General features: G+C 41.2%; 2 protein-coding genes across 7 annotated transcripts; both read left to right on the forward strand.

The window, feature by feature from the left end:
- The first annotated feature begins 9861 nt into the window (after positions 1 to 9861).
- On the forward strand, positions 9862 to 20864 carry LOC308701059 (uncharacterized protein). The gene is made up of 3 exons (XM_081383086.1): positions 9862 to 10036; positions 11333 to 11619; positions 18874 to 20864. Exons 2-3 carry the CDS (start codon positions 11562 to 11564, stop codon positions 19224 to 19226), a joined length of 411 nt encoding a protein of 136 aa, XP_081239212.1. The 5' UTR covers positions 9862 to 10036; positions 11333 to 11561; the 3' UTR covers positions 19227 to 20864.
- An 8077-nt stretch (positions 20865 to 28941) lies between these two features.
- LOC308692120 (uncharacterized protein) lies at positions 28942 to 42719 on the forward strand. 6 transcript variants are annotated; one of them, XM_081367870.1, is made up of 5 exons: positions 28942 to 29055; positions 31053 to 31308; positions 37011 to 38442; positions 42060 to 42150; positions 42424 to 42719. In XM_081367870.1, exons 2-4 carry the CDS (start codon positions 31251 to 31253, stop codon positions 42127 to 42129), a joined length of 1560 nt encoding a protein of 519 aa, XP_081223996.1. In that variant the 5' UTR covers positions 28942 to 29055; positions 31053 to 31250; the 3' UTR covers positions 42130 to 42150; positions 42424 to 42719. The 6 variants fall into 6 exon arrangements, with proteins under 6 accessions (XP_081223996.1, XP_081223998.1, XP_081223999.1 ...); XM_081367872.1 differs by having other exon boundaries at positions 42486 to 42716; XM_081367873.1 differs by having other exon boundaries at positions 42063 to 42150; positions 42424 to 42716.
- The last annotated feature ends 29370 nt before the right edge of the window (positions 42720 to 72089 follow it).

Here is a 72089-nt window from a genome sequence, read left to right on the forward strand (position 1 = left end):
GCATTGGTGCTTAATGTAAAAATATATAGTGTAAACGATAAATCACGTTTGAGATTTGTGCTGGCTACTGTATACAGGCCACCAGGGCACCATACAGACTTTATCAAAGAATTTGCGGACTTTCTATCAGAACTAATATTGACTGCAGATAAAGTACTAATTGTTGGTGATTTTAATATACACATCGATAATGAAAAAGATGCATTGGGATTGATTGAATTGTTGGTGTCTGCTTCCCGGACAATGGTAGGAAGACTGTTCCAGAGTTTTGGTGCTAAATAGGAGAAGGATCTACCGCCAGCAGTCGATTTTGATATTCTAGGTATTATCAACTGGCCAGAATTTTGAGATCGCAATAGACGTGAAGGACTATAATGCGTTAAGAGCTCGCTCAAGTACTGCGGAGCTAAACCATTTAGTGCTTTGTAAGTAATCAGCAATATTTTAAAATGTATGTGATGTTTAATAGGGAGCCAGTGCAGTGTTGACAGAACCGGGCTAATATGGTCATACTTCCTGGTTCTGGTAAGAACTCGAGCTGCTGCGTTTTGGACCAGCTGTAGTTTGTTTATTAAGCGTTCAGGGCAACCACCCAGTAGAGCATTACAATAATCTAGCCCGTGAAGCACTGCCACTGGCTGCAGAGTCGATGCCCTCACCCGCGAAACGACTCTTCGATTGATGCATCGCCACGTACCCATGCTTCTGAATACCCTTGACATTTGCATAGTCTGCATGCCTATGTTGGTGGATGCGGGGCTGAATACGGGTTCTTCCATGCCTTCTCACAGCTCGTCTAACCTGCCATGAGCGGTTTCTCTTCCCTGACGGTGCGAGTCCACTGGCACGGAGCGGAGCGAGCGTTTTCAATTCATTCCTATGGAAGTCGAGCTTCACGCTCGCGCAGTGCATTGTGGGATTGACCGCGGACAGTTAAGAGCGGCCGAGAGCGGCAAAAAGGGTGGGCAGTTTTTATGCAAATATCAAGCGAAAAAGGCCGAGCGACAGCCGATCGGTGTGAAAAGTAGGCAAAGCAAGATTTCGACGTATGTTTCCGACTGTCCGCGAAACTGAGGAGGATTACTGAGCTGAAATCATGTGACATTTAAAAAGTCTTACTTTAAATGCACTTTTCATTAGCCATGATTTCTCAGTCCGGGAAAAAGTTTATTACAATACGTTTTTGTAAACTTAAAAACATCTTCATAGTCTACATTTAATACAATGACAGTTAAAATACAGTTTTGTTCACCCATTCAACGCATATGATGAGCATGCAAAGTGCATTTAAAGTGTGACTTTTTAATGCTTTTTTGATAATTTGTTCAAAGCAATCATTAGCTAATTAATGCACATATGAATGTGTAAACAATGCGCTCTTCCTCGATATCTTTGTCAGCGGCAACATGGAGGAGAAGTTGATTATCGCTGTGTGTCGTCATTCCCCGTTCTCCATGACACATCCCTTTATTCATATAGAGACACAACAGTGACATCTGAAGGTTGCTGGTGTTCCTGGTTTAAAAGTAATCACGAAATTGTGAGTTTCACAAAAACTCTTTGTGTCCGCGTTAAATCCTGTTTACAATAGGCTATTGATTGATATGATGTGTTTGCTGCTTATCTACAGAAATGTTATGAATCTAAATAAACTTACATTTAGCCGATGCTTTTATTCACAACAACTGACAATAGAGGCAACAATATTCATCGTCTACGATGCCAGTTTTAAAAAGAAGCAAGGAACTAATTTGAGTAAAGAACAATCTTCTTTTAAAGTAACATTCTTAAAGGGGTGGTTCAGGATTTTGGACGTCGGACCTCATTTCCAAGTTAGCCTGGGTGTTATTTATCAGTGGAGACAGTTTTTAAAAATGTTCATCCAGTCCTTCCAGTTGCTTAGTTTGCCGGTGCTAGGCTAGCATGAGTCAACGGTAACTGCTAGCCTGCCATTAAAAACAGTTTTACCCATCATCATCATCATCATCAACCCTTTATTACAGACTCAAAGTCCAATATTAAAAAACAAACAAAAAACAAAAGAACAACAACAAGACAGTCAACATATACAATCCATCACAAACATCTAGAGTCATATAATACACCAGTACCAGTGTCTCCACAGCTTTGACTGATATCGTGTAGTACTAACCCTTATATTTGATAAACACACAATAATTTCGTTTTTAGAAGCATTAAGCCGGCAGATAAATCTATACATAAGATTACGTAACAATGCTTTAAAAGTGATTACTCTTACACTCACAAACATTTCACTTGCACTATGCCATCTAGGTCTCCTTAGTAAGATTCTCATTGCGTCATTATAAGCTACTTGCAGCTTCTGTAAACTAGAGGTTCTGTAGTTACACCACAAATGAGCAGTATATAATGTTGTACAGTTACAGTATGCTTTAAAAAGTGACAACTTCACCTCATCTGAACAGAAACTAAACTTACGCAACAGTATATTTGCCCGCATATATATCATGCGGCGCTGCCTCTCAATGTCCTCCTACCCACTCCACAGTACACCAAAAGTAAATAAATTATAACGCCAGACTATCGATTTAAATGTCTGTTGAGAGAATAATGTTAGAAATCAGATTCCCCCTTTCATGTAAAGCGCTTTGAGTACCCAGAAAAATGCTATATAAAAGTAACAAATTATTATTATTATTATTATTATTATTAAAGTTTAAGGGCAATGAGTCAATCAATCAATCAATCAACATTTATTTGTATAGTGCTTTACAACAACCGTCAGGTATCCAAAGTGCTTCACATCATAGAATAAAATAAACATCATATCATACAATAAATACATATTACAGTAAAATCAAAAAAGAAAAGAAAAAGTTTGGGGAAAAAAAACAGGAAAAGGAAATTGTGTCACCACTACTATGTATTAAAAGCCATTCTAAACAGGTGGGTTTTGAGTTTAGACCTAAAAAGAGTTTCATCTGCAGTTGTACGGATATCAGGGGGTAACTTGTTCCAAAGTCTTGGGGCAGCAACTGCAAACGCCTGATCACCCCATCGCTTATACTTCGACCTTGGGACTTCTAAAACCAGTTGATTTGAAGACCGTAACGACCGGCTGTGCTCACACAGGGTTAAAATCTCAGTGAAGTACTCCGGGGCCAGGCCATTTAGGGCCTTAAAAACGAACAACAAAATCTTAAAACCTATTCGAAACTGCACTGGAAGCCAGTGTAAAGAGTAGAGGACAGGAGTAATGTGTACACGCCTAGATGTATTTGTTAAAAACCGAGCTGCAGCATTTTGCACAAGTTGAAGTCGTGAAATAGAGCTTTGATTTAAACCTACATAGAGAGCATTACAATAATCCAACCTCGAACTAATAAAAGCATGAATCACCTTTTCTAGGTCATGCCTGTTAAGAAAAGGCTTAACTTTAGCTAGAAGACGAAGCTGGAAAAAACTCATTTTGACAATATTGCTGATTTGCTTGTCAAATTTCAATATCGCAATCGAAAGTAACGCCCAAATTTCTGACAGCAGGCTTAAGGTATGGAGCCAGAGCCCCCAGACTCACCGCTGAACCGATTGGGTTACCGAAGATGATACTCCGTTTTTTCATTGTTTAAACTAAGAAAGTTTTGTGACAACCACATCTTTATATATCATCAACACATCTAAGTAGGGAGTCTAGTGCGACATTATCATTCGGTTTTAAAGGGCACCTATTATGCAAAATTCACTTTTACATGGTGTTTGAACATAAATGTGTGTTGGCAGTGTGTGAGCAAAACCACCCTAGAATGATAAAAATCCACCCAGTAGTTTTTTACTATCTCAATAAATCACAAGCACCGTCTCATAACGAGCTGTTCTAGATTTCCCTCACTGTGACGCAGAATAGAGCTAAGCCCCACCGACGCGGTTTGATTGACATCTGGTTTTGGCATAGACCCCGCCCTCGGTGATCTGTTCTGCACCATCGCCATTGTTTCAACGACAGCCGGTAATGTCTCCTAAGAAGAGTAGGTGTTCTGTTGTGGGATGTAAGAATGGACATACTAGTCTTCACTGACATCAGAGCCACTGAAGGCGCCACTTAAACTTACTAAATACGAGATTCATTTTCTGACTGTTTAGTGAACGAGGGTCAAAGTTAATCCTCAAGTGTGGATCGCAGGGACGTGGGAACTATATTGTGAGAGGGGGGGCGGGATTATCGGGGGGAGGGGGGGTTAGTGTACGCCTATAGTAGGTCTGTGTTATGTATCCTGATTGACTTTATGATTAGTTAAATCTGTTTTGTCACATGCATCGCCACAGAGTTAACCATTTCAGACAGTACAGGAAAGCCTCTGTCTCGTTCACTTCACGTCTGTTGGCGTTACGCACTGCTCAGTGTGGCCCTGGCACGGCCCCAGGATTCCAGTTTTGGATGGGCCAAACCAATTGGGGGTCGGACCCACGATCACTCACCAATCATTGCTTAACCTAATAAAAAAATATTGACTCATATAGCCTACTGTTATATTATCTGTGCATATACATAATATATATTTTAATAGCTTGATGCTCTTTAAATATTTCGTTGCATTGTTAAAAGTTTCGGTGCGTAGGACCTATCCGCGATCGCTCTCCATGGTTCTGACCAAAGAAGAGCGCTTTGGAATCTCCATTACGCATCATATGCATCATACCTGGGCTGCGTTTCCCGATAAAATTGTCTGTTAGCGCGCTATGAAGACTCATGGGTATAACTTAACTAAAGGTATACTACCACTAAAGGTATATCATTGCTAGGCGTCTTCAGGGCTATCATCCACTCGCGAGGCACTGAAAGGCAGAGGCGCTGGCGCCTCCTAGCAACGGCGCTGTTTTTGGTAAAACATGATTTTGACGACTTCATTAAGTTTTATTTTATAGAAAACTTTTTTTTAAAATATATTCGTTTTGTATAAATTGTATCTTAATTTTGATAAATGTTTTATCAATCAATTAGCCGTATTTAATAAATAAGATGCAAATATATAGCAGACAATGTAAAAACCTTAGTGTAATTGACAGAATTACTAAAAAATATTTTGCTACCTAAAAGTTAAAGATTTTTTGTGTCATGCATGCATGTCTATTTCCCTCATATTAAATATAAAACGCATGTGGACTGATATTTTTCCAATGTCTGGACTCCTTTATTAATGGAGTATATAAACAGACGTTTCAATATATTGGTATTAAATGCATTTTCTGAGAATTTATATTTCAAGTTTTTACTGCAAATATCGAAATGCGCGCTCTTTGGTCCATCAGTGCTTGAGTCACTGATCACATTATAATAAAATATCTCATAACAAAATACAAAATGTACTGATTTATGAGTGCATATGCATAGTTCTCATCAATTGGAAATACAGATAAACGCTTTCATTGTTTTTATTTTTGATCCTGAAAGAAAACAGAACAACAAAAGAGCGAATCATAGGCCTACATGGAGTAACTGGTGTCAAGGCGCAATGAATGAAATGCACAAATGGTAATTAAATAGAACCCCTAAAATGAACGAGGGCGAGCTGTTTTATTTTCACAACATTTCATATTGTTTGGAACATGAAAATTCATACCGGTAATATCAAGCTACTGAACGAACATATAGAGCCCTGAAATAGCATTGTCAGTCAAACCATTTAAAGCTATGAACATGCTAGTAGACACATACGCTACTCAAAAAGTGCATTAAACCAAAACAATTAATTCATGCATTTCCAAAGGTGCATCTTCTTTCAGTTGTTCGACTTATACATTTTTTTATCAGAGTCGAGACATCGATTTCATCCAGGAGATCACTGTGGGCATTCATAATGGCCAAGTGCGTTAGTCTCTCCTGTGACATGAGGTGCGTTCCATTTGACCGTAAGTGGACTGCGAAGTGGACTTCACAGGGTATTCCGCCATCTTAAGTGAGATTCCAATCCGAAGGGAGCGAACATGTTCAGTTCGAAGGGCACTGCGCACGGCATAGGGAATAAGGGAACATCGATACATCACTTCACAGGAAATGGAGAGCGATGATCACCCAACTGTCATTTCGCGCACGTCATCACCAGTCAGAACGGTCATAACTAACGATAGAGGAGTTTACGTATGTGTGTAAGTATTCATACATTTCGCCATTGTTATACAAATGACAGTATTTTTAACGGTTATTGTTGTGAATATTACATTTTGATGATTATAATTTACCTCAGTGAATGCAGCCAGCTTAGCTAGTTTGTGAAGTAAAGTGATTTTATTTTAGGTAGTTGTAAAATAGTGCAATATAACTGTAAATATATAATATAATAATAAAAATTTAAATATGAATGTAGTCCTATATATATTTATGTTATATCATAATCTGCGCGACCCCGTCGTTGACTTTCTTTGATGACGTTTGCAGGGCGTTTCAAATGAGCGGTTATTGTCAGTGAAGTCCACTTCAGCTGATATACCGTGCTCAGGGAGTAGGGGAGCAGTGAACACTTGTGTAGGGACCCTGTCGAATGGAACGCACCTATGGTGTTGCGCAGCCAGGTTTTCAACCTGCGCAAAGCCGAGAAGGAGCGCTCTGATGCAGCGACAGATATGGGCAGGCATAGTTTGATGAGTTTTTCCACTTCTGACAGCATGGAACGGGTTTGTGGTTGCATGGTTTGGAGAATGGACACAACATCCCGTATTGTGTTAACTTCACGCCCTGTACAGATATCCCGCAGTATGTCCAACTCATGACTTAGTCGCTCTCTTGTAAAACCGGTGAGTTTCAGAGAAGTCACATCAACTTTTTTTCCTTGAGCTGCCTCAATGATCGCCTGCTCTCGCCCTGCAGCAACTTGGATTCCGACCTGGTCAAAACGCCTCTCCACCTCAGAGCGCACCAGGTCCAGCGCCTCAAACATCTCCCTTTTCCACATGTTCGGATACACTGAATACAGAAATATAACATAAATAAACTTAGCCTACTACAACTGAAAAGACCAATTGTGTATTTTTATTACAAACATTTACCCTCAACTTTGCTGCACTCTTGGTCATTGGCCTCCTCCTCTTGTGTATAGCGAAAGCGTGCAGGTGTCTTGCTGCTGCGCACTGGATTTGGCGGCTTCAGGCCGTAAAGCTCTGCATATTGCTTGGTCTTGGCCACAAGGTCAGTGATGGTTTCATCCTGTCGCAGTGTGCCCAGTTGTTTGCAAAGGAGTTTACCAGCTTCCATGGATCCTAGAGCTGTGACTTTGGTTCCTTGAAGTGATCGTGCCACTGCTTCACAGGGGGTAAATAGGGTTAAGCAAGCAAACAAACCAAACACTGTGCACATATTTGTGGCCTTTGTTAGCAATCCTGCAATTTTGGCACGGGTGTCCCCTTTCACAGCTTTGTCACTCTCCAAGGATCTGAAAGTCTGTATCATCTCTCCGTAGCAGGCCAGCAAACGTGACAGTGACACAACTCTGACGCACCACCGAGTTGGGCAGAGGCCAAGCAAGTTCACAACGTCTCCGGCTCCAAATAGGGACTGATACAACGCTTTTCTCTTTGCTGAATCGTTGATTATAACAGTGACTTCACGCACAAAGTTTAGCGTGTCAGCAACAAGACGCACTTCACGAGCCACTTCTTGCAGCACCAGATCCAGTGAGTGATTTGCGCAGTGGACAAAAACAGAGTCGGGACATACTTCCTTCAGTTTAGCTTGCACCCCATTGAACCTCCCTGACATGTTACTGGCTCCATCAAAGCAGTAGCCCTTCAGTCGCTCCAGTGGCAAATGGAGGCGCACCAGGACATCCTTTATGCACAGAAATAATATTTCAGCCGTTGTGTCAGGTGCGTTGTAAAAGCCAAGATAGAAATTTTGAACTTCTAGGTGGTCATTGCTAAACTGCAGACTGATTGAAAATTGTTCTTTGCCACTGATATCTGTTGTCCCATCTGCAGTTAACCCAAAAAAGTCAGTTTTTGATGCTGTTGCTCCAATTGTTCTCAATATGTCATGCGCAAATAGTTCCAGAATCTCATTTTGGATGTTGTTTGACATCCAGTTGTCTCTCCTTTTCAGCCACTTATCAAGGTCAGGATCATCGCACACTCGCTCCTGCATTAGCTGCCATAAGACTCCATCCCGATTGGCATCCCCTCTCAGTGGAAGCCCCTGGCGCCCCAAGAATCTTACGCAGCTGAAAATAAGTTCAAGGATTTTCCGCGCTGTTCTCTGCTCCTTTGCCTTGGCGTCAGAGAGTAGTGCATTTATTGGAGTGTTTTTCAACGCTGCCAATCTTTGGGTTGCATCTAAATGCGTTTTAGATTTCTCATGGTCTCTGATTTTCTCTGTTGCTTTTTTCCAATTTGAAAATCCCTTATCTTTTAAAAACAAACTGTCGGTGGTTGGGCACAGCAGTTTACTTTTGACAGCCGATCTACATACCCCACACACGATGCCATCACTGTCCGAAATATATTCCAGCCACTTCCACTCTTGGAACCAGGATGCCCTACAGCTGCGTGCGAAGCTCTCCCCACTTTTTTTTTTGACTGGAAAATTATAATCAGGCGGAGGCCTGAAGGACTGTGCACCTGCATCTGCTTTTTGATCCGCGTGTGGCGACGACTGGGATGAGGGTGGCTCATAGTGAGGGTGGTGGGTTCACTCACTTGGGTCAGCTGTCGCTGCTCATCCCGGCGGCTTTCTGCCGGTGGTGCTGCACATAATGATGAATGGGATGTCAAATCCAGTGATGTTGCCCCCCCTTCTCTTATTCGCTTTACTGTGGGAGCTTTTGAAAAGAAATTTGAAATCCTTTTTTGTGTCATTTTGTGTCATATTCTTGCGGGACTCGCGCCCTTAAAATATGTCTCCGCTGCGGCTGCGCATACAACAACTAACCCTTTCACACGTAAATTTAAAATAATCTGGCTGACCAACCAGCATGAGTTTTTCAAGGCGACCGTTATTTTATGGTTTCCATGGTGACGCGTCATTGCTTGTCACGTGACACACCGCAGCAGCAGCAACAGCGCTGAATGAATGATGATGATCTGTTTTATGTAATTTTTCTTTGTTTATTCAGAATATTCACAAATGTGTTAGCTATATGGCATGAAATATCTGATATTCCGATTGTCAAATACATGCAAGTGGAAGTGTATTGTTGTTTAAACACCTTTATAACGATCGCGTTAGTTGAGCTGAATGCTCGATATAATTTTATGACACATATACCTAAACCTACCCGTCTCCAACCCCTGATCCCTAAACCCACCCCTAAACCTACCCATCTCCACCCCTTATATCTGGATCCAACTCCGCCCCCCGGATCTCATGTACTGCATTGAGGTGCTACTGCATTTTTGCTATATTTTGAAATATATGTTTCATATGTCTATGTGTTTTACATATATGATATATTTGCATATATTCTCATATAGGCAGCAGACATACATGGGCACTTACATTATATATGTAATTTACATATATTGACATTACATTTCTGTATGGGTTAGTCAGTTTGATGTTTCATTTACACCACGAGGCTTCATGAAGTCAGAACAATTCAACACAGTTTCTACAAAATAAACTTACTGTCTCCATGTTAGAATTAGGATTACATGTGCATCATTCCTGCCTAATTAGCAATTAGCATTTGAACAATACCCAGTGCTGAGGGAGGTAAATGTATCTCGAGTTTATTACCATTGTTGAACATTTGCATTTAAAAGTTAATGGCTAAATGTATCTTTACAAAACTTCACAATGCTGCTGCAAAATAAAATACATTTGTCAGGTTTGATTCTGATAATTAATCGCCAGACTCGCGCATCCTCCATGTTTGTAGTTGTTAGCACTTTTTCACTCGTGTTTGTAGTTCTAACCGAATCCTCGGCCAACGCACGATGGGTTGTGGGCAATATTAGCCGTATCTTTGAAACCAGCATACTACGATCTGGGATGTACTAATTCTGTTTTCTTAAAGACTGTTTAGGGCGGATAGTTTGCGATTTGGGACGCACCGTCGAGTCTTCTGAGGTGAGGAGAGCAGTTCACGGTATTTCTCATATTTACACAACCATCACACACTTTATACAGTTTGATTAAGCGACAGGCTCATTTCTGTATTGTTTTCATCGATCACAGCGACACTTGTGCGTCTTTCCTGGCGTCTTTCTTCTGAAATAAACATTTAGTGCAGCAGCAGCGAGCATGAGGAGAATATGTTGAGTTCATTCAGACCTGAGCGATGTTGTGTTCGTTTGTGTGATTGTCTCGATGTTTGGAGTGAGAACTGTTACTGAATGTCGAGTTAAAGTTTGAGATCTGTGAGGGGAATCGATCTCAAGTGTTGCTGTTTTCATGTTTACCTTTATTTCTTTGTCGACATTTATCTTTGGCAGATTACATTTACTTATTAAAATTGTTGTAGACACTTTATATTGCCCCTGTATGAGTAATGGACGTGGGAAATTTCAAGATACATGCATGGGAATATAGATATGAAGTTTGACACAGGAAACATTACATTTTCTTCATTTTTAAGAGTTTTATGATCATTGTCAGTTTCTGTACAAATATGTAACATGTTAATGATGGAATTACTTTATTGCTATTAATAGTTATTATAAAGTCAAACTATATTTAGATTCACATATTATGGTGTTGTAGTTATTTGCCTGAAGAGGTTATTTATTTAATTATTTTGTTTTATTATTGGTGATTTATCACTTATTTTGGTGGTTATATTGTGAGAAATAACAGTATTGTCTTTCAGTAGAGCAGTTTTACAGGCTTTTATCATGTATCCTGACTCAAATAATGTGTTTCTAACTGCAAACACTCAGAATAAAGTGAGATGATCTGCTGATGATCCTGAATGGCTTGTTGAATGAGTGTTGATAGTCTGAGGCTCATCAATATTAACAGATCTGCTGAAAACACTCTTTATTTCATGACAATAGTTCCTGTTTTCACCTCATTTATTATGCTGATGTCTTCAGATCTCCTGTAAATTGTCACTTAAAGCTCATTTCATTGGTGTCAACAGACTGAGGGGATTTGTTGGCTACTATACGTTTATTTCTGTGTTTATGCTTTTAACTGTTTTTCTTACCAGTATTTATATTTGGAAGAATTTAAATTATTTATATTATTTTCTATATTTCTAGATACCTGTATTTTAATGAAGCAGCAGAATAATGTTAGGATTGGCAATACAAATAGATGGATGTCTAATGAATAGATAGACAGACATAAATGCTTAGAAGTGTCATGTATTATATAAAAAAAAAAAATTTGAAAAAACATAATTGATATTTTTTATTTTGACAGATTAGCTCCTCCCACACTGGAATACATCATCAGAGAAGATCCTCCCACTCCAATTCATCATCATTGAAGCTCCTCCCACAACATTCACATCATCAGTGAAGCTCCGCCCACAGTAATTCAGGAATAAATGCTGTAAATTCCCATCAGCTGCAAGTGAAGATGAGCATCAGAGCATCAGGTAGAGCTGAAATCTGCAAAGACTGAGTTTATTAAAGAGGACAGAGAGAACATGAGTGATCCAGAACCCTGCAGAATGAAACACACTGAAGATCCTGAAGAACAAAGAGGTTGGTGTTTATTCCTCATTCATTCATGATCCTGAAGAACATTCATGTTAGAAACATTCAACCACTTCTCCACATTTAGATTAACAGTTCAACTATGAAATGGCAGAGCTCGACATTAAGCCTTTTCATGTGCTTGTCCTTTGTACAAGTAAATCTGTCATTCACTTGCCCGAGTAAAAAAGTTGCTTGTCCGGAATTGTTTTAGTGTCTGTGTGCTGTAAATATAATTTATTCTGAAGAAATATCCTCATCTGTGTTCAATCAGCTCTGATATATTTTTTAATAAGCATATTGTCTCATCTGCACCTTTAAAGGGCACCCCCCCCCCCCCAATGTTATTAAATGTATGCTTCATCTTTAGTTTAAAATTTTAAAATTTGATCAATAGATTATTTTAGAATAGCCTAATAAGATACTATAATAATATACTATATATTTAAATATTTTTGAATATATAAATAAGAAACGTTGGAAAGAATGCTACTTTTAAACGTGAAAGTAAACCGCCAGTAGGAGGCGTCAGGCGACCGTCTTAATGAGTGAGTCATTGAGTCATTCATTCATTCGATTCGTTCAAACAACTGATTCTTTCAAGAATGAGACAGATGTTTATGAATGGGTCATTGAATCTTTGACTCGGCCAATTCGTTCAAAACGCTGAACTATTCAGTAATGAAACACGGTTAAGTGTTGCTGTGAGATGCGATACGGCTCTGCTGTGATCTTTGTTTGGAACTATTTTCGTGGCTGAAACAGAACAAAAAGAGTCAATATTGTGTTTCTAAAATGTAAGTGACTTAATCTGAACTGTTTATTGAACTGTTGTATCAAAAGCAATGTCACATTTAATAATAAATAGACTTAATGTACAGATATTACAATGTGCAGTATTATTTTAAGTAACACAGCGTGAATTATGACGCAAGGTGTGTGAAAGTTTCACAAAACTTCAAACCAAGAATGCTGTCATGTGCAATACATCCAAGGCGAAACTTGCTTTTCACGGGAGCACAACATACATGTTAAAGCACTTAAAGATGAAACAAGACGATCCAGTGAGAGTTCTCCAGCTGGAGCTAAAAAACTAGCAGTAAATCTCTTTATTAGAGAATGCAATACTACTAATAATAGCAAAAATATTAACAATAATAATATAATTACAGTAATGTGATGATTTATTTTTGCATAGAATAATGCTTGATCGAGCTTAGGAGTCAGGGCTGTTTTTATTATTGTAACACTATTAACGTTGGGTATTACAGTCTTATCACTTGCCTGTATTTTGTTCCATATTCATGAAGACTTACAAGAGGAGATGTTATGAAGAATATCATGTCAGTTATAAGGGTGTCACGATTTCGATTTTAAATCGAAATCGATCGAAATTAATGCTCAATCTCGATCATCGAATCAAAAAATGGAATCGTCGATGCTGCCACGCCCCATATCACGTCAGCTCGGCTTGTCTGTAATGGAAAAAAATCCTTTTCTCGAGAATATTGAAGCCTTTATTTTAAAACGCATTGCAGCTGCACAGCGAGAGCATCATAGGCTCGTCTGAGCGAGCTGGCTGTGCTGCGGCAACTGCACGAACCTATGACGAGTTAGCAGTGGCGTGCGGTCCAATCGGAGCGCTTGGCGCCCTGCCAAATTCGAGCGCGCCAATTTGGACGCGGCTGAAGTGTATACATTCAGAGAAAACTCGCCAAAGGACTTTAGGTTTAAATCGACTGAAGCGAAGCACCTGATATGAGCGAATAGCACGGCAAGGCAACGCAGTAGGCTACTCGTTCCCTTATCTCTAAGGGAACCGAGGTTACGCAAGTAACCAAGTACGCTCCCTTATGAGAACGTTCTCTCGTACTGCGTTGCAAACGCTGTGGGAACCCAATTTAAAACGCCGTGCTATTCGCCTGTGACTGCTCTGAGGAGTCCAGGGAGCCCCGGGACTATAATAGGTAATAGATTATATTGTTTAAGTTTCCAATTGACTAAAGATATAAGTTATTGTTACATTATGTTGTTAATAAACGTTTTAAATTTGACAATGTAGTGTGTGGTACATTGCGAGCAAAGGTCAGATATTATTATATTGCATAAAAGTCTAAAAATGGCATAGCTTGTGCTTTCAATTTATTTATTTTTTAAATCGAGAATCGAATCGAACCGTGACTTTAGAATCGAAGATGTAATCGAATCGAGGATTTGGAGAATCGTGACACCCCTAGTCAGTTACTTTTTCATACTGTAACTTAAAAGGGGAATGAGAATGTCTCTGTCAGCTCAATTGTCATGTCCATTTTTATTTTATTCTATTCTTATAATAATTGTTTGCAGATTAAGTTTGTCTGTAATGCAGTGGATTCATTTTTGTTAATTGTTTTCTATTGAAAGAGAATTGAATATTTAAACTATGCTTAGAGAGCATGTGTGTGTGATTTGAGTTGGACAGAAGTCTGAAAACTTAAAGAGAATGACCTGTTTAGTTGGCTCAAAGTTTATTAAAAACCATTTCAAAAGCTGAACCTATTTTCTTTTTTTATATTATAGTTAGAATATGTATAACTCAGTGTTTTATCTAATTGAAAAAGCTGAATAATCGTTCCAAACTTACTGATTAGTCGGCGAAATAATCGATGATTAGTGATTTTCAAAATAATCGTTTGTTGCAGCCCTAAAGACCCCTCAAGAGACCCATGGGTAAACCATATATCGATGCTGAATTTTACACACATTTCCGCTTGTAACTTCATGAAACATGCTCCGATTGTGGAAAATGACACACCATTATTTACAGCAGATGCTTACAATTAAAATGAGTCAATGAGTCAACATAATCCATCACTCAGAACTAAAGATATTCCTCATGGAGTTCTAATACATAAAAAATCCACAAACGCACATAGCCAAGCAAGGTAGCTTAGACTTGGCCTTTTTACTCGTATCTTCATGAAACATACATCGATCATGAAAAATGGCATGTCGTTATTTACTGCAGGAGCTCACGATTAAAAAGAGCCCAAACTCAATATATTACATCAATCAGATCTAAAGATATTTCCTCATGGCGTTCTAACACAAAAATACCTCAGGACGCTCCTATCCTAGTATATACTCATGAAGCACTCACGTTTGGTTTTCATGTATAACTTCACGAAGTATGAACAGATCGTAGAAAAATGCACATCATTATTTTCAACAGACTCTCACGATTAAAAAGAGCCCAAACTCAGCATAATCCATCACTCAGATCTAAAGATATTCCTCATGGCGTTCTAACACAAAAAAATACCAGAGGCGCACCTGTGAAGTAAATTTTTTTATGTTATGTTTCAGCTCATAACTCAATGAAACATGCATGTCTTTGACTATTTCTGTCACAATTCATAATTCCCTTTCGAGAGGTCTCTCGTATTGCGTAAGGCTAGCTTACCCTATGGGAAAACCTCCTTCTCGAGAATATTGAAGCAAACTTTTTAAAACGCCCATACTGGCGGGCTCTGACACGCCAGGGCGCCAGGCGTCCTGATTGGTTCTCGCGTCAAAACCGCTTCGCCATAGGTTTATGCAGTTGCCGCAGCACAGCCAATGACCGCTCTCGTGCTCAGTTGTGCTCGCTGTGCTGCGGCAACTGCACAAACCTATGACAAGGCGGCTTTGATGCAAGAACCAATCAGGATGCCTGGCGTGTCAGAGCCCGCCAGCATGGGTGTGGTCAGAGGCTATATATTGCCGTACCTCATCTAGGTGCTCTAGATTTTTACTCCTTCAGCGACTTCTCCACTTCGCTGACCTCCGGAATAGAAGCACTAGCCGCCGTTGAAACGCCTTTCAGCGGGAGGATGACGGCTTCATTCCCCACCTTCAGCACGCTGTTTCGCAGTGCCATCTGGCGCGCCATATCCTTTAATTGCAAATCCTGTGTGTTCGCCGCTGCGTTCACACTATAAAAGAGTTTATTTCCGAGGCATTGTTTCAAATGCCTCGCACCACCTGTGCCTCGTGTAGAGGCCCACTCGCCGGTGTGCGCCTGCCTGGGCCGCGACCACGGCGAAGCTGCACTCGCTAAGGGCGGAATGTGACGTGATGGATCTTACCACTCCTCGGGCTTGCCTCGCCTGCTTCTTCCCCGTCTTGGAAGGCGCCGCAGGCGTCGGCTCGCATCAAGCCGTCTTTCTCTTCAGTCCTCTCCAACGTTGACGGCGCTAAAGATAAAGGCTATGAGGTGACCCATCCGCCCATCTTTGCCCACCTACCGCCTCGGGATGAAAGACTAAGAATCAGAGGCTTTCAAAGACCTGTATAGCGCCACTGACCTGGCCCTGCGGGCTACGAAGTCTACAGCCCAGGCCCTCCCGATGGCCTGAGCTGTAGACTTCGTAGCCCGTAGGGCCAGGTCAGTGGCGCTATACAGGTCTTTGAAAGCATGGCCAACCTAACGGGGCTCAAACGGCACCTGTGGTTGAACTTGACGGATATGGAGGCAGATAGGGCGGCTTTACTGGACTTTACATCTCCCCTTCCGGTCTCTTTGGCCCGGCCGTTAAGAGCTTCTCCGAGTGCTACACAGAGGCGCAGAAAGCATCATAGGAGATGTGCCACTTCCTTCCGAAATGTTCCAGTTCGTCTTTGAGCCGCCAGACTAGAAGGAAGCCTCCTCAACAGCAGCCCAAGTCAGCGCCGCCGGTCACTCAGCCCCCGCCCAGCGGATGAAGTCCGCTCCCGCTCTGCTAGGCACGCTCCGTTCCCTGAGAGGCGGGGTCCCCCTCCCAGGATTGCGTTGAACCCCGAGCCTTGTAAGCTGTCCTAGCCACAAGGAGAAAAAGAGAGAGTGCGAGTCCCGCCGAGATCGGACCGATCTCTCTCAAATCCTTCACATTCCCCAGTTCCCTCTGTTCAGGCGGCTGGAAATGTAAACTCCGCAGCAAATGAGTCTGCCGTGAAGCACGCTCGCTTGCAAACAAACGCCGTTTTCACGGTGACACAAAGCAAGAAAAGAGCTCTTTTCTCCATGTGTCATATGTAGGTCATGTGCCTGCTATAAAGTTTGCACGCCTACACACAAGCACTGTCCCCACAGTAACCAATTTGCCATCACAGGCTGGGAATTTAACAAACGTAGAAGGTGTGCCCACCACAATGTCTTCACCTCCACACATAAACACTGTGCATACAGTCTCTAGCCCCCCGCCAGCTCACGCTGCCAATGTAGTTCAGGTGCCTATTATGATGTGCGCGCCCCTACACATAAACACTTCCAACACGGTGTCATCTTTTCCCCTATCAGGGATAAGAAGGTAATAAATGTAGACTGTGTGCCCACTGCTATGAACGCACCGCTACATGTGAAAACTGTTCCTGTGGGGCTAGTTTCCTGGGAGGCTATCCCCGAAATATCGAAATTGGTGTTGAACTTAATAAAACGAGGTTACTCGCTCCAGTTTGCTTGCAGACCTCGTGCTTTCGAGCCAAGGTCGAGACAGCGGTCGAAGAGGGCGTGGCCCACGTTCTCCTTACCGAAGTGTCAAAAATGTTGAAAAAGAGAGCTGTCGAAACAGTTCCGATGTCACAGAGCGAGTCAGGCTTTTACAGTCGCTACTTTCTCGTCCCCAAAAAGGATGGAGGTCTCAGACCCATTTTAGATCTCAGACACTTGAACAAAGCGCTTAAGACACGTCCGTTCAGGATGTTGACAACCATACAAATTCTCCCGCATATTGGCCCGGGAGATTGTTTTTTTTTTCAGTAGATCTGAAAGACGCCTATTTTCACATCCATATAGCGCCCCATCACAGACCATTCCTGAGGTTTGCATTCGAAGAGCAGGCCTATCAGTACACAGTACTACCATTCAGCCTGTCTCTAGCGGCCCGTACCTTCACGAATGTGACGTGACGGATCTTACCACTCTGCGGGCTCGTCTCGCCTGCTTCACCGATGACGACCCGCTCCACGCCCCTTTGCTTGAGCCGCGCAAGCGCCGTTCACAAAGGGAGCCTGAGCGAGCTGAGATGAGCGAGATCACGCTGACCCAGTCCCCACGTGCCTCGGTCTCTCTCCAGCGGTCTCCCTCGCCAGTCCTGTTTACACAGGCCATCCAGCGCCCCTCTCTGCGAGCGGCGGACCTCGTGTCGTTCGGGGCTTCGGACGAGGAAGAAGAGGAAAAGGATGAAAGCCTTTCCCTCGCTGCTTCGGACTGCGACGACTGGGCGGGGTCCGTTTCCGGCCCTCCTCTGTCCACACAAGATAGCGTGAGGACCAACACAGTTGACAACCAAACAAATTCTCACACATATTCACCCGGGAGATTGTTTTTTCTCAGTGGATCTGAAAGACGTCTATTTTCATATCCAGATAGCGCCCCATCACAGACCATTCCTGAGGTTTGCATTCGAAGGGCAGGCTCATCACTACACAGTACTACCATTCGGCCTGTCTCTAGCGCCCCGTACCTTCACGAAGTGTATGGACGCGGCGCTCTTCCCCTTGAGACAGTGGGGAGTGTGAGTGTTAAACTACCTCGACGATTGGCTCATCATAGCCCAATCGGAGGAGCTATTAATAACTGCCTGGCTCCTCAACTACTAAGAATGCCTGGGCCTCAGGATCAATTTCTCCAAAAGCACAATTATCTCCCAGCCGGAACATCTCCTTCCTGGGTATAGAAATAGACTCGGTACGCATGAGAGCGCGCCTCACTGAAGCGCACACGCTTTCTATTCGGTGCCTGGCAACGTCTTTCAGGGCGGGCGCCTGCGTTCCCCTCAAGAGATTCCAGAAGATGCTGGGTCTCATGGCTTCGGCCTCACCAGTACTCCAACTAGGACTTACAAATCAGAGCAAGTCACGGCTAGTCTAATGTGACCGGCCATTAATAATTTGTTTTAGTCAAATAAATATCAATCTCAAAGTTGGTGTCAAAATATGACAGTATTGTATATTTTAATGTTAATATCATGTTAGATAATTGTCATTGATCAAATATATTCAATAGTTCTAAAGAAACATGGGATTTGTGCCTATAATGTTTTTAAAATAATAATTGGAAGATAAATTTTCCTCATTCATGGAAAGTTTCAAGGACATATAATCTATTTATAAAAAGGCATCAAATTATCATAATATTTTATAGCAGTTGTCTACTTTCTACTATTACATCAGGGCTCACTTTCATGTCTTTACACTTTATATTTCTCTCTTTGAATTATTTTGATGTACTAAAAATGTAATTAATAATTTTCTCTTTGATTTCAGACCGGATGGAAGAGAGTGAGGAGAGTGAAGAACTGAGTGAAGTGAAGGAGGAACATCATGTCAAACCTGGAGGAAAACCTCTGAGTCGCTCAAAGACTAAAAAGAATTTTTTAAAGAAAAGACGAGCCATGAAATCTTTCACCTGCACTCAGTGTGGGAAGAGTCTCACACGCAAAGATGGTCTTGAGCTTCACATGAGAGTTCACACTGGAGAGAAGCCGTTCACATGTGATCAATGTGGGAAGAGTTTCACACACAAACCTTATCTTGATGCGCATAGAAGAGTTCACACCGGAGAGAAGCCGTTCACATGTGATCAGTGTGGAGAGATTCAGTCAATCATCAACCCTTAATGTTCACATGAGGATCCACACCGGAGTGAAGTCGTTCTCATGTGATCAATGCGGCAAAACATTTCTTGAGTCATCACACCTGAAGAAACACCTGACAGTTCATACGAAGGAGAAGCCGCATTCATGTCCTGTGTGTGGAAAGAGTTTTTCACAGCTGTCTAATTTACATAAACATGAGAAAACTCACACTGGTGTAAGAGAGTACATGTGCTTTGAGTGTGAGAAGACTTTTACTACAGCGGACCGTTTAAAACTGCACCAGAGAATTCACACTGGAGAAAAACCTTACAAGTGTTCACACTGTGACAAGAGATTCAATCGATCAACACATCTGAAAACACATGAGAGGATCCACACTGGAGAGAAACCTTACAAGTGTTCACACTGTGACAAGAGATTCAGTCAGTCTTCATCTCTGAAAACACATGAGAGGATCCACACTGGAGAGAAGCCGCACATGTGTGATCTATGTGGGAAGAGTTTCACAATCAAACAGAAACTTGATGTTCATATGATGATCCACACCGGAGAGAAGCCATTCATGTGTGATCAGTGTGAAAAGAGATTCTCATGCAAAAGTTATCTTAAAAAACACATGATGATCCACACCGGAGAGAAGCCGTTCTCATGTGATCAATGCGGCAAAACATTTCTCTGGGCATCAGAGCTGAAGATACACCTGACAGTTCATACGAACAAGAAGCCGCATTCATGTTCTGTGTGTGGAAAGAGTTTTTCACAGCTGCAATATTTACATACACATGAGAAAATTCACACTGGTGCGAGAGAGTACATGTGCTTTGAGTGTGAGAAGACTTTTACTACAGCGGACTGTTTAAAACGGCACCAGAGAATTCACACTGGAGAAAAACCTTACAAGTGTTCACACTGTGACAAGAGATTCAATCAGCCAGCAAATCTGAAAACGCATGAAAAGACACACACTGGAGAAAAACCTTACAAGTGTTCACACTGTGACAAGAGATTCAGTCAGTCAGGACATCTGAGATCACATGAGAGGATCCACAGCAGAGAGATTGTTGTCACTTTATTGATTGATTGATATCTTTTAAACGTACAGTATGTAATTTTTTTCGCCGCTGGAGGTCGCTAACCTCTTACAATAACAAAGGCGTAGTTTGATGACGCAACGTTTGCTAAGAATTATGGATCTTGTCGTCAACGTCAAGCCGACCGATCTAATAATGTTTATGGATGACTGAAAACATCAATGTTTTTATCATGACTGTGATATGAAGCAGTTCGGGATTGCTAAGAGACAGCTATCAACTCCACACGCGACGCGAGTCCCGCGGATATAAAAGGAATATGGACATTTCATTCTACTGAACTACACGAGTGCAGAATTACAACTCACAGGTCAGTTTATTAGGCGAATTAAACTTGTGAGGTAACGCAGCGCTGTTTCACTTGGTCTAACATTACACTATCACACTAAACTGCATTTGAATGTGTTGATTTATGTGTTAGTTTGTCTGTATGAGACTAGCAGTAAGCTAGATCAACATTAGAATAACATACAGATCATATTCTAACATTTTATCATTGTTGAACTATATAACATTGATTCGTTTTATGTAAATGTGCTCACCTGTTTAATAAAGTACATGTAGAAGCGGTCGAAGTCTCGGATGTGGAGCTTTCGGCATCTCGAAAACACCGCGCTGATATTGATTTTTGTTTTAGTTCTCCTTTTTTATCCAAAGTCTCATGATGTAACGAGTACATCAGGATTTATGGGAAGTGTTCCCGGTTCCGGCTGATCTAATCTATGCAGCCTAACATTGAATTATAAAAGTCTATAATGTGTTATGTGAATGCTAGGTCAAAGATATGTGTTTTTAGTCTAGCTTTGAACTGACAGAGTGTGTCTGCTTCCCGGACAATGTTATGAAGACTGTTCCAAAGTTTTGGTGCTAAATAGGAGAAGGATCTACCGCCAGCAGTCGATTTTGATATTCTAGGTATTATCAACTGGCCGGAATTTTGAGATTGCAATAGACGTGAAGGACTATAATGCGTTAAGAGCTTGCTCAAGTACTGCAGAGCTAAACCATTTAGTGCTTTGTAAGTAATCAGCAATATTTTATAATTGATGTGATGTTTAATAGGGAGCCAGTGCAGTGTTGACAGAACCGGGCTAATATGGTCATACTTCCTGGTTCTGGTAAGAACTTGAGCTGCTGCATTTTGGACCAGCTGTAGTTTGTTTATTATGCGTGCAGGGCAACCACCCAGTAGAGCATTACAATAATCTAGCCTTGAGGCCATGAACGCATGAACTAATTGTTCCGCATTTGGCGAGTCTCACCACTTGCTTCAGGAGCTGCGCCTGGATGACGGTGTGCTTTCAGCAGTACTTCCGCCTGTCCCGCACCCAGTTTGAGGACCTGTTGTCCTGCATCGGAGTGAGGATCACCCTCCAGGACACTGGTCACTTCACCAAATGACAGCAGCAAGAAGCCTCCTGAACAGAAGTTCTGATTTTTTAGCTCGGGCATCAGATGCGTGAATGCACAAGAAGCACCAGATAAAATCACTCTCACAGACGCTCAATTTGCCTCTTTCGTGCGAACTGGACGCGTAAATGATGCGAAATCGCACCTCATTTTAATATTAATTTAAAACTAGTTAAAGCCATGGCCACTCTACACTTTGAGCATGTGAAATTTCTACAGACACTGCAATGGTCGTGATATGTAGGGCTGTAGTCAACCAAAGAAATGCTTGGTCGAACAAAGTCCAGTCCTGCGCAACGATTAGTCGACTAAAAAAAAAAAAAAAAAAAAAAAAGACACGATGTTTTGCATTTAAATTGAACATTTATTAAACAATTGTCAGAGCATTTATAAAACAACAACGAAAAAACATCAATAATAAATAAAACTATAATAATAATAATATTACAATTATTTGAATATTATTATTATTATATTTTTTTTTTTTAAAGTGAGCTCTGTCCAATCGTGCACCTGACCACATCACACGCTAAAAAAATATAATTGCTAAAACAAAAATTCCTAACAAAAGCTGAACTCTTTTATACAGGCTGGTACATTATTCAGACTATTTTCAAACTGAAAACAAAAACATAAGAAAACACAATCTATAGTATTTAGTCAGCATAATAAAGCCGTTAAGGCTACTTACAGATATGCAGGCCTAGTCCACCCTTTTTATGTTGTGGGCCAAAAACACTAACATGTCCACATTCTTGGGTAAAAGACAGCTCCTCGACTTGTTAACAATAAAACCTGCTTTGGAAAATATGCGCTCTGCAGGAGTGGAGGTTGCAGGGATGCAGAGCAGTCGTTTGGCTGCCCGAGCGTCGTGGATATCTCTCCTCATTTTTTTTCCACCACGCAAGTGGCCCAGCAGTGTCCACTTTACTTCTGTCCTGAAGATAATCCTTAATTTCGTCGCAAGAGGATCTTTGTGTGCTTGGCTCATCAGGGTCATCCTCTGCACCATGTCTACAAAGAAGCATTGCAATCTCCTTCTCTTTTGCAGTTTTCTGTTTTTTCGCCAACGGGTCCTCATCATCCCCCGTCTGCTCTGCGCGGTCTCCTGAGAGGCTTAGCCTTTGTGCAAGTTTTACGACTTCAGAATAGGCCTCATCCCGTTTCTCATCATTAAGAAAAGGTAGCTGTTTGAAGCGCGGGTCCAGTACTGCAGGTAAAATGTACAGGCTGCTTGTCATCACAACTCGGTCTTTGAGTTTCCATCGACTATCTATTTCCTGCACAAGCTTAAGTTTCATCTTCTTCTTTGTTGGACTATCGTTATCTGCGACGGCAAGATGACATTTTTTTAGATTCTCAAGCATTGAGAACGCCGCAGACAGGGATGTGTTAGTCTCCTCCGACAACAGCTCGGTCAGTGTAATAAAGGGCTTAAGAACGTCTGTGATGTCTTCAGCCATATTCCACTGCTCTGTTGTCATGTCCAAAGTGCTGCTGTCACTCCTCTTAGTGTAATTGGGGTCCGATAAAACAGCGGTGATGGGCCAGCGCTGCTCCAACAGTCGCTCCAACATAAAGCTGGTGGAGTTCCACCGGGTGGCCACATCCTGGATGAGTTCGTGCTCAGGAGCTTTTTGCTGCACCTGTTTCTCTTTGAGACCTGTTTTTGCTTTGTGTCCCTTTTTGAAGTGCCCAACAAGACGGCGTGCCGCAGCCACTGTGCGCGACACCGGGTCTTCTTTTAAGGCAGCATTTCCGCACAGCTGCAGGGTGTGTCCTGCACACCTAACCAACTCCACGTCTGGCCACTGACCGGATCCCTTCAGTAATTCCACTGAGAGGACCATGTTGGCAGCGTTGTCCATTACCACTGACACCCGCTTCTCTGGTGGAATGTGGTAAGCGTCCGCGACTTGAGTGAGTCGCGCAGCGACATTTTCTCCCGTGTGCGCTTCATCCATCTGCTTTGTTTCTAACACAACGCTACTCATTTTCCAGTCCGCATCGATAAAATGGGCCGTAACTGTCATGTATGCCTCCATTCTAAGCGAAGACCACAAATCAGTTGTGAGGCTTACAGCCTCGGAGGATTGGAGTAACTGGTTTACATTTACGTTAAGGCCATCAAACCGCGAAAGTAGCGCACGCATGACAGTCTCCCTTGCTGGCACAGTATATCTTGGCTCGACGATTTTAAACATGTTCTTAAAGCCCTCTCCTTCCACCGTGTTGACTGGCCTCATATCTTGGGCGATGTAATGCACAATGCCCTTAGTGATGTCCTCTTTTCTCTTCGCTGACAGAGGATGGACAAACTCCAGTTGCGTCTGGGTGCTTCCTGATGCCTGTGGCATGGCCTGGGGGTGCACCTAGTACATAACCAATAAAATATATAAACTTTTTTATTATTATTGTTTTTATTAATATATATAAACTTTTAGACATTCGACATAGCAAGCTGACACGTATATCTCAAAATAGCCTAAATTAAAGCATTTAAAGTTGGGGATAAAACATAGGCTTATTATATTTAGAATACAGTAATATATAGCTGAGTATAAAGAAATAAATATCAAGGAGTAAATCAATGAAAAAAACAAATTATTGGTAAAAAAATAATAAAAAAAATGCAACTGGTCGACCAATGAGAATGTCAGTCGACCAAGACGGCATTGACCGATTAGTCGACTAAACGACTAAAGTTGACAGCCCTAGTGATATGACGTCACACTCTGCGCAGAGCTGGGTAGAGTATCCGAAAACTGTACTCATGTAAAAGTTCAAGTACTTTTAGAAATATTTACTCAAGTAAAAGTAATAATCTTAATAGTTACTTGAGTAAGAGTAAAAAGTATGCAATGAAAAAAAAAAACTACTCAAGTAGCTAGTTAGGCTACTTCGGATCATATATAGGTCTATGTATGTATATACAGTGGGGAGAACAAGTATTTGATACACTGCCGATTTTGCAGGTTTTCCTACTTTCAATGCATGTAGAGGTCTGTAATTTTTATCATAGGTACACTTCAACTGCGAGAGACGGAATCTTAAACAAAAATCCAGATAATCACATTGTATTATTTTTAAATAATTAATTTGCATTTTATTGCATGACATAAGTATTTGATCACTTACCAACCAGTAAGAATTCCGGCTCTCACAAACCTGTTAGTTTTTCTTTAAGAAGCCCTCCTGTTCTCCGCTCATTACCTGTATTAACTGCACCTGTTTGAACTCGTTACCTGTGTAAAAGACACCTGTCCACACACTCAATCAAACAGACTCCAACCTCTCCACAATGGCCAAGACCAGAGAGCTGTGTAAGGACATCAGGGATAAAACTGTAGACCTGCACAAGGCTGGGATGGGCTACAGGACAAAAGCAGATTGGTGAGAAGGCAACAACTGTTGGCGCAATTATTAGAAAATGGAAGAAGTTCAAGATGACGGTCAATCTCCCTCAGTCTGGGGCACCATGCAAGATCTCACCTCGTGGGGCATCAATGATCATGAGGAAGGTGAGGGATCAGCCCAGAACTACACGGCAGGACCTGGTCAATGACCTGAAGAGAGCTGGGACCACAGTCTCAAAGAAAACCATTAGTAACACACTACGCCGTCATGGATTAAAATCCTGCAGCGCACGCAAGGTCCCGCTGCTCAAGCCAGCGCATGTCCAGGCCCTTCTGAAGTTTGCAAATGACCATCTGGATGATCCAGAGGAGGAATGGGAGAAGGTCATGTGGTCTGATGAGACAAAAATAGAGCTTTTTGGTCTAAACTCCACTCGCCGTGTTTGGAGTAAGAAGGAGGATGAGTCTCTTTAACATTTCAAAGCCGCGATGTACAGAAAATCACACAAAGATATAGAAGAAAATGTATAAAACCATTTTGGATCAATAAAACTAAGAAATAACATAAATAACTCCAGAAAGGCCACACTGCAGACAAGATTTATATTTCACATGCAAATCAAATTAAATCGGCTAAATTACCTGTGCGAGCAGGCTCTAAGTACAGCACAACATCAATGCACCGAAAAAATAAACAATTTACTCAATTAAATTAGAACAGAATATACCTTTCTAATAAATAAAAATACAAAACGAAATAAATCAGAATCAAGTCACAAGATGAGCAAATGTGTGCAAAATGCCTAAAGTGCAGGGGAACATATATTCAAAACACAAGCCACATATAGTTAGATTAGATAATCCTGACAGATTAATAAATAAAATAAAAATAAAGAAATTATTAAAATAACGATAGTAGCCAGAATTTTCAATTTTGTCTTTTTAACTGCAGAAACAACAATAAATGCTAAACTGGAGAGGCAGTCTTTTTAGCTAAAAATGTTCACAGCATCCAAAAATCTAATTAGAACCGGCTGAAAAGTTTTGAAATCACTTGTACTCTACCTGATCGAGAGAACAAATCCAGTCTTTCACTCTGTCTGTGTCCGTTGGAGTCTTTTCAAATTGTGCGCGCGGATAAAATACATTCTAACGTGAAACCCAGTCTATGCGTGAAACATGTTAACTTTGGCCAGCAGAAGTGCGATCATGGTTTTCCTGATGCTAAATCCAGCCTTGGAGAATATCCTTTCTGATGGTGTACATCCACACTTTAGATTTTCTTATCCCAGACATTGTTAAAGATTTAAGCATCGAATCTTCAACTATTCGGGGTCACCCCTACTCTACAGTATAGGACACTGGTCCGGTCTGAGAGGAAAGAGCAGCAGTTTTCCAGTTTTCCTTTCTGCGCCGATAATCCCGGACCAGCACAATATCAAACTCTCTGTGTTTGGAGTGACCCGACCGGTGAGAACACTGGGCCTTTTGTGCCTGATCAACAGCATCAGCCACACTCGGTTTCAGTAAGTCCAGGCGTGTTCGCAATCTGCGACGTAAAAACAGCATAGCTGGAGTTTCTCTTGTTGTGCTGTGTCTGTGTGTGGTGGAGTTTCAGGTTTGCCATAACGACTGAATAAGTCTCTCAGTACTTGAATGGTGGGAGTCTGTCACGTGGACTTCTGGCCCTTTTGAGTGAGCATCGACAACCACCAGGACCAAAGTGAATTAATCAAAAACTAACTTTAGCTGGACAATAACTTTATTCTAGAGCTGCTGTAAAGACAAAACAGTCTCTGTTACTGTAATTTCCTACTATCTGAATACGGGTTCTTCCATGCCTTCTTGAGCTCAGCGCGGAGGTCAGGGAGGAATGGAAGCCTCACGGGAGCTGGACGGAGAGAAACAGCTCGTCTAACCTGCCATGAGCGGTCTCTCTTCCCTAACGGTGCGAGTCCACTGGCACAGAGCGGAGCGAGTGTTTTCAATTCATTCCTATAGAAGTCGAGCTTCATGCTCGCGCAGTGCATTGTGGGATTGACAGCGGACGGTTAAGAGCGGCCGAGAGCGTCAAAAAGGGTGGGCAGATTTTATGCAAATTTATGCAAATATCATGCGAAAAACGCCGAGCGACAGCCGATCGGTGTGAAAAGTAGGCAAAGCAAGATTTCGACGTATGTTTCCGACTCTCCGCGAAACTGAGGAGGATTACTGAGCTGAAATCATGTGACATTTAAAAAGTCTTACTTTAAATGCACTTTTCATAAGCCATGATTTCTCAGTCTGGGAAAAAGTTTATTACAATACGTTTGTGTAAACTTAAAAACATCTTCATAGTCTACATTTAATACAATGACAGTTTAATACAGTTTTGTTCACCCATTCAACGCATATGATGAGCATGCAAAGTGCATTTAAAGTGTGACTTTTCAATTGTCAAATGAAGAAAAAAAAGCATGCTTTATAGATAATTTCTTCAAAGCAATCATTAGCTAATTAATGCACATATGAATGTGTAAACAATGCGCTCTTCCTCCTGATATCTTTGTCAGCGGCAACATGGAGGAGAAGTTGATTATCGCTGTGTGTCGTCATTCCCCGTTCTCCATGACACATCCCTTTATTCATATAGAGACACAACAATGACATCTGAAGGTTGCTGGTGTTCCTGGTTTAAAAGTAATAAAACTGTTTGTGTCCGCGTTAAGTCCTGTTTACAATAGGCTATTGATTGATATGATGTGTTTGCTGCTTATCTACAGAAATGTTATGAATCTAAATAAACTTACATTTAGCCGATGCTTTTATTCACAACAACTTACAATAGAGGCAACAATATTCATCGACTACAATGCCAGTTTTAAAAAGAAGCAAGGAACTAATTTGAGTAAAGAACAACCATCTTTTAAAGTAACATTCTTAAAGGGGTGGTTCAGGATTTTGGACATCGGACCTCATTTCCAAGTTAGCCAGGGTGTTATTTATCAGTGGAGACAGTTTTCAAAAATGTTCATCCAGTCCTTCCAGTTGCTTAGTTCGCTGGTGCTAGGCTAGCATGAGTCAACGGTAACTGCTAGCCTGCCATTAAAAACAGTTTTACCCACTCCACAGTACACCAAAAGTAAATAAATGATAACGCCAGACTATCGATGTAAATGTTTGTTGAGAGAATAATGTTAGAAATCAAACTACTCTTGCATCACGTGTGTGTGTGTGTGGTGGGCGTTCTGGCACAAAATGGCTGCTGTCGCATCATCCAGGTGCAGCTGCACATTGGTGGTGGTTGAGGAGATTCCCCCTTTCATGTAAAGCGCTTTGAGTACCCAGAAAACTGCTATATAAATGTAACAAATTATTATTATTATTATTAATAAAGTTTAAAGGGCAATTTTTTTTCTTTGTCCTTTGCTATTTGGTTAAGTGTTCTTGTTCTAGTCAGTTTGATGTTTCATTTACACCACAAGGCTTCATGAAGTCAGAACAATTAAACAGTTTCTACAAAATAAACGGAAATTATTACTGTCTCCATGTTAGAATTAGGATTTAATGTGACTCATTCCTGCCTCATTAGCAATTAGCATTTGAATGAACAATGACCCAGTGCTGAGGGAGGAAAATGTATCTTGAGTTTATTACCATTGTTTATGAACATTTTCATTTAAAAGTTAATGGCTAAACGTATCTTTACAAAGGTTCACAATGCTGCTGCAGATGCAATATAATGTAGACAACACTGAATAAATACATTTGTCAGGTTTGATACTGATAATTAATCGCCAGACTCGCGCATCCTCCATGTTTGTAGTTTTTTAGCACCTTTTCACTCGTGTTTGTAGTTCTAACCGAATCCTCGACCAACGCGCGATGGGTTGTGGGCAATATTAGCCGTATCTTTGGAACCAGCATACTACGATTTGGGATACTAATTCTGTTTTCTAAGACTGTTTAGGGCGGATAGTTTGCGATTTGGGACGCAGCGTCGAGTCTTCTGAGGTGAGGAGAGCAGTTCACGGTATTTCTAATATTTATACAACCATCACACACACTTTATACAGTTTGATTAAGCGACAGGCTCATTTCTGTATTGTTTTCATCGATCACAGCGATACTTGGGTGTCTTTTCTGGCGTCTTCCTTCTGAAATAAACATTTAGTGCAGCAGCAGCGAGCATGAGGAGAATATGTTGAGTTCATTCAGACCTGAGCGATGTTGTGTTCGTTTGTGTGATTGTCTCGATGTTTGGAGTGAGAACTGAATGTCAAGAGTTTTAAGTTTGTGATCTGTGAGGGGAACTGATGTGCTTTGTGATGCTCTTTTCATTTTTAAATGTTTAAAATCAAACCAGATTTAGATTCATGTGGACATATTATGCTGCTGTATTTATTTCTCTGTAGTGGTTGATGGAGATGAGTGTCATTGTTTTTGTGTTGATGTTTTATCCATGTCATATCCATGTGAGAAATAACAGTATTGTCTTTCAGTAGAGTAGTTTTACAGGCTTTTATCATTTATCCTGATTTAAATAATGTGTTTCTAACAGCAAACACTCAGAATAAAGTGAGATGATCTGCTGATGATCCTGAATGGCTTGTTGAATGAGTGTTGATAGTCTGAGGCTCATCAATATTAACAGATTTGCTGAAAACAATCTTTATTTCATGACAATAGTTCCGGTTGAACGGGGTGGATTGGGATCCACTGCTGCTTCAATGTATATGTAAATGAGTGATTATCATCAAGGTATTAATCAATATTTTTCTTTCTATATATCACATGAGTTGAATGACTTCTCTGGAGATTTTTATTTGGTTATTGAAGTTACCAGTGTGATTACTGAAATGTTATTTGAATGTAACAGTGCTTGCCTATGGAATAAATAGGCAAGCACTGTTACTACATTCAAATATCAATGCTTCCAGAAATTAAATAGGGACTTGTTTTGTGTTTGAGAAAGGTCTTCAACGTGTTAAAACACATAGGGGTCATTGAAGTCTATAGTTTAAAGGACCATTTCTCAGTTAAAGCCTTACTTTCCAGTTAGACTAAAATGTAGCTTTTCTTGAGAAAGAACGCATTATCTTGATGTTTTGAGACAAGACTCCTGTTTATAGTTAGAGCCTGGCCAAATCCGACCTTGGAAAAGATGTGTGTCGGTGTGTGTGTTAGTCTTCTTGCTTACAGGTTAAGGAACCACTGGCATTGTTGGAGATTTACTGAGTTGTTGTTGTTCGGGACATGCTGGCACCCAGCAACCCAAATCTGCGACCTGGAAGGTCACGACGTGCCTGACTTCAGGGTCCGAGTGTCAGATGCATAATCTATGGAGATATGCTTCAGTCTATCTGTATATGTGTGGAAAATTACTATGTTTATCTATTTCTTAGCCAATGAGAATCATTCAGCCTGTAAGCAATGACGTAGCTTAGACCTTGGAAATGGTGTGCTTTAATCTTTGTAACTGTAAGCGGGGCAGCCTACGAACTCCTGTGTGAGTCTTGAAGCTGAACTTCTGCTGATGAAACTGCAAACTATCTTTAGTAAAACTTTTATTCAATTTTTTATAATTCTGACTCCGGGTCTTCTTTCAAACATCTGGGCCTTGGGTCCTAAACTGTTAACCCCTAACACTGTTTTCTCCTCATTTATTATGCTGATGTCTTCAGATCTCCTGTAAATTGACACTTAAAGCTCATTTCATTGGTGTCAGCAGACGGAGGGGATTTGTTGGCTACTATATGTATGTTTATTTCTGTGTTTATGATTTTAACTGTTTTTCTTAACGTTTATTTATATTAGGAATAATTTTTATTATTTATATTCTTTGCTTTATTTCTAGATACCTGTATTTTAATGAAGAAGCAGAATAATGTAAGGATTAGCAATAAATTAGATGGATGTCTAACAGACATAGACAGACATAAATGCTTAGAAGTGTCATGTATTATTAAAAAATTTTTTTTTTAAAAATTTGATATTTTTGATTTTGGCAGATCAGCTCCTCCCACGCTGGAATACATCATCAGAGAAGCTCCTCCCACTGCAATCACCTCATCAGTGAAGCTCCTCCCACAGTAATTCTTCAATAAATGCTGTAAATTCCCTTCAGCTACAAGTGAAGACGAGCATCAGAGAATCAGGAAGAGCTGAAATCTGCAAAGACTGAGTTTATTAAAGACGACAGTGAGAACATGAGTGATCCAGAACCCTGCAGAATGAAACACACTGAAGATCCTGAAGAACAAAGAGGTTGGTGTTTATTCCTTATTCATTCATGATGCTGAAGAACATTCATGTTAGAAACATTCAAGCACTTCATCACATTTAGATAAACAGTTCAACTATGAAATGGTACAGAATAATAAAAAGACAATGTATATTACAATGTGCAGTTTTTTTTCAAGTTCACAGGCTCCAGACTAGCATCTGAGGGCAGCGGCACTGGAGCCACTGAGTTCTGCAGAGAGTATCTGGGGCTCACAATAAAGCACTAAGCTTAATTTAGGGTGTAGATGACATTAACTTTAATTATTATCATTCATAATGTTTTAATATGAATTAAAAGCAAAATGAGTGAAAAAATCCAATAATCATACTGTTTACAGTGGTAATTTATTAATTATAATTTAATTTAAATAACATTTTTAGTTTTAGGGGAATCTTTGAAGGATGAACAAAAAAATGTGTTATCACGTTAAAAATAACACAAAATATTATAGTTTTGAAGTGCTGGAAGAAGATGTGTAGTACTTGTAAGCCTTTGACTATTTCTGTCACAATTCATGGTTCCCTTTCGAGTGGTCTCTCGTATTGCGTAAGGCTAGCTTACGCTATGGGAAAACCTCCTTTTCTCGAGAATATTGAAGCAAACTTTTTAAAAAAAAGTTTTTTTTAAAGACTCGGTCTTTCTCCAGCGGTGTCCCTCGCCAGTCCTGTTTACACTGGCCGACCAGCGCCCCTCTCTGCGAGCGGCGGACCTCATGTCGTTCGGGGCTTCGGACGAGGAGGAAGAGTAAAAAGATGACAGCCTTTCCCTTGCGGCTTCGGACTGCGACGACTGGGCGGGGTCCGTTTCCGGCCCCCCTCCGTCTGACAGTGCTTGTGTGTAGGTGTGCAAACTTTATAGCGGGCAGATGACCTACATATGACACATGGAGAAAAGAGCTCCTTCCTTGCTTTATTTGTGTCGCCGTGAAAATGGTGTATATTTGCAGGCGAGCGTGCTTCACGGCAGACTCGTTGGCTGCGGAGTTTACATTTCCAGCCGCCTGAACAGAGGGAACTGGGGAATGTCTGAAGGATTTTCGAGAGATTGGTCCGGCCTCGGCGGGACTCGAATTCTCTTTTTCTTCCTGTGGCTAGGACGGCTTACGAGGCTCGGGGTCCAATGCAATCCTGGGTGGGGGACCCCGCCTCTCAGGGAACGGAGCGCATCTAGCAGAGCGGGAGAGGCGATGGACTTCAGCCGCTGGGCGGGGGCTGGGTGACCGGCGGCGCTGACTTAGGCTGCTGTTGAGGAGGCTTCCTTCTGGTCTGGCAGCTCAAAGCCGAGCTGGAACGTTTCGGAAGGAAGTGTCTCATCGCCTGTGATGCTTTCTGCGCCTCCTTGTAGCGCTTGGAGAAGCTCTTAATGGCCGGGCCAAAGAGACCGGAAGTGGAGATGGGGGAGTCCAGGAAAGCCGCCCTATCTGCCTCCTTCATATCCGTTGAGTTCAACCACAGGTGCCGCTCGAGCACCGTTAGGTTGGCCATGCTCCTTCCGATGGCCTGGGCTGTAGACTTCACCTCGCCCCGTAGCTTTTATCTTTAGCACCGTCAACGTTGGAGAGCGCTGAAGAGAAAGAAGGCCATTATGATGTGTGCGCCCCTACACATAAACACTCCCAGATAGGCACAGACAGGGGGCATGGCAGCCATAACAGCGTTTCACGCGCCGGTAGCCGACAAACCACTGGGAAGGAATGACTTCATTGTGTGTTTTCTCAAGGGCGCTAGGAGGTTAAACCCTCCGTGCCCCCTGTCTGTGCCTATCTGGGACCTCTCTAAAGTCCTGGAGGCCATGAAGGGTCCCCCATTCGAGCCACTTCAGTCTGTGGACCTGAAGTTGCTCTCGCTCAACTGCTTTTCTGCTGGCGCTTGCCTCAGTCAAGCGAGTGGGCGATTTACAGGTGCTATCTATGAACGCCTCCTGTCTGGAATTTGGGCCAAATGACTCCAAGGTCATCCTTAAACTTAGGCACAGTTATGTTCCTAAAGTGCTCTTCTCCCCATTCAGAGCACAGGTAACTTCCCTGCTGGCTCTCTCCTCGCCAGATGATGAGAGTGATGCGTATTTACTCTGCCCCGTAAGGGCTCTCAGGATTTATCTGGAGCGTTCTGCCTCGTTTAGGCAGTCAGAGCAGCTCCTTGTATGCTTTGGCGGCTGCACTAAAGGTTTAGCCCTCACAAAGCAGAGACTGACGCGCTGGATAGTGTATGTTATCGCGCTAGTTTATAAGTCCAAAGGCCTTTGCCCCTTGGGCGTTAGAGCTCACTCCACTTTGTGGGCCTGGTCCAGTTGAATACCCATTGAGGACATTTGTGCAGCGGCTGGCTGGGCCTCGCCGTTCTCATTTGTGAAGTTTTATAACTTGGAGGTACCCACCTTACAGGCCAAGGTTCTCTCACTGTAAAAGTGTTAAGCACCCCCTCCTCCCTCCTTATGACCATGAACTACGGTTCCTAGTTATCCAGTATATGAAGCCCATCTAGAACTGGCTTATATTAGGATCATGCTTCCCTTGTGGTTCATTCATATGCCTTGGGTTACGGTAGGGCGAAGTTAGCATGCACAGCGTTTTTGAAGGTAAGCTAGCCTTACGCAATACAAGAGACCTCTCAAAAGGGAACTACTTGGTTACGTTTCGAAAGGGAACTACTTGGTTACTAACGTAACCTCAGTTCCCTGAGGTGAGAAAACGAGTATTGCGTAACCCGGCGTGCTACTGTGCTAGGATCAGGGGATTGCTTCAGTCGTTTAAAACCTGGAGCACCTAGGTGAGGCACGGTGCCTAGGCGAGGCACGGAGGTATATAGCCTCTGACCATACCCATACTGGTGGGTTCTGTTGGCCAGGCGCCCTGATTGGTTCTCGTGTCAAAGCCGCCTCGCCATAGGTTCGTGAAGTTGCCGCAGCACAGCCAATGACCGCTCTCGCACTCAGTTGTGCTCAGTGCTTGTTTTTAAAAAAGTTTGCTTCAACATTCTCGAGAAAAGGAGGTTTTCCTATAGCGTAAGCTAGCCTTACGCAATACTCCTTCCCTCATCTCAGGGAACTGAGGTTACGTTAGTAACCAAGTAGTTATGGTTAGTTACTACATTAGCCTAAATCCATGGTGAATGTTGCTGATTTGTGGACTGAAAGCCTTCTATAAGTGTTTCTCTTGTTTCCACGTCAGTGCTGTTTGATCTGATATCTATGGGTTAGGGCGAGTTAGGGAACTCTGCGTCGAATCGAAATGTTTCTCACTGGATCTCGCAGCGATGATGTTAGAAATTCTGAGGCGAATTCAATGGATTTTTTCACTGGATCTCCAGAGTCTGGATCTCCTAGTAACAGTGTTGTGTGATCGAGATCGGCCCGCATCTGGCAAGTTCGGGGCGCTGCGCTGTCTATGATTGGTCCGAACTAATAAATGGTCAGGGAAGCATAAATGAGTAGGGCATTTTCATTCCACTTTCATTTTGTTTGCATTTGCTGCTCGGCAACGCCATGGTCGCACCAGCGCGACCTAAAAAATATTTGGTCGCACCGGCAGGAAAAATGGTCGCAAAAGGCGATCAATTGGTCACAGTCTGGAGCCCTGCTGTTTTTTTTGTGTTTTTTTTTAACAAATGGTCAGTAAACGGAGGTTTGAGAATTTTATATTGATTGTCAACATCAGATCAAGCTAAATACTATTTGAACTGTTTTATTTTAAATAATCAGTAAACACCAAGTTACTAATAAAGTTGTATTTGTCAAATATCATATGCTATTCATAGTTATAGAGATTCTTCTTAGAGTAACTTTGGTAACAGGGATGATGAATACAGTCAGTACTACAGTTTGTGTAAAAACTGAAACAATGGATTGAGATTATTTTCTTGTCCTCCCATAATCTAATAGAAAGAGCCCAGATGATGTCACTTCCTGTGTGTCACAGTTTTAAGAAATAATCTGTTTTTTTTAAAAGGAGGAAAATCATGTCAAAAGTAACAGGATTGAGTGAAACATGTACGGTAGGACATGGGTAATGCTAATAAACGCTTGTGTTATTTCTCACAGGGTAATTCACTTGAGCTTGTGTTTCTGGTGTCCAACTTTCACATGCGCATGAATGGAAGTCAGTGGAAGGAAAAGTCTAGTGTGAACGGCCATAAATAATTAACGGTTTTAGTCAAATAAATATCAATCTCAAAGTTGGTGTAAAAATGTGGCAGTAATGTATATATTAATGTTAATATCATGTTAGATAATTGTGTCATTTACCAAATATATTTAATAGTTCTTGCTAAAGAAACAAGGGATTTGCCTATGTTTTAAAAATAATAATTGGAAGATAAATTTACCTCATTCATGAAAAGTTTCAAGGACATATAATCTATTTATAAAAAGGCATCAAATTATCATAATATTTTATAACAGTTGTCTACTTTCTACTAGGGCTGGTCCGAATACCATTTTTTGAGCTTCGAAGCTTCGATAGGAATTAACATAGAATATTCGAAGCTTCGGAGGGAGGGGGCTGAACATATTATTCTCTCTAATAAAGGCAGGAATCTCTATGTGTCTGTCTGTTTGCATTTAGATGATTTATCTTGCATTTTGAACCGTTCATCAAATCGACTTCCCGAGTGCAGTGTCACATTTGGTGCAATATAGACACGCGAGACGTGACACGTTCAGAATTAATAAACTTTTAATACAGAACAGCGCGAGCGGGAAGCGCGAGCGGGAAGCGCGCGCGCCTCACGCACATGGCTCCGAGAACGGACACTGCACTAGTGATACAAAACACAGCCTAATTTTTTCCTGAGTAACAAATAACTCTCAGATCAGAAATCAGCAGCACAGTAATTACTGACACAGTAAAGGGTAGGCTAATATATTGTTTCTATTCTATTTCCACAATGTCAAAGCAACGCAGCTTATAGCCTACAAGCTCAGGCATGCACTTCTGCCCATACAAACTCCGCTGTTCTGCGCTCTAAAATAAGAGTATTGTATTTCGCCCAAAAATGCTAAAAAAATAACCGTGTGAGAGCGTTTTAGGCTATATCATGTTATAGCCAGATATGACGACGTTTACAGCACGCGTCACCGCAGATCAGAATCTATTCATCAAGCCAACGTGCAAACTATCGCAAATCAAAGTGAAAGTGGGCTTTAACACACAATCAACTTCATTAAAAGTAAAGAACCGAAATGATCTTACCAGGGCTGTTGCCGCTCTCTTATTGCGGTCTTTGATTTAGAAATTTTAGCAGCACGATCAGTAAAATGCAGCTTATCTGTTGCTGGTGACGTGCACTCCATCACATCTGCCTATAGCGCGGGATTTGAAGTTCGGATTCATATCCGTTTTGCAAAAACACATTTATGTGTTCATTGTTCATATTGATAAATCAGAGAGAGCTATCCGATCTGAGAAAACGCATGACAGCCCCATTCAAGCGCGAATGGGAACCGTTTCTAGGGGGATGCCAGGTGTGAAAAAAAAATAAAAAAATAAAACGAATATTCGAATGTCAAATTTGAAAATCGAATACCAACCCACCGAACGAATATTCGAATACTCGAATATTCTGGTACAGCCCTACTTTCTACTATTACATCAGGGCTCACTTTCATGTCCTTCACTTTATATTTCTCTCTTTAAATTATTTTGATGAACTGAAAATGAAATTAATAATTTTGTCTTTGATTTCAGACCTGAGTGAAGAACTGAGTGAAGTGAAGGAGGAGAGTGAAGAACTGAGTGAAGTGAAGGAGGAACATCATGTCCAACCTGGAGGAAAACCTTTGAGTCGTTTAAAGACTAAAAAGACATTGTTAAAGAAAAGAAGAGCCAAGAAATCTTTCACCTGCACTCAGTGTGGAAACAGTCTCACAACCAAACAAGATCTTAAACGTCACATGAGAGTTCACACCGGAGAGAAGCCGTTCTCATGTGATCAGTGTGGAAAGAGTTTCACAGCCAAAACAAGTCTTGAACGTCACATGATGATCCACACCGGAGAGAAGCCGTTCACATGTGATCAATGTGGGAAGAGTTTCAGTCAATTATCATCCCTTAATCTTCACAAGAGGATCCACACCGGAGAGAAGCCGTTCTCATGTGATCAGTGTGGCAAAGCATTTCTTAGGTCATCACACCTGAAGAGACACCTGACAGTTCATATGAAGGAGAAGCCATATTCATGTTCTGTGTGTGGAAAGGGTTTTTCACAGCTGCAATATTTACACACACATCAGAAAACACACACTGGTGTGAGAGAGTACATGTGCTTTGAGTGTGAGAAGACTTTTATTACAGCAAACAGTTTAAAACTGCACCAGAGAATTCACACTGGAGAAAAACCTTACAAGTGTTCACACTGTGACAAGAGATTCAGTCACTCAGGACATCTGAAAACACATGAGAGGATCCACACTGGAGAGAAACCGCACATGTGTAATCAGTGTGGAAAGAGTTTTGCTTTTAAACGTGACATGAAGCTACACATGAGGATCCACACTGGAGAGAAGCCGCACATGTGTGATCTATGTGGGAAGAGTTTCACAATCAAACAGCAACTTGATATTCACATGATGATCCACACCGGAGAGAAGCCGTTCACATGTGATCAGTGTGGAAAGAGATTCTCATGCAAAAGTTATCTTAAGAGTCACATGAGGATCCACACCGGAGAGAAGCCGTTCTCATGTGATCAATGCGGCAAAACATTTTTTAGGTCATCAGAGCTGAAGAAACACCTGACAGTTCATACGAAGGAGAAGCCGCATTCATGTTCTGTGTGTGGAAAGAGTTTTTCACAGCTGGTTCATTTACATACACATGAGAAAACTCACACTGGTGTGAGAGAGTACATGTGCTTTGAGTGTGAGAAGACTTTTACTACAGCGGACAATTTAAAACGGCACCAGAAAATTCACACTGGAGAAAAACCTTACAAGTGTTCACACTGTGATGAGAGATTCAGTCATTTATCACATCTGAGATCACATGAGAGGATCCACAGCAGAGAGAAGTCGCACACGTGTGATCAGTGCGGGACGAGTTTCTCCTTTAAAACTCACCTGAATCTGCACATGAAGATCCATACAGTGGAGAAACCACATCACCTCAGTCTGAGATCACGGTAAGTAGTTTATTTTCATGTGCTGAGCAACAAAGTCTCTTCTGTGTAAGTTAGACACACAATCACCCTATAGCCAAATCTCTCCTCTCCACCTATAGCCGGTGTGTGGTGAGCACAGGACACTTTGTTGATTGATTGATATCTATTAAACGTACAGTATGTAATTTTGTTCGCCGCTAGAGGTCGCTAACCTCTTACAATAACAAAGGCGCAGTTTAATGACGCAACGTTTGCTAAGAATTATGGATCTTGTCGTCAACGTCAAGCCGACTGATATAATAATGTTTATGGACGAGTAAATACATCAATGTTTTTATCATGACTGTGATATGAAGCAATAGAGCGTCTGGCGCGAGTGATTTCAATGTTAAGACGCGGTTACACGCGTCTGGAGGTCTTGCGGCGCGAATGAGGCATTTAGCGTGGCGCAGTGGATGCGAATTCGCCTCATTCGCGCGTCCACTTCGCTTCAAACTTTTGCTTTTTACACGCGTCATATTGTTAACAAACTTTAGCGGGTTTTTTTTTTTTTTTTGTAACCGTTTCTTTGAAGAACATGACTGTAAATATGAACACAAAATTAAATGTGACATATAGAAAAAGATTATTGGCAGTCATGTTGCCTCTGAAGCCGGTGTATGCAGGTACATTTCTCATTCCTCCTTCGTTTGAAGTGTGGTCCCGAAAAATCTTCGTTTTAAGGACCACCAAACCAGAAGGAACACACAACAGAGCTTCATCATGGACACTAATAATAATTAATAAACTAGTGATTTATGTCAGTGTCGACTGCAAACAAAGTTGGCGATGCTGACTCACCATCCTCGCAGCACTTATAGCTGGTGAGTCCCATGAAACTAGTGCTCCTCGACAGGTAGAGAAACAAGCCGATTGACTTACAAATCGATGGCACAAACAGGGAGCGAGACCCAAAGGCACTCGAGACATCAGATTGTCACGAGCATCACAAATTACCGCAGTAGCTTCCTCTACCCCAGATACAGCTCTGACAAGGATTGCAAACACTGGTCTCCTACCACCGCCTATACATCTTGAGAACAGATTTGAAGTACTAATGAATGTAAATGAGGAATCCCCAAATGTGATGAATGTGATCGAACACAGACTGAATGGGCCAGTAGCTAACACTGATGCTAACTGGCGCTCAAGGTCGAGCAGACAGCGGCACTCAGCTCAGAGCGCAGCCGAGCCCAGGACTCTGATAGTGGACAGAGTAATCAGAAACATTAGCAGCAGGGACACAACTACGTGCTGCCTTCCACAAGCAACAACTTCTGATGTAAACAGGGAACTTCAGAACATTCTGATGAAACATAAGACTGCAAATCGACTCATCATACATGTGGGGAAGAATGATATTCATAAAGAGCAGTCAGAACTCCTTAAGAAGGATTTCAATGAACTTTTTGAAACACTTTAAAGACTGAAAGTTCAAACATTCATCAGTGGACCTCTCCCAGCAAGAGGAACAAACAGGTTTTCACGGTTGCTTGGGCTTAATACATGGCTGCAAATAAAACCCTGCAATATAAAAGGAGCGAACTAAATTGACCATTTCAATCTTTTCTGGAGTCAGAGACAACTGTTTCATCGGGATGGCCATCACCCAAACAAACTTGGTTCAAGAGTGCTAAAGGACAATATCTACTTCTCCCTCAATCATCCTTCTGCAGTGTGTGCCAATCTAAACAGCACACACACACCTGGACACAGTATGAATGACCACATGACTTCACTTGAGCAGCAAAATGGACTTCCAATTCCACTAATGGCAACATAGTTTTCTAGTCTATTTAAAATAATGTTGTGGTCAATGGTGTCAAACGCAGCACTAAGATCGAGTAACACTAATAGAGAGATACAACCACGATTGGATGATAAGAGCAAATCATTTGTGACTCTAACGAGAGCAGACAGACAAAGATGAATTAATGATATTAAGAAGAGGATCTAGGACCTCTGGGAGCATCTCTTTTAGTAGCTTAGTCGGTATAGGGTCTAACATACATGTTGTCGATTTAGATGATTTAACGAGTTTAGTAAATTCTTCCTCTCCTATAGCAACGGATGAATCATATTTTTCCTCAGGGAGACTACAATGCACTGCCTGATGCGATACTGTAGTAGACGGTTGCATAGTTATAATTTTCCTTGATATTATCAATCTTATAAGTAGGGGTGTGCGATATGACGATTTTTGATCGTAGACGATTAAAATGTCTCCACGATCTGCTTTTGAAGAAATATTGTAGAAAGAAAGAAAGAAAGAACAAGAAAGAAAGAAAGAAAGAAAGAAAGAAAGATGAGGGGAATTTGTTTTGCACTCAAGGGAGCCACATTGAACATTAACACAGATAACATTGAAGATACAGTAAAACAAAACAACCAACAACAACACAGCAATAGTGATAACATACAATCATCAATCCAATCACTGAAATGAATCAATAAATAATTTATAATAATTAATAATACACATTTAAAAATGTCTATGTGCCTGTGTCTGATCTGGTCAGTAACTGAATGCTCCTCGGCACAAATGATGTAATGGCACTGATGTAATAGTATCGTGCATTCTTATTCTATCAGTTGCTGTTCTGGCGCCTCTGTCCTATACTGAACAACGCGTCGTATATTCACATAAAAAGTTAACGCAGTGCAACGGGACACTGCAGTTCACAAAAGTTCATAATTTGCTTTAATGCCTTGTCGGTTAAACATTTAATTTGTATGCTGATCTCATTATTTACGCACTCTAATGTTGTTCCAATCCTCTATTAATTTCCTTCTAATATTTTCTAATATTAATATTTAGAAGAATGTGGCTATCCAAACAGTAGCTGGTCGTCATTGACTTCCATAGGAGAAAAATATACTATGGAAGTCACTGGGGTACATCAACTGTTTGGTTACCCACATTCTTCCAAATAACTTTTATTTTCAACAGAAGAAAGAAACTTATTCGAGTTTAAAACAACTTGAGAGTAAATTATGACAATTTGAATTTTTAGGAGAACTATCTCTTTAATGTTAATAAAACAACAAAATGCAAAGAGAAAATCACTCACTGCTCTTGACTGATAACTTTAAATAATAGCTTTAATAAGTGTCAATGTATAATTTATACAGTTAAGTCTATGTTTTGTTTTATTTTCATGTTCATTTAATTAGTTTCTTCAGTGCTACTGTTAAATACACCTACTGTAGCTGAAGAAATAGAGCAGTTTATTTAATTTGTATGTTAAGTTGTGTATGTGTAATGTGTATCTTTGATCTTAATATTTAATAAAGAAAATAATGACAAATATTTTTATCTTCGCCCCTGTCTGCCATTCTTTTTTATTTTATATTTTGTTACCTAAGGCTTTGTTTTTAAAATATAGACATTAGTTTGGCTCACTCAGGGCGGGTCTACGCTAAAACTGCAGTGTCCGTCAAACACCATGTAAAAGTGAATTTTACATATCAGGTGTCCTTTAAGTCACATGATCAATCTCACTATTTTTTAAACATGTGATTAGCCTAGTTCAGAGTCTGAAATATTAATTATTCCTCTCGCATCATGTCTGTTAGAAATGAAACTTGTTTGTTTTTAGCAGAACTGCCAGAAAGCATCCGGAAGGAGAGGACAGAGAGAACGCCAGTGATCCAGAACCTGCAGAATGAAACACACTGAAGAACAAAGAGGTTGGTGTTTATTCTTGATTCCTCATTCATTCATTATGATGAAGAACATGCTGATGCTCACCAGATTTACATTGTTTCATATCCAAACTAGTGATTTATAACACAAATCATCTTCATGACATTAAAATAGAGTGTAATTGTGCACAGCAGTTGTTGACCAGATTTGATGGGATTGAAGTGTCTATTGAAGACTGAATATTGACTTTGAGCTTCACTTTTCATGTCACATTTGTCTTTCATTTGAAATCTCACTTGATTTAATGTTTATTTTAGATATGATGGACATGAACAAGAAAGTAATAACAGAAGCCAAAAAATATGTCTCCTGCCCTCAGTGTAAAAAAAGAGTTTCACTGGAGCCTCCTTTCTGAAATCACTTCTGCCTTCTCATTCTGAAGAAGAGCACTGGAAAAACACACCGGAAAAAGCTTCCATGTTCAGGGAGCTGAAGAAGAGGCCGTAACACTTTCAACAGAGACATGAATCTGAAGTTAATTTTAACTTGTTCATTGTGTGAGATTGTCTCTGTTCTATTCACTTTTAATTAAACTAATTATCATTTTATCAACAGCTTATTGTTATTGTCCAATTTTATTTGCATCAGGAATAATTTCACAATTTTCAGTTCTGAAAGCCAAGTGTTATGTTTGCTTCTGTGGGGATTTTGGGGATATTTCATTTAATTAATCAATCAACAATACTATTGATCAGCATTACCAAACGTGGACATTTTCCACTAGATACAAACATTGATGTATTATTTTAATTTAAAGGACAATTCCGGTATTTAACACTTTGAGTCTATTTTGTAGTTTGTTTTGGATGAACAAGAGTGGGGAGAAAGAAATTTTCACAATGGTTCCTGTATCGACTTTTTGACTATTTTAGAATTGCCCATGACCGCTTTAGAATGGGAGTCAATGGCCATGCACAAACATGTCCTTAAAACAACCCTTAACGTTCGTTTTCAAAACTGTGCAACTCACCGAGTGGTTCAACCTTGTGCTCACTATACAACAGTGGGTAATGGTCACACAAGACGACTCAGCAGTTTTGAAGTGTTTCTATTGCAGCGACTTTTTCTTGTGCATGTTCTGCAGACAGGGTGACCATCCTCGATTAAGTTTCCCTCAGGACTTTTGTTAAAGCCAAAATATGACCACACCTCAGAATTGGTCCTCTTAAAAGGCTGAAAAATCTTCCGAACACGGTCACTGCCTTCCGACGTTTTTGAATAATAAAATAAAATGAAAAAAACATTGCGCGCTGCACGCCTGCATCAGACATTTTTGCTGGCTGAACAGGATTAATAGTGAGTTATTAAAATCGCGATAATCAAACATGGTTTTAATGATAATTAAATTTTAAACGATATTACTAACCGTCAGTACATTTTATCGTGGTTTATAGTTAAACCGGTAATCGTCCCATCCCTACTCCTGAACAGATGCCAAAGTTCTGATTTTTCAGCTCGGGCATCAGATGCGTGAATGCACAAGAAGCACCAGATAAAATCACTCGCGCCAGACGCTCAATTTGCCTCTTTCGTGCGAACTGGCTGTGTAAATGATGCAAAATCGCGCCTCATTTTAATATTAATTTAAAACTAGTTAAAGCCACGGACACTCTACACTTTGAGCATGTGAAAAAATTTCTACAGACACTGCAATGGTTGTGATATGACGTCACACTCTGGGTAGAGTATGTGAAAACTGTACTCAAGTAAAAGTACTTTAAAAATATTTACTCAAAGTAAAGGTAAATTAATAATCTTAATAGTTACTTGAGTAAGAGTAAAAAGTATCCAATGAAAAAAATAACTACTCAAGTAGCTAGTTAGGCTACTTCGGATCATATATAGGCCTATGTATGTATGTACAGTGGGGAGAACAAGTATTTGATACACTGCCGATTTTCCAGGTTTTCCTACTTTCAAAGCATGTAGAGGTCTGTGATTTTTATCATAGGTACACTTCAACTGCGAGAGACGGAATCTAAAAAAATCCAGAAAATCACATTGTATGATTTTGAAATGATTAATATGCATTTTAATGCATGATTTAAGTATTTGATCATCTACCAACCAGTAAGAATTCCGGCTCTCACAGACCTGTTAGTTTTTCTTTAAGAAGCCCTCCTGTTCTCCACTCATTACCTGTATTAACTGCACCTGTTTGAACTCGTTACCTGTGTAAAAGACACCTGTCCACACACTCAATCAAACAGACTCCAATCTCTCCACAATGGCCAAGACCAGAGAGCTGTGTAAGGATATCAGAGATAAAATTGTAGACCTGCACAAGGCTGGGATGGGCGACAGGACAATAGGCAAACAGCTTGGTGAGAAGGCAACAACTGTTGACGCAATTATTAGAAAATGGAAGAAGTTCAAGATGTCGGTCAATCTCCCTCGGTCTGGGGCACCATGCAAGATTTCAAAAAACAATTCAACATTTGCTTGCAATGTTTTTCTTACAAAAACCTCATCATTTTGCAGGACAATTGTCTATTACAGTATACAACACAGATAGAAGGGTGTCAATAAATCTGTGGTGATATATTTCAGGACAAACACAAGTGGCAACACCAGGTAAAGAGAGATAGGTCTTACAACAAACATTTTCTACTTTTCCTCACTGAGAAGCACTACTGCTCAAACCTCATAGTTACAACGCGGACTGTTGAGCAGACGTGTCTCAAGCCTGTTAGTGATTCTACGCTGGATACTCTTATAGGTTACTCCCGGGGATCACGGCTGAACGCGTCTTCTCAACACTCACTTACAAACATTTTTCACCTATCGTGCGTCTACTCTACACCCGTACCACTTAAAAGACGGATTATATCTAAGACGCTTGTCAGAAATTAGTATTAATTGATAGCATCACTGGTAGTGTCGTTGCTAACTTACTGTCCATCTGTTAAAATGGCGAATATATCAGATGCAAGTAGTCTACCTTTTGGTGCAGGTGAGGACACATTTGAGCTGCACGCGGTACAGTCTGAGCTGGAAGCTGTTGAGAAACAGATCCACGACCTTTTAGTGAGACAGGCCGAGCTGAGAGACCGGCGTTTGGCTCTTGAAACATCACGCGCTGATGCTCACAAATCAGAGATTAATGTTACTAACCCGCTGACTCCGACCTCGTCTACTCCGTGCGTTACTCGGCATCGGTCCCGAGCGCCAAGGTCGCGATCAGCCATGGTCTCGTTCACTCCGGCTCCAACACGCCACCACGAAGCCTGGATATTTCCGCAGCGGAAGACGCGAGTCAGGTCTAGACCAAGACCCTCTCCGACCCTCCCGGTTTTCGAGTTATCCACACAAAACCGCTTCTCCGCTCTTCGCGAAACAGAACGCGATGCTGTGATCATCGGTGATTCCATTGTTCGGCACGTCCATGCTACATCAGGTAAAAGTAAGGTGCACAGCCACTGCTTTCCTGGTGCTCGTGTTTCTGAAATCGCTGCTCGCGTCCCCGAGATTCTGAACGAGCGCGTCGGAACTTTGGTATTGCACGCGGGAGTGAACGACATCAGGCTGCGCCAGACGGAAGTTCTGAAGAAAGACTTCAGGAATCTGATCGATACGGTACGCAGCACATCGCCTGATATAACGATCATTGTGTCAGGACCGCTTCCCACGTACCGTCTAGGACATGACAAGTTTAGTAGATTATTCGCGCTAAATGAATGGTTAACGTCATGGTGCAATGAGCAGAAACTGCTCTTTGTAAATAATTGGAATCTGTTTTGGGAGCGTCCTAGGCTATACCGTGCTGATGGCTTACACCCAAGCAGATTCGGATCGGATCTTCTGTCAGATAACATCTCCAAAATGTTAAATACCTTTTGACTAGTAACCAAAAGTCCAAATCATAGTCTCTGCTGCACCAAATTAACTGATATAAATACTAGTGTAGAACATTGCATAGAAACTGTGTCTATTCCTCGTTTAGTGCGATCAAATAATAAATCTACTGCAGGATCTAGGAAAAATCTAATTGTTATTAAAACAGAAAATGTTGCTATTAGTAAACAAAAACAATTTCTAAAGCTAGGTCTTTTAAACATTAGATCACTCACACCTAAGGCAGTTATTGTAAATGAAATAGTCACAGATAATAGCATAGATGTACTTTGCCTTACTGAAACCTGGCTTAAACCAAATGATTATTTCGGTCTAAATGAGTCTACTCCATCAGGATACTCCTATAAGCACGAGCCCCGTCTGATTGGTCGTGGCGGCGGTATTGCAGCTATCTATAGAGATATTCTCAATGTTACTCAGAAAACGGGTTATAAGTTTATTTCATTTGAAGTACTTGTACTAAATGTTACGCTCTTAGATGATAGAAAAACATCCCTATTATCCTTAGCCTTGGCTACCGTATATAGACCACCAGGGCCTTACGCTGATTTCCTAAAAGAATTTGCAAATTTTCTCTCAGATCTATTGGTCAATGTCGATAAAATATTAATTGTTGGAGATTTTAACATACACGTAGATAATCAAAATGATACGTTAGGGGCTGCGTTTATACACTTATTAAACTCCTTTGGGGTTAAGCAAAACGTTACCGGACCAACTCATCGTTTTAATCATACACTCGATTTAATTATATCACATGGAACCGATCCAACCGATATAGATATCATTCCGCAAAGTGATGATGTAACTGACCATTACATGGTAACTTGCATATTACGTACCCCGGTAATATATCATGCTGCGCCGCGTTATCGATTAGGCAGAACAATCCTTCCATCCACCATAGATAATTTTTCAAATTGCTTATCGGATCTGTCTCAGCTGCTGCCTGAACCTAAACAAACAGATGAACTAGACGAACTAACCAGCACTATGAGCACCGTTCTCTCTGGAAAATGGGATATTGTTGCACCTATGAGACTAAAAAAGGTCAGAGAGAAAATTAAAGCACCATGGTACAACAATACTACTCGTGTTCTAAAGAGAGAAACCCGTAATTTAGAGCGTAAATGGAAACAAACTAATTTAGAGGTTTTTAGAATCGCTTGGAAAGACAGTACGTCACGCTATAAAAAGGCCCTAAAAGCGGCCAGGGCTGAGCATCTCCGCAAACTAATAGAAAATAACCAAAACAATCCTAGGTTCTTATTTAACACCGTGGCTAGACTAACAAATAAACAAGCGTCACCTGAACAAAATATTCCGTTACAGTTTAGTAGTAATGATTTCATGATTTTTTTCACTGAGAAAATAGAAAACATCAGAACCACAATTGTAAACGTTCAATCTTCAATCGCGCCTTATAATTCAGCCTCAATTATCACCCCGCAAGAACAATTACAGTGCTTTACAACTATAGAACAAAAAGAGTTAAATAAATGTATCATTTCCTCTAAAACAACAACATGTTTATTAGATCCCATACCAACTAAACTATTGAAAGAAGTGTTACCTATAGTGGAAGAGCCTCTCCTCAATATTATTAACTCGTCTTTATCTTTAGGTCATGTTCCAAGAACATTTAAATTGGCAGTTATAAAACCTCTCATTAAGAAACCACAATTAGACCCAAATAACCTAGCAAATTATAGACCCATTTCAAATCTTCCTTTTATGTCCAAAATATTAGAAAAAGTTGTGTCTGCCCAACTGGGCTCTTTCTTGCAAGAAAATGACACCTATGAAAAGTTTCAGTCTGGGTTCAGGCCGCATCATAGCACTGAAACTGCGCTCGTTAAAATCACAAATGATTTACTCTTAGCTTCTGACCAAGGCTGTATCTCAATACTAGTTTTACTTGATCTTAGTGCTGCGTTCGATACTATAGATCATACAATACTCTTAGATCGGCTACAAAACTATACCGGTGTTCAAGGACAAGCATTAAGCTGGTTTAGATCGTATTTATCTGACCGCTACCATTTTGTCTATTTAAACGGAGAAAAATCGATCATAACTCCAGTAAACTATGGAGTGCCGCAGGGATCTGTGTTAGGCCCTCTATTATTCTCAATATATATGCTGCCACTTGGAAATATTATAAGGAAACATGGAATTAGTTTCCATTGTTATGCTTATGACACTCAACTATATATTTCATCACGGCCGGATGAAAACGCTAAATTATCCAAATTGACAGAGTGTGTTAAAGATATAAAAGATTGGATGACGCACAATTTTCTTTTATTAAATCCAGATAAGACAGAGGTAATACTTATCGGTTCAAAAAACCGCCCACAAAACCTCTTACAATACAACTTTAACATAGTAGGGTGTCCTGTTACTTTATCCTCTACAGTAAAAGACCTGGGTGTTATATTAGATTGTAACTTGTCTTTTGAAAATCATATTTCATATGTTACAAAAACAGCATTTTTTCACCTTAGAAATATTGCTAAATTACGTAACATGCTATCTGTTTCTGATGCAGAAAAGCTAGTTTATGCGTTCATGACCTCGAGACTAGATTACTGTAATGCTTTATTAGCTGGTTGTCCTGCATCCTCAATAAACAAGCTACAGTTAGTCCAAAATGCCGCCGCTAGAGTTCTTACTAGATCAAGAAAGTTTGACCATATAACACCAATTTTATCATCACTACATTGGTTACCTATAAAGTTCCGTATTAATTACAAGGTATTGCTACTGACTTATAAAGCCCTAAACGGCTTAGCTCCAGTCTATTTAACGGATCTTCTATCGCCCTATAATCCATCGCGCTCTTTAAGGTCACTAAATTCAAGGCTTCTGGTCATACCTAGGATATCCAGATCCACCAAAGGAGGGAGAGCATTTTCACATTTAGCACCAAAACTCTGGAATAGCCTTCCTGATACTGTTCGTTGCTCAGATTCGCTCTCCCAGTTTAAAACTAGATTAAAGACGCATCTCTTCAGCCAGGCATTCATATAATATTTTAATCTTACAGTTAAATCCGGTCTCTACTTCATAAACGCCAGAGGAGAACTGGACCCCGACTGAGCCTGGGTTCTCCCAAGGTTTTTTTTTTCTCCATTAGGTCACCTAATGGAGTTTTTCGGTTCCTTGCCACTATTGCCTTTGGCTTGCTCAGTTGGGGATGCTTAAATTGATTAATCGATTCACCAGTGCTATTGATCTGCATTACCAAACGTGGATGTTTTACACCAGAAACAAACACTGATGTACTATTTTATTTAATACTGTGAAGCTGCTTTGATACAATCTGTATTGTGAAAAGCGCTATATAAATAAAGTTGACTTGACTTGACTTGACTAGTATTAACGTTAGCAACGCTGCAACGTAATTATTCGGCTAATACCGTTGTAGCGTTGTCAACCTATTCACAAGCAAAATTTAATTAAAATATTAGCCTTTTTGTATCACCCAATACATGGCGATTCATAGACTCATAGATTCAAATAGTATGCAATTTAATTTTGATAACAAAACTCAAGCTTGATCTGTGTATGCAGTAAAATGTCCTCTTCATTTTTTTTTTTGTAGATTCTAAATAGCTTATAAATCTCTCTTTATACTATATTATCACCCAATAATGGATTCAATCTTTTTGTCAACTTGTTTTCTTTCAATTAGGACTGGTTTTATATTTCTATTTGCATCTGATTAATCATAGGCCTTATTTATCCGAGAGTAGGTATCCCAATTTTTTTATTATTAAAAAAGCATTATTTTTGAATACAAATAAATCTGTAAACAATTAGTTCAATATGCCTCTTTGTGGAAGAGTGGGATATATTTCAAATTCTTTCTTTCTTTCTTTCTTTCTTTCTTTCTTTCTTTCTTTCTTTCTTTCTTTCTTTCTTTCTTTCTTTCTTTCTGCTTTTGTTAATTTATCAACCTATCCTTGTGGAATATTTTTTGCTAACTTCTCAGCTTAAGTGAATTATTATTTAACCATTCAATTTTTTTGTTGAACCATGGTATTAATAAAAACTACACAATAGTAAGAGCTGAACTGTTGCTTCATTTATCCAATTTGGAGAAAGTGTTAATTTGGAACTCCACCATGGAAAAAGAGGGCCGGTCTTGGGCCTGAAATTTCCGGGCTGAAAAGTGGCCCCACTCCGGCCCTGGTCAGTACTGTTAATTACAGTTAGTACCATGGGAAGTAGGGGTGCTGAGCGTGACCCCTGGAGTGGAGCCCATGAAGAAATATGGTTGGGGATAAAAGTTCACACAAACAAAACCAAAAAACTGTGGTGTTTAGCCTATAGGCATACATATTACGTGTGTTTGTTTGTTTTTATGCTGTATTAAAATACCAAATTAATTATAACAAATAAATGAAATATATTTGGAAATTGCCCTTTAAAACGAAGGCTCGGTTTGTGGTTCACAATTATTTGATTAAAAACAATAAAACAAAGACAAAGTCACTTATATCAAACACTTTTTTTATTTTATGTTTTTGTTAACAGAAGTTATCTTGCGCCTTTAATTGCCTCCGCTATCGTCCTGTCAATCATCTGTCTCATTCTCGCGGGTCGCGGATATGATTACAGTTTCAGTAAAAATGTATTTCACCATCATCGGTACCCACCCTCAGCCGATTGGCATTACAGTATTTGCAATCACCATCCCGTGGCAAAACGGAGCGTCTAAAAGAAAAGTTCTGACTGCTGACTGAACATTGGTCAGTGAGCCTCTCCCGCTCGGCGCTGTCAAGCGCAGCTTCACCACACAGATTTAACTCCGCACAGCTAAATAAAACGGGCTGGTGGCAGACTAATAATTAATATTTCTGATGTCTGATTTCTGTGAAATGCATAAAGTTGCACAGAAGAAAGCCCAATAGGACCTGCCCTGTACAGTTTATGAATCTGTAGCCATTGTTGAACAGACCTGGGGCCCGTTCTTCGTACGTTGCTTAAAACATCCGAGATCAAATGAGACATCCAAGATGATATCATCGTGCTAATCATGACCTGGCTAACTCGGTTCTTCGAACACACTTGCCGGATATGATTAGTATAGCTGGTTTGAGTCATCTGAGATAATTGCGCGTTCATGCGCTGGTTAAAAGGGGATATGTATCGATAGTAGAAACATTGATCAGCAACGCTGCTATTGGCTGCTCAGCGTGGGCGTGGCCAAAGAGCGCGCTCAGTTTTTCTCCTCAGCGGAGCAAGAACTAATAGTCAAAGTTTATTCGGAATTTTAATGTTTAATTAAAACGCCAGGGAACACCTCAAAGTCTGCAAAAGCCAGGAGAGGGCTGGCAAAAAGTAGCAGACAATTTAAATCCGTTAGTGGCCATGTTAGATGTTTTTATCACTTATTAGCCTATATTTTTGTATTTTAATAATTGCATAATTACTTTGTTCATTGTAATGTCAGAGTCACCACACTAGAACATGGGAACAAATAAAAGTGAAGTACAAAAATATTCTACATAATGGTATTTTTTGTTATATAGTCTCTTTTATAAAAGGCACTGTTAAATAAATGGTTGTCTGATTATAAAAGCAACCAAGAAAAAGGCTGAGAAAAGAAAAGATCTTAGTAGCCTACACTGTAAAATAATTTTAGCTGCATTAAATGAAGGCCATATAGTCATTTCAACTGTTAAATCTTGAGTAATGATGAATTGCTTTGACTTGTGAAAGTGAAAACTGATAAACTTATGTTAATGTAAAAATATTAACACTTGTATCTGTTCCCAAGAAAGTGGTGGCTGAAATATGTGCAGTAAGTGGACATTTTCTAACTTTCCAAAGGAAAGAAAGTATAAGACTTATAATGTCCATTTGTTTCCATTGCACTGGACACTGAATAAACCCTCTCAGATAACTGTCATATAGAGGAACTAGCCTACCTGCAAGTGCATAAATAACTTTACTTCATTTATACTTGTATGCTTTATGGCTGCAATATAAGTTGCAGGATTCCACATCTCCAGAAAGGCCTACAGAAGAGTCTGCACAGACAGAGGAGACATAGGCCTACAGGTGGGCAGTGTATAGCCAACTTCTCCTTTTTATTTGTTGCATGAGGCATGTGTCTAATATCACTTGACTACTGGCTTTTCTTTACAAAGAACAACTGAAATAAAACTCAAGGAACTAAGCATATTTGTATTTTATTAAACATTTAATGAAAAGTGTGTTTTTTTGGCAATGTTGTGTAATATGGCACATGCAACAATGTCACAGGCCCTGTCAGGTGTGCAACCCTCAGACTTTTCAGACACTGACATCTTCCCTTTAGTTAGCCAAAGTTCATTTCAATGTGTGCCCTTGTCCTGGCTAGAGCTGCATTGTAACTGGTTTGGGTCAATGGGGTCATAAAACACCTGTCTGCAGGCAGGAACATGTCATAATCACCTATGAAAAAATGCAGTTCTGTTAGGATCAGCATAAGTGTATGTAATACAGTGAGCTTGATATTTAATTGTGTAACTTTTCTTACCACTTTCAAATAATGTGCATAAATGTGAATCTCTGAAAATGCTTAAGTCATGCACAGACCCTGGCCATTTTGCTTTCACATTTGTGATATGGAAGATTTTAGTCAATTGCCTTCTTTTTTTTTTTATATAATATTACTAATCTGGAATATTAAGAATCACAATAGTAACTGGGCTGCACATTTACATTGTGAACCTGAAGACCTTGTGAAGGCCTTGATGGCAGTCTATAGCCTATAGTCTACCAATCACGTTAGTGAAGCCTGAGTGACATATACTGTAATCGGCATGGTCATGATTGCATGATCTTCATAAAAAATTATGACAGCCTAAAAAAAAATAAATAAATAAAAAAAAAGCTTTAAAAAAAATGCTTTACAACATTGGGTCTTAAGTGGCTTGGAAATTCCACACAAAAAAACCCTAAACCTGTTTTTTAAACCTAAAAGCGCCAGGTAAACTCCGAATGACACGACAGACAGCACTTTCCATGAAGTTCTCCGCATCTCCAATAGTGTAAAGGAAAGAGCCACTCGCAAATAATCTTAGGGCAATGCAAACAGTTTGTGCTGTAGTTAAAGCCCGACTCCGACAAGTCGAAAATAAATGTGCGTTTCCAACAAATTAATAATGTAAACGACAATCTCACGAGTCCCGAGAAAAAATATATATCTCGGAGAGTGCACTATCGCGCTGCGCTGGACTTCCCGTATCAGTTCCGCTTATGAAGCCGCAGTCTAATCCTGTTAACATGAAATAAGCTCCCGAGCAGGTTTAAGATTGCGCACATGTTGCTATGACAGCAAGTCCAGGATGAGCGTCGAAGAACCAAACAATCCAAGATCATGCCAAATCCCCAACAATCAAATCCAGCTAACTGAGTTAGCGACGTACGAAGAACGGGCCCCTGAGCCACAACTGATGACGTCACATGTTTAGACTTGCTTGACCAATCCGTGGAGGGAAGGGGCCGTCTCAGGTCCGCCCACATGTGGAAAACGAATTTTGAAGTCATTAGGCTTGTTTGAGATGCGCCTTGCCTCGCCTGAAATGCAGTCGAGAGTAGGCGGCTGCAGTGAGAGGAGGAGTGAAAAAAGAGCAGGCAAGATGGACAGATCTCTTCTCGCTGTGGATCTGACACCTGTGAGATCAAAGATGGATATCGCGGGATTCACACGGGATTCACGCTCGTGCACAGTGTTGCCAATAAACTGGCTGGAATTTAAGTTCTTTTTGTTGCTTCTATATGAAAATAAATAAAATGAACAAGACACCCAAAATACTTATTTAATTCCATTCCAAATACATGTTTATCAATATTTTTTTTCTTTAATACAGACATAGCCTATGTGTTTTTATTTATTTATTTTTTATAAAAATTAAATTGCATAACCCATAGAGATCGCACTGTTAGATAGTTTGGGAATATTCACACATAACGTATACACATAAAACATGATATCAGAGTTTTAAAATCAAACATTTTAAAAGAGAACAATACATCATGGTTGTTTAATATGGAACGCCGTTGGGGACAATACCTATTATATGCATCGCGTGAAATTTGGACGCATTAACACGCACAGTTTGTACGCGTAAATACGAAGTATATGTTCGGGTGTCGCGTCAGACCGCACAACAGCCAATAGCGTTGCTCTATTTAGGATTTCATTTGCATTTGTGATGCGATGGCACGTAGCTGTATACATGTATAAACATCAGACGACATTTCATTCCGTGAGGGATGATGTGCTGTTAGGTAAGCAAATACCTATGCAAACGTCACACGTAACATTTGTTCGTGAATGAGATCGTAATTTTACGTTGGCATGTACATAGGCAAGCGTGAAACTTTAGTGTCAATGATGCATTTATACGTTGGTTGTGATGTCAGTGCTGTGTCATGCTGGTGTCATGCTGTGGCATCTCATTCTCATCCCGTTTGCACTCATGCAGGCTTTCTGTCTCCGGTAACGATGGCTCTTAGAAATTTTTTATTTAACTGCCAAAGAACCTTTACAGACTGCGTTCAGTTGGCATCCTCTTATAACACGAGGGATGATTTGAATATCATCATAACCAGGTATGTCCAAAACATATTACATTTAACGTTACAAGATGGCTGACTTCCAGCAACTTGAAATGCTAAATGAAATAATAGAAGATAAATGACATGCCTTACAACAACAGTGTTTTTTATGTCAAAATTATGTTAAACGTTCTGTGTTACCATAAACTGGGGACAAGAAGCCACGTTTAAAAACTGTATTAACGTTATATTTCCATGCTGCATGGTAACGTTTAGCTTCAGAAACCATGTTTAAAACACATACATTTTATTGCATGGTTATTTCCTGGTTGTGGTCTATGTCTCCCTCTCTCTCTTTCTCAAGCCAACATAAAGATTGCAAGTTTTACTACATCTAGTTATGTTTATGAATTACAGAATGCAGACAATGGCCAGAAGTGTGGCATGGTCTAGAGTGCGACTACTTGATCCAGAAACGGCAAATAGTATCCTGAATAGTCTGTCTGAATTCATGGATATTCTGGAAACATTGCCTCAACCGCAAGGTATGCTCTAAATAGTCAGATTGACTGTAATTTTAATATAATGTTTTGTGTTATAATTCATTTTATTCTTCTGTTAACTTTAGTTCCCCAGGCTTACAGTGCTCCATTGGTGAGGGGTTTCTCTGGTCGACCACAATTTTCCATTACACAGGAGCAGTTGCGTTTTCTGCTGGAATATAATTTTTCAACAAAACAGATGGGCGAAATCTTGGGAGTATCGAAAAAAACTGTAAAGCGACGTTTAAGGTGAGGTTACTTTTCTCAGATGTAAAAGATGCTACCCTTGTATTTGAGTTGGATTGGGTACATTATTCACTTGATATTTAACAAAAAAAAAATATTCCATTGTGTCTCTAATGTGTTTTTTTCTGTTAACAGGAAGTACAACATTTCACTTAGAGACAGGTACAGCAATCTATCAGACTCAGTGGCGTTTTCTTGCGGAGGCCAAGGGAAGCCAGGCTTCCTCACTTTTTCAGAATATAATCGTCATTTAATAAACACTTTTGTTTTCACAGTTTACGCAATCCTTCTGTCATCTCCTCATCGTCTCTCTTCGTTCATTACTGAGTGTTTTATGATGTGTAAAACAGCGCCCCTATAAAAGTGACATGGTGAATGAGCGTTGAAAACATGGTACTGCACCCTGTGTCTGTGAGGAGGCCAGGCTGAGTTGGCATCCCTTGATAGAAAAAAAAAAGAATGACTAACCAATCAGGTGACGCTATTGTCATGACACTGCTCCCCTGTGATTGGTCAGGACAGTGTCAAGGGAAGCCATGAACTTGTTGGCATCAGGCCAATCACATCACGTTATCATCGTCAATGAATGAATGAATGAAATAGCGGAAGATTTGTGGTTTTGTGCCCATCTTTTTAATTCCTTTATTTATTGACCATACACTCAAAACAAAACAAAGACACATTTAAATGTAAGCCTTACAAACAACCTTTTCACACGTAAGTTTTTCAAGGCGACCGTTATTGATCGTAGTATCACTTTATGGTTCCCATGGAGACGCGTCTTTCATTGCTTGTCACACCACAGCCACAATAGCGCTGAATGATCAGCTTTTATTTCCTTTTTTTATTCAAAATTTCACAAATTTATTAGCTATAGCAGGATATATCTGATATTCCGTTTGTCAAATATGTGCAAGAGGATGTGTTTTGTTGTTCAAACACCTTTATAACAATCGCGTTAGTTGAGCTGTATGCGCAACATATTTTAGGCATCTACGTGCTCAAAGTGTTGGATTGTAACAAGCGTAAGTCCCGGTAAGATGATGCTGGGCGCTCTAATAGTTCATCCAAATAGCAACATATAAATGGTAACGTATGATTTTCTGCCCCCACCCCTTAAAACACACAGCTTCAGTCTTAATTGGCTTCCTCAGAAATTTTCCCCACGCCACGCCACTGATCAGACTCTGATCTTGATAACCTGGTCAGAGAAGTAGTTGGAGGCAGCGATGAGCTTGGGGCAGAAGCAGTGAGAGCTCGTCTGGCAGGTCAGGGGATTGTAGTGCAGCGGCGCAGAGTGCGACAAAGTTTGATCAGGACCAATCCAGTAGGAGCAGCCCAGAGGGTCACCACGCGCAGACTACACCGAAGAATTTATCGAGTTGCAGGCCCAAACTCATTATGGCATTTGGATGGCAACCACAAGTTAATCAGGTATTATTAATGTTTTCTCTTAGGTTACAGAGATAAAATAGCATGTGTTAACCTAAAATACATTTTACATATTTTTGGCTTTTATTATTTATTAAGATATGTTAGAGTCTTTTTAAAAAATATATTCCTGTGATATCACAGATATATTCAAATACAAACAAATCTAGTATATTTAATTCTCCTAGTAACATGGTAGCTCCTAAAAGTGTCGGCTAAATGAATAAATGTAAATGTAGTTCAGATGACAGCCAGTATGTCACATAATGTTATAATTTTATATATGCTACTGTTTGTTTTTTCAAATAATCCTGTCCTCATGTCCTTTTTTTAAGGTGGCGAATTGTCATACACGGTGGAATTGATGGTTACAGCAGACTTGTTGTTTTCTTGAAGGCTTCTGACAATAATCGGAGCAACGCTGTTTTTGATAGTTTTGTAGAGGCTATTGGAAAACACGGACTACCTTCTAGAGTTCGCTGTGATAATGGAGGTGAGAACAACGCAGTGTGTCTTTTTATGAACGTTTTCCGGGGCACAAACAGAGGAAGTGCTCTGAGAGGAAGGAGCACGCACAATCAGAGGATTGAGAGACTGTGGGGTGATGTTTGGCGGGGCATCACTAATACTTACTACACCTTGTTCCTGCTGTTGGAGAGTGAGGGTAAAATTGACAGCTCTAGTGAAATGCATCTCTGGGCATTGCATTATGTGTATATACCCAGAATCAACAGAGATCTTCAACTGTTCGTTTATCAGTGGAACCACCACAAGCTAAGAACTGCACGTTACATGTCTCCCCACCAGCTCTTTATCAGAGGATGTCTCTCACAGCTACATCGAAACCACACTGGTATACAGGGAATTCTTGGCGCAGATGAGGAACCAGTTGAAGAAATTGACACCCCCCCAGCTGCAGTTGTTCCACCTCCTGGTTCTCATGCTGTATTCCACTGGCCAGAGGCTGTTGAAATTCCTGCCAACCAATTCAACATCCAACAAAGACACATGGAACAACTTGTACAGCTTGTCAACCCTCTTGGTGGGAGGCGGGATGATTTAGGAACTGATCTTCTAGAGCAAGTTATTAACTTCCTTCAAAATATTGACAATGAGGGAGAGTAATTGGCTATAATACAATTCAACTCTTTAAACCTGACAACCTTAGGTTCTCAATATTACACAGCATTTCATTAAGCTCTTTGTAATGGATATTAAAACAAATCAAAATCATAACCAAACCACACAAGGATTGTATATTTTTGTAAAAGGTTAACTTGAATACCTTTAATTTCTTCAAATTTGTTAGAAAAATGTAAGAAAGAGATTGTTTTTTTCAATGAATGTTTATTTAAGGTCTATTAATACTGTATGCACAATTGCCAAGTTACTTTCCAGCAATACAACTCTATGCTAATTAAAGTGAACATTTTTCAAGTACAATTAATGTATATTGTATATTCTGTTGCAGTTTCACAATAACATAACACAATAACAAACAAATTCACTTTGCTGAACTCATTTAATATTCTATTAAAATGTTCAACTATAATCAATCAACTATAACAAAAAGTTAATAACAATAAGTAACAGATTATCAAATTATTCAGATTTTTCCAAAACCACTGTACCCTTTGAGTGCTGTGTTAAGCATGTCGGTTAATTCCTCCTCTTCTTGGATGCCTCGAGGTAGAAACAGGACCATCCCACATGTAGACGCAAATGGCAGCCTCCGATTTTCGGGTGTGTAAAAGTCTATGGATGGTTGTCCTTGGAAGCCCAATGGAGGAATACTGTCTGCTCCAGTAATGAACACCAATATCTCCTCAAAGGTGATTGGTGATTGTTTTTCTGTAAAATTAAAAAGAACCTGTAAACATTTTGATAACAACTAGTCTGTTGCACCTGGCCACACAGCAATTACAGTTCAAAGAGTGTTAGGTATTTTTTGCAACACTGCTTTTCCCAGACTGGAAGCAGGTAAGTCTATTAGTGCACAGTCAGTAATAATAATCAAAAAATGTAACCATGCTGTCTATACATATACATTTTTGTTTTTATGTGTTGTGTGCAGCTGCAATCTTGAAAACAACCACAAGGCTGTAGTATGTAATCATCTGTTAGTCATCCTAAAAGCTACCACGTTAAAAGGACAGTTCACTCAAATATAAAAATTCTGTCATCCTTTACTCTCTCTAGTTGTTCCAAATCTGTATAATTTTCATTGTACTGATGAACACTAAGAAAAATATTTTGACGAGTATTTGTATCAATGGGGTTTTCGGACCCCATTGACTAGCATAGTAGAAAAATTGGCAATGATAGTCAGAGAAGTGCCCCAGAACTGTTTGCTGTCCTACATTCTTCAAAACATCTTTCTCTGTGTTCACCAGAACAAAGATATTTATACAGATTTGAAAAAACTCAACAGGGAGATAATTATGACAGAAATTTTATTTTGGGTTAAACTAGGCCTTTAATGACACTGAAAGTCTAGTCTGTTTACCCTGAATTTTGTTCAGAAAGAGCTCCCAGCAGAAGATTGTGTCTTCCTCCTTTTCTCGAAGGTTGCTACCCGCCTCACTCCAGCAAACTGTGAACAGGGATCTAAAATCCTCTCTGGTAAGTCCTCTCTGCTGATTGGTAAACACTGGAAGGAAGACCTTCTAGCTTTTTTCCACAATCTTCCATAAGTTCCCACATGAGTTCATGCCATCTTTGAACTGATTAATCATGTCTGCTGTTCTATGTTAGGAGAAAATTCCACAAATTATTTTATTGTATGCCATTAGAAAACATAAAAAATGTTGTAATTAAGTAACATTGTTAAAAATAGTTTTAGTTCAATACCTGAAATAAATGTGATGTTTTATCATCTGCCCATATATGCGTCTTGTGTCATCAAGTGTTGCACTGTAAACTCCAGGGACTCCACAATCAGCAATCCAGTCACCAAGGTTCGCCTTGATTTCATCAAGTTCTTCTTGTGTCTTACAAAGAAAAACCTTAAAAAAATATACATTTCTAGGCATTAGCCTTAGAAAACATCAGTGCCTTAAAGGTATAGTTCACCCAAAAAAGAAAATTCTATCATTATTGACTCTCTAAATGTTCCAAATCTGTATAAATCTTTGTGTGGTTGAACACAGAGAAAGGTATAAGAATAAATGGTGAACCAAACAGTTATTGGCTACAACTGACTAATAGGAAAAAGGACAATGGTAGTCAAAAGTGCCTAGGAATTCTTTCCTGTCCTATTTTCTTTTGTGTTCAACAAAATAAAGACATTTAAAAAAAAAAAATTCCTGTATAGTAGTCAATGGGGTCCAAGAACTTTTTGGTGACAAGCATTATTCCAAATATTTTTCTCTGTGTTCATCAGAACAAAGACATTTATACAGATTTAAAACAACTCAGAAGTGAGTAAACGACAGAATTTTTTTTTGGGTGAACTATCCCTTCAAACTGTGGTAAGGTGGGTACCTGCCGCACTTTATCCTGAGTATCACCATCTGAGAGATTATGCCAGTCAAAGTTCTCCACCTTGACGTTTTGGCCACACATTAATTGGAATAATGTGGCATCCAGAGCTTTGATTCCTGGTCCTCCATGCATCAGGGACCAAGCGATCAGCTTTCCTGCAGTGTAGTATCGTCTTGCCTCCACAGATGGCTGGTCATAAGTAAAGAACACTTGCCCTGTTTTCCCCTCAAATACTCCAAATGAAGATTGAACTTCCTGCATTAAAAGCCTAACACACGAAAAAGAGAAGAAATAAAAACAATAATTAACAAAATGAATGTAGCAACAAGTCAAGTCAAGTCAAGTCAAGTTTATTTATATAGCGCTTTTCACAACACAGGTTGTATCAAAGCAGCTTCACAGTAATAAATTAGAACAATACATCAATGTTTGTTTCTAGTGGAACGTCTACGTTTGGTAATGCTGATCAATAGTATCGTTGATTGATTAATTCAATTAAATATCCCCAAATATCCCCAACTGAGCAAGCCAAAGGCAACAGTGGCAAGGAACCGAAAAACTCCATCAGGTGACCTAATGGAGAAAAAAAAAACCTTGGGAGAACCCAGGCTCAGTCGGGGGCCAGTTCTCCTCTGGCGTTTATGAACTAGAGGTCGGATTTAACTGTAGGATTAAAAGTATTATATGAATGCCTGGCTGAAGAGATGCGTCTTTAATCTAGTTTTAAACTGGGAGAGCGAGTCTGAGCAACGAACAGTATCCGGAAGACTATTCCAGAGTTTTGGTGCTAAATGTGAAAATGCTCTCCCTCCTTTGGTGGACCTAGATATCCTAGGTATGACCAAAAGCCTCGAATTTAGTGACCTTAAAGAGCGCGATGGATTATAGGGCGATAGAAGGTCCGTTAAATAGACTGGAGCTAAGCCGTTTAGGGCTTTATAAGTCAGTAGCAATACCTTGTAATTAATACAGGACTTTATAGGTAACCAATGTAGGGATGATAAAATCGGTGTTATATGATCATATTTTCTTGATCTAGTTAGAACTCTAGCGGCGGCATTTTGGACTAACTGTAGCTTGTTTATTGAGGATGCAGGACAACCAGCTAATAAAGCATTACAGTAATCTAGTCTCGAGGTCATGAATGCATGAACTAACTTTTCTGCATCAGAAACAGATAGCATATTACGTAGCTTAGCAATGTTTCTAAGGTGGAAAAAGGCTGTTCTTGTAACATATGAAATATGATTTTCAAAAGACAGGTTGCAGTCTAATATAACACCCAGGTCTTTTACTGTAGAGGATGAAGTAACAGGACATCCTACTATGTTAAACTTGTATTGTGAGAGGTTTTGTGGGTGGTTTTTTGAACCGATAAGTAGTACCTCTGTCTTGTCTGGATTTAATAAAAGAAAATTATGCGTCATCCAATCTTTTATATCTTTAACACACTCTGTCAATTTGGATAATTTAGCGTTTTCATCTGGCCGTGATGAAATATAGATTTGAGTGTCATCAGCATAACAATGGAAACTAATTCCATGTTTCCTTATAATATTTCCAAGTGGCAGCATATATATTGAGAATAATAGAGGGCCTAACACAGATCCCTGCGGCACTCCATAGTTTACTGGAGTTATGATAGATTTTTCTCCATTTAAATAAACAAAATGGTAGCGGTCAGATAAATACGATCTAAACCAGCTTAATGCTTGTCCTTGAACACCAGTATAATTTTGTAGTCGATCTAAGAGTATTGTATGATCTATAGTATCGAACGCAGCACTAAGATCAAGTAAAACTAATATTGAGATACAGCCTTGGTCAGAAGCTAAAAGTAAATCATTTGTGATTTTAACGAGCGCAGTTTCAGTGCTATGATGCGGCCTGAACCCAGACTGAAACTTTTCATAGGTGTCATTTTCTTGTAAGAAAGAGCCCAGTTGAGCGGACACAACTTTTTCTAGTATTTTAGACATAAAAGGTAGATTTGAAATGGGTCTATAATTTACTAGATTATTCGGATCTAATTGTGGTTTCTTAATGAGAGGTTTTATAACTGCCAGTTTAAATGTTTTTGGAACATAACCTAAAGATAAAGACGAGTTAATAATATTGAGGAGAGGCTCTTCCACTACAGGTAACACTTCTTTCAATAGTTTAGTTGGTATAGGATCTAGTAAACATGTTGTTGTATTAGATGAAGTGATAAGTTTATTTAACTCTTTTTGTTCTATAGTTGAAAAGCACTGTAATTGTTCTTGCGGCGTGATAATTGAGGCTGAATTATAAGGCGCGATTGAGGAGTGAACGTTTACAATTGTGGTTCTGATGTTTTCTATTTTCTCAGTGAAGAACTGTCACGACACACACACAGGGAATTAAAGATCCAAAAGCAGTTGATTTATTGGGGAATCCGTACTCACAAACAGTCCATGCAGGGGTCAAAACCAGAGAAGCAATCCAAAAACAAGAACAATACCAGACAGGCAGGAAGGCAGTACTCAAAAGTGGTGTGATCTAAGACAAGGACTCCGTAACAAACACTAAACAGGCAGGGTATTTATACACAGGGAAATGACAATGATAATGGGAAACAGGTTGAGTGCAATGATCAGTGATAAGGGACAGCTGAGTGCAATGAAAAGACAAGGATCATGGGGAATGTAGTCCAAGAGTGTGCTGGACACCGTGAGGAAGGAGGACATCTAGTGGTGACCCAAAGAACATAAACCAGACACTGTGACATAACCCCCCCTCTACGAAGCGGCTACCAGACGCTCCAAGACATAACAAAAACCCAACAAAAGTCCAGGATGAAGGTGCAACGATGGAGGATCAGGGGGAGGGATGGGGGGCCAGGTCCATGGAGGGGAACAGGAGCTGACAGCTTAACCGGCGACCGGGGCGAAGCAGAGAGTCCATCGGGCGGCCAGGGCGGAGACTTTCCCTCGGGCGGCCAAGGCAGAACAGACCACTCATCGGGCGGCCAGGGCGGAGCAGATAGTCCATCGAGCGGCCATGGCGGAGACCTCCCCTCAGGCGGCCAGGGCGGAGTAGACAGTCCATCAGGCGGCCAGGGAGGAGACGACCCCTCGGGCGGCCACGGCGGAGACGACCCCTCGGGCGGCCACGGCGGAGACGACCCCTCGGGCGGCCACGGCGGAGACGACCCCTCGGGCGGCCACGGCGGAGACGACCCCTCGGGCGGCCACGGCGGAGACGACCCCTCGGGCGGCCACGGCGGAGACTCCACCGGCTCAGAAACTGGAACAGACTCCACCGGCTCAGGAACTGGAACAGACTCCACCGGCTCAGGAACTGGAACAGACTCCACCGGCTCAGGAACTGGAAAAGACTCCACCGGCTCAGGAACTGGAACAGACTCCACCGGCTCAGGAACTGGAACAGACACAGACTCCACCGGCTCAGGAACTGGAACAGACACAGACTCCGGCTCAGGAACTGGAACAGACACAGACACTGGCTCCGGCTCAGGAACTGGAACAGACACTGGCTCCGGCTCCACCGGCTCAGAAACTGGAACAGACTCCACCGGCTCAGGAACTGGAACAGACACAGACACTGGCTCCGGCTCAGGAACTGGAACAGACACTGGCTCCGGCTCCACCGGCTCAGAAACTGGAACAGACTCCACCGGCTCAGGAACTGGAACAGACTCCACCGGCTCAGGAACTGGAACAGACTCCACCGGCTCAGGAACTGGAACAGACACAGACTCCGGCTCAGGAACTGGAACAGACACAGACACTGGCTCCGGCTCAGGAACTGGAACAGACACTGGCTCCGGCTCCACCGGCTCAGAAACTGGAACAGACTCCACCGGCTCAGGAACTGGAACAGACACAGACACTGGCTCCGGCTCAGGAACTGGAACAGACACTGGCTCCGGCTCCACCGGCTCAGAAACTGGAACAGACTCCACCGGCTCAGGAACTGGAACAGACTCCACCGGCTCAGGAACTGGAACAGACACAGACTCCACCGGCTCAGGAACTGGAACAGACACAGACTCCACCGGCTCAGGAACTGGAACAGACACAGACTCCACCGGCTCAGGAACTGGAACAGACACAGACTCCACCGGCTCAGGAACTGGAACAGACACAGACTCCACCGGCTCAGGAACTGGAACAGACACAGACTCCACCGGCTCAGGAACTGGAACAGACACAGACTCCGGCTCAGGAACTGGAACAGACACAGACTTCGGCTCCACCGGCTCAGAAACTGGAACAGACTCCACCGGCTCAGGAAATGGAACAGACACAGACTCCGGCTCAGGAAATGGAACAGACACTGGCTCCGGCTCCACCGGCTCAGAAACTGGAACAGACTCCACCGGCTCAGGAACTGGAACAGACTCCACCGGCTCAGGAACTGGAACAGACGACACCGGCTCCGGCTCAGGAGCAGACGACACCGGCTCCGGCTCAGGAGCAGACGACACCGGCTCCGGCTCAGGAGCAGACGACACCGGCTCCGGCTCAGGAGCAGACGACACCGGCTCCGGCTCAGGAGCAGACGACACCGGCTCCGGCTCAGGAGCAGACGACACCGGCTCCGGCTCAGGAGCAGACGCAGGCTCAGGGACAGACACAGGCACAGACACCACCGACTCAAGTGTGTGCGTAGCCCACACACACCACATGGCTGTGGCCATAATGGCCAGTGTTGCGGTCACTGAGGGCTCAGGCTCAGGAACAGACACCACCGACTCAGGCACAGGCGCGACGGCGGCCATCTTGTCCGGGGACACAGGCTCTGCAGGCTGAGCAGACGTGACGTGAACAGTCTCTGGCTGGGCAGACGGGATGGATCGCTGGGTTGGCGCAGGCAGTGCGAGCAGCTCGGGCGGGGTCGGCAGAGCAGGACGCCTGGGCGGTGTGGGCAGAGCAAGACGCCTGGGCGGCGCGGGCAGAGCAAGACGCCTGGGCGGCGCGGGCAGAGCAAGACGCCTGGGCGGTGCTTCAGGGACGGTAGTCACCTCCGGGATGGTCTCAGTGTTATGAGCCACCAAACTCTGGACCACCGGACTCGGGACCACCTGAACTGGGACCACTGGATTTGGGACCACCGGCACTGAGACCACCGGCACTGAGATCACCGGCACTGAGATCACCGGCACTGAGACCACCGGGATAGTCACGGAGGGAGTCTTCCTTCTCCTCCTCCGTTTCAGGACCACCGGACTCGGGACCACCGGACTCGGGACCACCGGACTCGGGACCACCGGACTCGGGACCACCGGACTCGGGACCACCGGACTCGGGACCACCGGAGGCAGGACTGGAGTATCCCACTGGCTCCGATGCTGAAGATAGCTGGTAAATCCCCAAAAATCCAGGATCTCCAGCCCCTTCATCTCCCACCCAGGCAATGGGTCATCCAAACAGACATTGAAGAATTCCTTCAATGCCGAGTCGTTGTACTCCAACCCTCTAGAGAGGGTCCAAAACCTTTGGGCCAGACATCCCACCGGCTGGCCCTGCTGGCGTAGGTCCATTAAGTTTTGGACCCGTCCCCTCCTCTCCTTCTCCGTCTTGGGGGGAAGGATACGAAACCCCATACTGCTGGATCTATGTTTGTGACGGAGTCCTTCTGTCACGACACACACACAGGGAATTAAAGATCCAAAAGCAGTTGATTTATTGGGGAATCCGTACTCACAAACAGTCCATGCAGGGGTCAAAACCAGAGAAGCAATCCAAAAACAAGAACAATACCAGACAGGCAGGAAGGCAGTACTCAAAAGTGGTGTGATCTAAGACAAGGACTCCGTAACAAACACTAAACAGGCAGGGTATTTATGCACAGGGAAATGACAATGATAATGGGAAACAGGTTGAGTGCAATGATCAGTGATAAGGGACAGCTGAGTGCAATGAAAAGACAAGGATCATGGGGAATGTAGTCCAAGAGTGTGCTGGACACCGTGAGGAAGGAGGACATCTAGTGGTGACCCAAAGAACATAAACCAGACACTGTGACAAGAACTTCATGAAATCATTACTACTAAACTGTAATGGAATATTTTGTTCAGGAGACATCTGTTTATTTGTTAGTCTCGCCACTGTGTTAAATAAGAACTTAGGATTGTTATGGTTGTTTTCTATTAGTTTGCGTAGATGCTCAGCCCTGGCCGCTTTTAGGGCCTTTTTATAACGTGACATACTGTCTTTCCATGCGATTCTAAAGACCTCTAAGTTGGTTTGTTTCCATTTACGCTCTAAATTACGGGTTTCTCTCTTTAGAACACGCGTAGTATTGTTGTACCATGGTGCTTTACTTTTCTCTCTGACCTTTTTTAACCTAATGGGCGCAACAATATCCAATGATCCAGAGAGAATGGTGCTCATAGTGCTAGTTAATTCCTCAAGTTCATCTGTTTGTTTGGGTTCACTGAGCAGCTGAGACAGATCCGATAAGCTGTTTGAAAAATTATCTATGGTGGATGGAAGGATTGTTCTGCCTAATCGATAACGCGGCGCAGCATGATATATTACAGGAGTACGTAATATGCAAGTTACCATGTAATGGTCAGTGACATCGTCACTTTGTGGAATGATATCTATATCGGTTGGATCGGTTCCATGTGATATAATTAAATCGAGTGTATGATTAAATCGATGAGTCGGTCCGGTAATGTTTTGCTTGACCCCAAAGGAGTTTAATAAATCAGTAAACGCAGCCCCTAACGCATCATTTTGATTATCTACATGGATATTAAAGTCTCCAACAATTAATGCTTTATCGAAGTTAACTAATAGGTCTGACAGAAAATCTGCAAACTCTTTTAGGAAATCAGCGTAAGGCCCAGGCGGTCTATATACGGTAGCCAAGGCTAGAGATAATAGGGATGTTTTTCGAACATCTAAGAGCGTAACATTTAGTACAAGTACTTAAAATAAAATAAACTTTTAACCCGTTTTCTGAGTAACATTGAGAAAATCTCTATAGATTGTTGCAACACCGCCGCCACGACCATTCAGACGGGGCTCGTGCTTATAGGAGTATCCAGATGGAGTAGACTCATTTAAACCGAAATAATCATTTGGTTTAAGCCAGGTTTCAGTAAGGCAAAGTACATCGAAGCTATTATCTGTGACTATTTCATTTACAATAACTGCCTTAGGTGTGAGTGATCTAATGTTTAGAAGACCTAGCTTTAAAAATTGTTTTTGATTACCAATAGCAACATTTTCTGGTTTAATAACAATTAGATTTTTTCTAGATCCTGCAGTAGATTTATGATTTGATCTCACTAAACGAGGAATAGACACAGTTTCTATGCAATGTTCTAAACTATTTATATCAGTTAAATTGGTGCAGCAGAGACTATGATTTGGACTTTTGGTTACTAGTCAAAAGGTATTTAACATTTTGGAGATGTTATCTGACAGAAGATCCGATCCGAATCTGCTTGGGTGTAAGCCATCAGCACGGTAAAGCCTAGGACGCTCCCAAAACAGATTCCAATTATTTACAAAGAGAAGTTTCTGCTCATTGCACCATGACATGAACCATTCATTTAGCGCGAATAATCTACTAAACTTGTCATGTCCTAGACGGTACGTGGGAAGCGGTCCTGACACAATGATCGTTATATCAGGCGATGTGCTGCGTACCGTATCGATCAGATTCCTGAAGTCTTTCTTCAGAACTTCCGTCTGGCGCAGTCTGATGTCGGCCCCTCCCCCGTGCAGGACAACAGTTCCGACGCGCTCGTTCAAAATTTCGGGAACGTGAGCAGCGATTTCAGAAACACGAGCACCAGGAAAGCAGTGACTATGCACCTTACTTTTATTTAACGTAGCGTGTACGTGTCGAACGATGGAATCGCCGATGATCACAGCATCGCGTTCTGTTTCGCGAAGAGGGGAGAAGCAACAGTATTTTTAGGAAACAAACAAAAACAGGCTAACAAGTATTTTTATTATATAAACCTTACCTAAAAAATTCTCTTCGGGGTCCCCCGTAGTCATCAGCACTTTCACCAACAAACTCAATTTGTGGGGATTTGTGCCATGCAAAGTAGCTGCTTTTTAATGCAATACATGCACTGTGCAGAATCTTTCTTCTTCTGGCCACCACAACCATTCTTTCATCCAAATTAAGATTTTCCTTCTGAAATGTCCTAAGGATATCTGCTGCACTGACTTCATCCTAATTGATTACAGAAAGCAAAACCAAATTAGTAGCAAAGGAAAGTATGTTTTCTCTCATTTCTTTCTTAACTGTTTTTGTATACTCACACTGCTTTCGTTGTCAGAATTAAAAGGTGAGGTTAACATATCCACAATGGCCTCATCCTCGGAATCTGAAGAAATAACTTCACTAGATGGGAACCAAATTGAATAATCATTGTAAGTGCAAAATTTACATTGAACACAATACTTCTATATAATAATCTTAGCCAATACTACCCAATCCTTAAAAAAACATAACAATATCCTAATTCAGACTAAACAGAACAGGGATTAAAAATAGATTGTGATAACATTAGAGACCTTGGCAGTGGTGGCGGTGGTGATGGTGGTGGTGATGGTGATGGTGGTGGTGGCAATGGTGATGGTGGTGGCAGTGGTGATGGTGGTGGTGATGGTGTCGACGGTGGTGATGGTGTCGACGGTGGTGATGGTGTTGACCGTGAACCAATAGTTTCCTGTTGCTCTTGATGAAAGGTAGAAGAAAGGACCATTTCTACTGGAAGAACAGGAGCTGGGCTAGGAGAGGAGGCAATATTCTGTTCTGTAGACTGGACAGAAACTTGGGTGGTTCCTAAGTTTTGAGGAGCAGTCGACTGGCTATATGAAGATGCACCACTGGATGCAGTTAATCCCTAAATTACAATTAAAATTACAGAGGTGAGAACTTTTGTTTATCTTTTAAAAAATATTTTTAAAAGTGAAACTGACCTCTATTTGAGCACCTGACATCCAAAGCACGTACAAGGTTGACGGGCTACTGATTCCATGATCGGAAAGACTGCCATCAACAGTAGTGAGTATTGTGTTTGATGACCAGGCTAGCTGTACAGAGAACACTTCACTGGCTATGTTGTCTGAACCAGCAAATGCGAACAGATCCTTTACAACAAACAAAATTACACAACCATTACAAACGGATATATAGTTCATTATATATACCATATATATGGTGATAATGAAAAAGTCCATTATTTACCATAAATAATTCAACATCAAATACCTGAATTGGTTGAGACTCCAAAAATCTCCTTGTTTTCCTGGAACCATCAGGGTATTGAAACTAGTAATATGCCTTGCTCTGGCTCACTAATATTATTTATATGCACCATCCTTTCAGTAATTTTCTTAAAAATAAACAAACATATGTCAGTGTAACAAAAAATGTGGTAAAAATAGAAAAAAATTTAAGAAAAACCTGTCTTCGCCTTTGTTCCAAGGTTTCCATCTGGCGCCGCCGATTTTCCTGTAAACATAATGAACATATTTTGAGGTTTTTTACATTTAAACTTGGTTTTATTCAGTATTAACCCATTTAATCCCGAATTTTTCCCAGACACAAAAATATCCAAATCATGTGTCATTAGTATCCCTTTGAAACAATCAATCATAATTTTTAGAAATTTTCATGAAAAAGTGTGTGAAAAAGTGTGTTTTATGATCGGTCACAATTGTGACCGGTGGGATACTGTGTTGTATCAACCATTGGACAGACTGAATGTAGGTCTATTTGACCTGTGTGTGTGTGTGTGCTTTTCTGTGTGTGTGTTTGTGTGTGTGTGTGTGTGTGTGTGTGTGTGTGTGTGTGTGTGTGTGTGTCACTTCCTGTTAGTGGGTAATGGCGGACGCCGGCAAACACTAAAAACATCTCACCCGTCGTAACTGCCGCCGAAAACGCAGAAAAAGATGTTTAATGTGCAGCTAAGAATACTCTACATAATGTGCTTAATAACAACTCTGAAGGGGACCCTGAAAGAAGCCCGCAAATCTGGCAAAATATACATACAACAATGGCGCACCTATGACCCGGCGTCTCACCTGGTAGAAGGAATAGACAACCCGGGAGAATTCGGCGGCTACGTCCAGCGTCTTTCCCATGAGGAATGGTTGCGGTTTGAAGCAGAAGAAAGAGCTTTCCGAAAAATCCTGGACACGAAGCTGATCGACGATAGACAGAGGATAACTTTTACTGGAACAGACCCGACACAGTGGAATAAACTCATGGCGATCTTAAATGGAATATACCACAAAAACGGCACGTTTTCCGCGCATCATCGAAACGGTAGACCTTACGGAATACCTTTTCTCAAATACACAGTGAGGATTCTCAACAAACTGCCGAACACTGACAAGCCCCCAACAGATAGAACATCAGAGGCCTTGACAGAGTGGATAGAGAAACAGTTCCGCTTTACGCGCGAAGTCATTCAACCGGCGCTTAACAGAACAGCGAGGACGCAGCAGAAAAGACTCCTCAGAAAGGTAAGCCGCGATGAAATTGCCTATCTCTGGAATAACAACAAGACTAAAGCTATAAGAGTCATTCTTAATAATAGTATTTTCATAGAACCTCCGTCAAGCACGAATGATACAGAGCGAGTTTATAAATATTACTGCGATAAAAATCAAGCAGATGTCACCGGTGAACGTCTCGCCACGCCCCCTTGGCTAGATGCGTTAGAGTTAATTCCCCCTACCGAAACACCGAATACCTCGCTGTTTACATCTCAAGAGGTTTTAAGGGTGATTGAAAGCCTACCGAACAACAAGGCGTGCGGATCTGATGGTGTTACGTATGAAACACTTAAATCCACAAAACAATGGACATGTATCGCACTAACGCAAATATTTAATGTCTGTCTGACCAATGAGAAAATACCAAATTCGTGGAAAGGAGCCCTTATTCACAGAATTCCAAAAAAAGACAATATACCTGATAACCCAGCAACATGGAGAGACATCTCTTTACTCCCCACCATTTACAAAGTTCTTATGAAGTGCATTCTGAATCGCATCCTGCCATGGCTCTGCGAAATGAACATACTGTCGGAAAAACAAAAAGCCTATATTAATCGTCAAGGCATGAACGAGCACGTTTTCTGCCTGAAAACAGCAATCGATGATTTTAAGCATGAATCCACCAAGTTTTATGCAGTCTTTCTAGACTTCCGTGATGCATTCGGCTCGTTGCCGCATGGCGTTATGATTAAAGCCTTAGACGAAATTAACCTACCCAAACCTTATATCAACATGATTAAGGATATCTATAGAAATTCCTTTATCCAGGTGATCTGTGGAGATCAACTGACTAGCCCAATCCAACTAAGAACCGGCATCAAGACAGGCTGCCCATGGAGCGCAGTAAACTTTATTCTAGCCCTTAACCAGTGGCTCAAGTGGCTGTGCCTCTGCTCCCCCTCGCACATCAGATCGCCAAACCCTGTCCAGGCCTATGCAGACGACGTTCAGGTGTCATCCAGGGATGAGAGAGTGATCAAAACCATGCTCTCCCATACTGATAAATTCATGCAATGGTCTGGACTAGAGGTGAAAAACACCAAGTGCGCTGTGTTTTATGAGAGACGCAGTGGAGGCAACAGGTGGTATCAAGCCAAAAAAGACAAGCCACCCTCCTTTTCCATCATGGGCAATGAAATTAAAGTGTATGCGCGCCATGAAACTTACGGCTACCTTGGACACCGGTTCAACATCGCGGGCGAATGGGAAGAGCAAATACACGAACTTAGCAGTGAATACTGCACGAGGCTGGACATGGTGGACTCATCCCCTCTCCCTGTC

Source organism: Scardinius erythrophthalmus (assembly GCF_964197995.2).
Source record: "Scardinius erythrophthalmus genome assembly, chromosome: 1".
NCBI lineage: Eukaryota > Metazoa > Chordata > Actinopteri > Cypriniformes > Leuciscidae > Scardinius > Scardinius erythrophthalmus.

Bases quoted from the DNA above. Each gene is read 5' to 3' on its own strand.
- LOC308701059 (XM_081383086.1), top strand. From the start codon at position 11,562: ATGAGTGATCCAGAACCCTGCAGAATGAAACACACTGAAGATCCTGAA. The intron at 11,620-18,873 runs GTTGGTGTTTAT...CTTTGATTTCAG, and splicing joins AGATCCTGAAGAACAAAGAG to ACCGGATGGAAGAGAGTGAG.
- LOC308692120 (XM_081367870.1), top strand. From the start codon at position 31,251: ATGAGTGATCCAGAACCCTGCAGAATGAAACACACTGAAGATCCTGAA. The intron at 31,309-37,010 runs GTTGGTGTTTAT...CTTTGATTTCAG, and splicing joins AGATCCTGAAGAACAAAGAG to ACCTGAGTGAAGAACTGAGT. The intron at 38,443-42,059 runs GTAAGTAGTTTA...GTTTGTTTTTAG, and splicing joins CACCTCAGTCTGAGATCACG to CAGAACTGCCAGAAAGCATC.